Source organism: Arachis ipaensis, chromosome B1 (assembly GCF_059453495.1).
Source record: "Arachis ipaensis isolate K30076 ecotype BB chromosome B1, ASM5945349v1, whole genome shotgun sequence".
NCBI classification, from domain to species: domain Eukaryota; kingdom Viridiplantae; phylum Streptophyta; class Magnoliopsida; order Fabales; family Fabaceae; genus Arachis; species Arachis ipaensis.
Window position 1 is genome coordinate 150,908,147 of NC_142436.1, and position 60,948 is coordinate 150,969,094.

At 33.5% G+C, this 60,948-nt stretch overlaps 7 protein-coding genes across 10 annotated transcripts; 3 read left to right on the forward strand and 4 right to left on the reverse strand.

Moving 5' to 3' along the window:
- Positions 1 to 6,288: 6,288 nt before the first annotated feature.
- On the reverse strand, positions 6,289 to 9,736 carry LOC107642024 (putative 1-deoxy-D-xylulose-5-phosphate synthase 2, chloroplastic). The gene is made up of 5 exons (XM_016345361.3): positions 9,384 to 9,736; positions 8,801 to 9,299; positions 7,931 to 8,202; positions 6,688 to 7,836; positions 6,289 to 6,596 (listed from the first exon to the last, which is right to left on the reverse strand). The coding sequence occupies exons 1-5, from the start codon at positions 9,483 to 9,485 to the stop codon at positions 6,438 to 6,440; spliced, it is 2,181 nt and encodes a 726-aa protein (XP_016200847.1). The 5' UTR covers positions 9,486 to 9,736; the 3' UTR covers positions 6,289 to 6,437.
- Positions 9,737 to 28,298: 18,562 nt separating this feature from the next.
- On the reverse strand, positions 28,299 to 32,061 carry ARF3 (ADP-ribosylation factor 3). Its single transcript, XM_016345367.3, has 8 exons — positions 31,678 to 32,061; positions 31,509 to 31,547; positions 31,274 to 31,336; positions 30,555 to 30,573; positions 29,458 to 29,569; positions 29,150 to 29,197; positions 28,754 to 28,884; positions 28,299 to 28,631 (listed from the first exon to the last, which is right to left on the reverse strand). Exons 1-8 carry the CDS (start codon positions 31,778 to 31,780, stop codon positions 28,598 to 28,600), a joined length of 549 nt encoding a protein of 182 aa, XP_016200853.1. The 5' UTR covers positions 31,781 to 32,061; the 3' UTR covers positions 28,299 to 28,597.
- Positions 32,062 to 36,198: 4,137 nt separating this feature from the next.
- Positions 36,199 to 40,266, reverse strand: LOC107620417 (xylose isomerase). Of its 3 annotated transcripts, none has more exons than XM_016322582.3 (21): positions 40,154 to 40,266; positions 39,770 to 39,846; positions 39,591 to 39,665; positions 39,438 to 39,512; positions 39,225 to 39,354; positions 39,048 to 39,139; positions 38,908 to 38,964; positions 38,734 to 38,807; positions 38,595 to 38,649; positions 38,422 to 38,523; positions 38,270 to 38,321; positions 38,128 to 38,173; positions 37,993 to 38,048; positions 37,722 to 37,773; positions 37,553 to 37,632; positions 37,368 to 37,438; positions 37,242 to 37,282; positions 36,898 to 36,997; positions 36,714 to 36,785; positions 36,539 to 36,616; positions 36,199 to 36,422 (listed from the first exon to the last, which is right to left on the reverse strand). In XM_016322582.3, exons 2-21 carry the CDS (start codon positions 39,833 to 39,835, stop codon positions 36,387 to 36,389), a joined length of 1,410 nt encoding a protein of 469 aa, XP_016178068.1. In that variant the 5' UTR covers positions 39,836 to 39,846; positions 40,154 to 40,266; the 3' UTR covers positions 36,199 to 36,386. The 3 variants fall into 3 exon arrangements, with proteins under 3 accessions (XP_016178068.1, XP_020962336.1, XP_088356337.1); XM_021106677.2 differs by lacking the exon at positions 40,154 to 40,266 and adding an exon at positions 40,047 to 40,134; XM_088500211.1 differs by lacking the exon at positions 40,154 to 40,266 and having other exon boundaries at positions 39,770 to 40,033.
- A 3,460-nt stretch (positions 40,267 to 43,726) lies between these two features.
- On the forward strand, positions 43,727 to 46,897 carry CIPK21 (CBL-interacting protein kinase 21). Of its 2 annotated transcripts, none has more exons than XM_016345374.3 (13): positions 43,727 to 44,022; positions 44,144 to 44,206; positions 44,319 to 44,390; positions 44,485 to 44,592; positions 44,921 to 44,992; positions 45,079 to 45,132; positions 45,229 to 45,354; positions 45,435 to 45,524; positions 45,631 to 45,756; positions 45,844 to 45,954; positions 46,046 to 46,165; positions 46,268 to 46,408; positions 46,495 to 46,897. In XM_016345374.3, the coding sequence occupies exons 1-13, from the start codon at positions 43,861 to 43,863 to the stop codon at positions 46,594 to 46,596; spliced, it is 1,347 nt and encodes a 448-aa protein (XP_016200860.1). In that variant the 5' UTR covers positions 43,727 to 43,860; the 3' UTR covers positions 46,597 to 46,897. The 2 variants fall into 2 exon arrangements, with proteins under 2 accessions (XP_016200860.1, XP_016200866.1); XM_016345380.3 differs by having other exon boundaries at positions 46,368 to 46,408; positions 46,495 to 46,635.
- A 1,851-nt stretch (positions 46,898 to 48,748) lies between these two features.
- Positions 48,749 to 49,454, forward strand: LOC107642062 (pathogenesis-related protein PR-1). The gene has a single exon (XM_016345394.3). The coding sequence runs from the start codon at positions 48,778 to 48,780 to the stop codon at positions 49,420 to 49,422; it is 645 nt and encodes a 214-aa protein (XP_016200880.1). The 5' UTR covers positions 48,749 to 48,777; the 3' UTR covers positions 49,423 to 49,454.
- Positions 49,455 to 53,812: 4,358 nt separating this feature from the next.
- On the reverse strand, positions 53,813 to 54,622 carry LOC107642094 (pathogenesis-related protein PR-1). Its single transcript, XM_016345415.3, has one exon. The coding sequence runs from the start codon at positions 54,565 to 54,567 to the stop codon at positions 54,019 to 54,021; it is 549 nt and encodes a 182-aa protein (XP_016200901.1). The 5' UTR covers positions 54,568 to 54,622; the 3' UTR covers positions 53,813 to 54,018.
- Positions 54,623 to 57,973: 3,351 nt separating this feature from the next.
- Positions 57,974 to 60,131, forward strand: LOC107615639 (flavonoid 3-O-glucosyltransferase-like). Its single transcript, XM_021106699.2, has 2 exons — positions 57,974 to 58,478; positions 59,281 to 60,131. The coding sequence occupies exons 1-2, from the start codon at positions 57,974 to 57,976 to the stop codon at positions 60,129 to 60,131; spliced, it is 1,356 nt and encodes a 451-aa protein (XP_020962358.1).
- Positions 60,132 to 60,948: the final 817 nt, after the last annotated feature.

Here is a 60,948-nt window from a genome sequence, read left to right on the forward strand (position 1 = left end):
CTACTCTCTATGAGCTTGTTTCAAGCGATAGAGAGATTTATTCAACTTACAAACATGTGTGTCAGACTTCTTTTCAAAGCCAATTGGCTGTGACATGCAGATTATTTGATGTAAATTCCCATTCAAAAAGGCATTGTTAAATCAAATTGCCTTATCACCCGATTTTGAGAAAGAGTTAAGTTTAAGACCAGTCTAATTGTTGTAAGTCTAATTTCGAAGTCAAAATCTTTTTCTTGGTGAAAACCTTGAACCATTAACCTAGCTTTATATTTGTGAATGGATCTATTAGGGTGTCTTTTAATGGTAAAAACCCATTTACAACCTATAACTTTTGCATTTCCTGGTTTAGGCACTAAAGACCAAGTATTAGTTTTTTGTAGAGCTTTAAACTCTTCTATCATCGCCTCTTTCCAACAAGAAATACTGAGGGCAACATGAGCTATTTTAAGAGGTTGTTCATCGCTAGCTTTAGACAAAACAAAAGAAAAAAAAAACACTTTTGGTTTAGACGAACCTATTTTAGACCTTGTCATCATAACATGAGTATTGTGATGAGTAATGTGTTGTGAATGGTGTGATGTTGTAAAGGGTTGTGTGTTGGGGAATTCTATAGGTTAAAGAACAATGTCTATGCCAGAAGTGGATTGCATAGGGACTTGGTGTTGTGCTGGAGTAGGATTGCGGCTAGAATCAGAAGCATCCTCTAATTGACGGCTTGGATAGTCATTAGTTATGACAGAAGGAACACCTTCAATTGTGTGTGAACTAATCAGATTGTTATTTATTTAAGGTGCATGGATTTTGATGAGTGGTTGAAGTGACATTTGGAACAATAGGAGGAACAGGAAACTTTGAAAAATTAAAACAACTATATGTATCTTTTTTAGTTACTTAAGTCAAGATTGTTACTAACAGATAGAGAAATAAATCAGAACAAAGAAACTGAGATTTATCAAATTTAACATTCCTAGTGATATATATTCGTCCATTGGGTGATAGACATTTATAGCCTTTGTAATTAGGAACATATCCAAGAAACACACACTTATGTAATCTATAGTCTAATTTATTCTGATTATAAAGGGTAAGAAGAGGAAAACATGCGTTACCAAAAATTTTGAGAAATTGATAATCAGGTTTCTGTTTTAATAAGACCTAAAAAGGTGATTTTTGTGACAAAATAAGAGTTGGTAACCTATTTATCAAATAAGTAGCTGTAATAACAGTTTTATCCCAAAAAATATTTGGCATTTGAGCAGTGAATAACATGGTTAAGCTCATTTCTATTAAGTGTCGATGTTTCTTCTCAGCTCTTCCATTTTGTTGGGGGATATATGGACTTGAAAAACGATATTGAATACCTTCTTGTGCAAGATATGTAGAGAAAGATTTGGAAGTGTACTCATCGTCATTATCTGACTGTAAAGCCTTTAATTTACAATCACTTAGGTTCTCTATAAAATTTTTATATTGAATGTAAAAACTTGATATTTGTGAGAAAGTAAGAAAGTACATGTATATCTTGAGAATACATCAATAAATGTAACATAATACTTGTAACCAAGATGAGAAATAATGGGAGAGGGTCCCCAAACATCTATATAAACTAATTGCAATGGTGAATTGTAAACGGTTAAAGAATCACTATGTGGAATAGAATGCATTTTGACCTGAACACAATTTTCACAAAGACTGTGCTTCTTATTATCAAAACTATTATCAAAAGGAATGTTTCATTGTGATAGAACAAGATGTACAATTTTGGTAGCAGTGTGTCCTAATCTCTTATGCCACAAATCAAAAAAAGGAAGAGAGATAGAGAAAGCTTCAGGACACGAATCTGTTTGTGAATGATAAGGGACAACAATGTTAGAAAACTGATATAAGCCTCCTTGCCTAAAACCTTGCAGTATAATCTTCTTGGTGAACTTGCATTTAACAAGATAATAAAAGGCATTAAATTCAAAATAAACAAAGTTATACTCAGGAAATTTAGATACCGAGATTAGATTCTTGGTTATATTAGGACAGTGAATTAGCTTTTGGAGAGAGAACCATCTTTTAGAAGATAAAGAATACAAAAAAGAGTGTCCAACATTAAATATAGAAATACCTGTTCCATTACCAATCTGTACTTGTTCTGACCCTGTGTATTCAGATGATGCAATCAAGTTAGATTGAGAAGAGATTACATGATGAGATGCACCTGTATCTAGATACCAAGCTGGGTCAGAGACAGTAGATGGTGCAACAAGGAATGTAGCAGAGTTGTGAAAGATATTTGTAGGTGGAGGAGGAGTGGATGCAATAAAATTCCCTTGTGATGAAGTGGAAGCAGTCGATATAATAGAGTTGTAGTTGTTCATTTGAGTGTCTTGATTTTGTGATAGTGGAGGTATCTATTGGTCTAATCTATGAAAACAATGCCAAGCAATGTGTTCAAATCGGCCACAAACTTGGCATTGAAGTCTTGGTTGTTGATAAAAAAGCTACCACCTCTAAAATGTCGACCTCCACCTCTCTTCCTTTCTCTCATCAGACTACCTCTCATAGTATTTGGCATAAAAGGAAAAGAACTTTAAACAAAATTAGCTTGCATAAGAACATTATCTGACTTTCTGAACTTATTCATTATGTTATCATGAGTCAATACCAGAGTTTGTATTTCACACAGACTATACATTTCAGGTTTCGCATTGCTTATGATTAAAAGATTTTCATAGTCTTCATTTAAACCATCAAGAATAGCTTCTATGTGTTCCTCTGTCGAAAGAGGGTAACCTAAGGCTGCCAAAGAATCAGCAAGGTTTTTAATTTTTGAGATATAATCTTGAGCAGACATACCATATTTTTTGACCAATTTGAGTTGTGCTTTGAGTTGTTTAACCCTATACTTGATGGATTTCTCGAAATATTCTTCAATCTTTCCCTAAATTTCATAAACAAAGATGCACCCAATCATTTTACTCTTGAAATCAGAATCCATAGATGCGAGCATCCATGAGCCGAGATTATAGTCGTCCCGCCTCCATTGTTTGAATTGTTGAGATTCAATCCCAGCTTGTTGATTTGCCGTGGAATCAAATTGAGGAGGAATTCGTGTTGGATGGAGATGATCTTCAAGATCTTGTCCTCAAATTGTAAAGAGAGCTTGTTGTTGTCAAGTCTTGTGATTATTTTCACCAAGTTTGTCATTGATTGGTGAAAGGGTTTCTGATTGAAGAAATTTGGGAAAAAAATTATTGATAATAAAAGAGGAGGAAGGAGTGTTGTTGGAATTGGAATTGGCAAAATCTTCATTGGGGGAAACCATGGATCAAACACCTGTAGCTCTTGATACCATGAAAGGATTCTTGTAGCAGTAGCTTAAATAGCAGAAAAGTAAAAAGAAAGAAAGGAAAATAGAAAACTAAAGAATAACAATATTGAATTGAGTTGAGAATAACAATGAGTCACTAAAACGTAAATAGAATTCTACTTCTCTACTTATATATCACACTTAAACCAAGACACAATTGTCATAACTCATCATACTGCTTCTTGATTACCTTGACTCTTTGTAATCAAAGAGTTACACTCTTTGACACCACCCCCACCTCCTCACGAGAAACTCGAACGTCGAAACCTTGACACCTGTACAAGTCAGGCGCTGCCACAGAAAAAGTCTGAATCTTACGTTCAGACCCAAATTACCGTTTTAGGTAACTCTCAGAATATATATATATTCAACAAATTGGTTGGTCTGATTTTTTTTGACACATTGAAAAAATAATTTCCAATAAATAAATTGAATTGCTCTCCCCCGAAATAAAAAAAAAATTAAACCACATTAAAATTGGATGATCTGATTACCTACATTCAAATTCAAATTCAAATTTTTTCTCCCACACAAATTTGACCATCCGATTTGTGTACCTACTTCACTAACAAATAAATCGAACGGTCCAATTTTTTCTGCCTATATTTCAAAAAGAGCAGCCACCACATTTAGGTCTAGCACCCCAAATCTCCATAACAAGGCACAATACACACACAATATGCATATAGAAAAAATTGAGCCTTATATAGATTGATTCGTTTATTTTTTTTCAATTCAACTAGGTATCCTTTAAAAGTTGTACAATATTCAGCTTTTTATTTCAATAATTAAAAAAAATAAAACAAACGCATCTAAAAATTATAAATAAATTTAGTATCTTTTTAAAATTAAATACACATTCAAAACACAAACTAAATAAAACTAAAATTTAAAATTTAAATTTCAATTTTAAATTTCTATTTCAGATTTAATATATTTAATTATTAATATATTACCATTTAAATACACATCCAAAAATCAAATTAGTTAAAATTCAAAATTTCGAATTTAAAATTCTAAAATAAATCTTAAACCATCTTAAATCACTAGTAAAATTTTCGCTCCGAAAAATCCAGAGCTGCAGCGCCTCCCCCTCCTCATCTGTAGCCGCTTTCGTCTTCTCCCGCGTTGCGCACTCCTCTGCGACAATTTCCTCCTTCGGCGACGCGCTCCTCCCCGCGACGCGCACTTCCGCTGCGCACACCCTCGCGCCTCCTCCATCGATGGGCTCTTCTCCGTCCCTGGTCTCCTCCCTCGCGCCACGCACAACTGCCCCCTTCTCCCGTGCCTCCCCCTGTCTCTTCCCCACGTCGCACTCCTTTTGTCTCTTCTGCTTGCAAAATTCTAAAAAAATTTGGTTGAATTTATTCATGAAGATATGTTATCATTTTTTTCGCTTTATAAAAAGTTCTATTTTTTTAAAATTTATGTATAATATTGGAAGTGTCTGTATTTTTTTTTTAAATGTGTTTGTGATTATAATTTTTTTTGCACTCATATGTTTGATTTGGGAGTTGTAATGTTAACCTAATTTTGAAGTGTCAATATTTAATTTTGGATGTTTATGTTGTTCATTATGTTCTTATGTACATATATAAGTTTTTTTACATGAGTTTTGGATGTGTTGATAAAATATTTAGAGTGCATTCTTATAATTTTGGATGTGTATTTGAGTTTAATTTTTTCTGTGTTCAATATGTAATTTAGAACTACAATGAGAATAATTTAGATGTGCTAATACATAATTTTGGATGTATTTATGTTGTTTATTTAATTTTAGATGTGTTTTTGACATGAGTTTTGAATGTTTTGAATAAAAAAAATAATTGAAATGAGTTTAATTGATTTTGAAAATTCACTGATTTTTTTTAAAATTAGTACACGAAAAATTGTTACGAGTTTTATGGTTTAGTTTGCAAAAAATTAATGTATTGCAAGTGGTTACAAATTTTACGGTGATAAGTATTTAAAATAAAAGTGGTTCCTTAAAAAGAGGAAATATAATTAATTAAAATAATAAAATATTAGATTTAAAAGCTGAATAAAGGCTGAATTTTGTTGTACAAGTAGCATTTTCCATTTTTTTTATATGCATATCATTTATTCCGAATTCGATGAGTTTTATGGATTGATCCGTATATTTTTGTTTTTTTGTTTTTGTTTTTGTTTTTGTTTTTTTTTTTTGAAAATTTGTTTGACAGAAAACTTGTTTTAGAAAAACTTTAAACAGGTAACCTGTTTAGCCCACAAACTATACTCTTTAATCTACTGTTATTTTAAATTAATAAGGCCCAACACTATTAACGTCTCTTTTTTATAATTTTAATTTAAAAGACAAAAATCCGTCAAATTGAATTGGATAGTTTTGAGTCACCAAAAAAAAAAAATTGGATAGTTTTGTAAAATCTCGGTTTCAGAAGTCAAATGGACTATCGCAATTAGTAGTTTGGTTCACGAACGGAAATGGATCATGGACCTATCATATAAGAACTTGCAGGGAACAAAAGTTCTGAAAACACAATTAGTCTCATTTAAGTCATTTTTCTATGAAAACTTTTTTAAGCTAATAATCATTGAAAATTAATTACTATTACTAATTGAATATATACACAAGCTGATAAATCAAGACACTGCAACGAGACCATTTCCAAGAATGAAGCTAAGGGTTTTTCAAGTTTGCCCATGGACGTAGTTGAACACTTAAACTGCTTAGGGATTATTTCAATATTTCTTATCATAAGACCCGGTGCGTTTTGTTCATGAATGAACTTGCTTAAACTTCAGTCCATACATCTCAGCCAGTTTAGTTTAACAGCTTAACATTACGTGAATTGAATAATAAAAGCAGAACTCTTGACCATTGTGAAAATCTCAACCCAAAATAAATTGTAACAAACAAATAATCTATCTATCTACATTAAAATATTTGGTTCCTTCAATCCCTTGCTCCAGTTAAGGAGATGTGGGTTTGATATAATAATCATCAAATAAACACGGTCTAATAACAAATCTTTGGCAGAGTTTTAATTTATTACTGTTATATATTTATTTACATTTGAAATCCTGTTAATAATAAGGTTCATATTTGCATGCTGAGAAGCAAACGATTGTCCCATTGAACATTGGTTAATGACAAAGCAGTAGCTGCAATATGGTTTGAACTCAACCCAGCTTCTTGAATTTGATCCTTCTGAGATCCATGCTCAATGTATCTATCAGGCAGAGTCATGGCTCGCCACTGCACCAACACAAACATGTAGGTTAGTACTGAATATATATAAGCTATGGTGTGGTGCTGCACACAATATAATAATTAAGTAAAGGTATACCTTAAGGTTGCCATCAAGGAGTCCATTGAGGCCAAGGAAATGAGAAACATGAGAACCAAACCCTCCAATGGAACCCTCTTCGACTGTTATCAAGATTTCATGCTCTCTTGCAAGTTGCATCATCAATGGTCCATCAAGAGGCTTGCAAAATCGAGCATCAGCCACGGTTGTTGAGATGCCGTGTGCTTCAAGAACCTTTGCTGCCGCCACACAGCTTTGTACCATTGTTCCATATCCAACTAGAGCCACCTTGCTTCCCTCTTTCAACACTCTGCCTTTACCAACCTCCAATGGTGTGCCTTTGTTGTTATTTGGAAGAATGGAACCAACGCCATTCCCTCTCGGGAACCTAAAGCAACTAGGTCTGTCATCTATGGCTGCAGCAGTGGCTACCATGTGCATGAGTTCGGTTTCATCACAAGGAGCCATAACCACCATGTTTGGCAAACAAGCCATGAACGTTGTGTCAAATGCGCCACAATGAGTTGGGCCATCAGCGCCAACTAGGCCAGCTCTATCGAGAGCGAATCTCACCGGAAGCTTCTGAAGGTCCACGTCATGTGCCACCTGATCATACCCTCTTTGTAGGAATGAAGAGTAAATGGCGCAAAATGGTTTGAGCCCTTCCGCGGCGAGACCAGCGGCGAAGGTTACGGCGTGTTGCTCGGCTATCCCGACGTCGAAACATCTCTCCGGGAAACGCTTCTGAAAGAGGTTGAGGCCAGTGCCGCCTCCCATGGCGGCATGGATGGCAACAATGCTGTCATCAGCCTCTGCCTCTGCAATCAAGGAGTCCGCAAAGTAGCGTGTGTAAGCATGTGTGGGTGCCTTGGTCTTCATCTGCTTCCCGGATTTAGGGTCGAACTTGACGACACCGTGCATCTTGTCGGGTGCAGCTTCGGCAGGAGCATAGCCTTTACCTTTCTCGGTGATGACGTGGATGAGGACAGGGCCGAGGGATGGCATTCCCTTCACGTTCTTGAGAATGTGGACAAGGTCTTCCATTTGATGGCCATCTACGGGGCCGATGTAGAACAGGCCAAGCTCCTCAAAGAAGCATGCGCCAGACCCACCTACTAATCCTCTCGCGTACGAATCCAATTTCGCTGCAAATTCATGTGCTTGGCTTCCCATTTGCTTCGTTATGCCCTGTGCAAGTGCAACTTATTGTTTATTCTATCTCTACTCTTTGAGTTCCACTTGTATGTAGTTAAATCATGCCAAATGCCAAATTTAATTATACCTTAGCGGCCTGGCGTAACTGGTGGAAGTTGGAATTGGTGTGAAGCTTAGTGAGAGCTCTACTGAGAGCACCAACAGGGGGAGTTGGGCCATCCAAGGTTGCGGTGGGCAGAGAGACCTGCTCATTGTCATTTAATATAATGATGAGGTTAGTGTCAAGAAAACCAGCATTGTTCATGGCCTCGTAGGCTTGTCCCGCTGTCATGGCCCCATCACCGATCACTGATATCACGTGGTTGTTTTTTCCAATCAGGTCCCTTGCAACTGCCATCCCTGAAACCAAAGTGTGAATCCGCTTTATTAGAAAGCCAATTTTACTGTGGTTATGAGTTGATATCTAAGTTTTGTCTAATTTATTTTTTTTTGTAGTAAATTTTGATTTTTTTAAAAATTATTTTTTGTTATATCTTTTAAATTAAATATTATTTTTAAGTAAATAGGCACCACTTTTAAGCATTATACTATTTACGTTATTAAAAACTGGTAACATTAGAGAATAAAAAAAAAACAGTCAAAACTTACTTTATTTAATATTCGTACAATAATTAATAAATACTAAATAAAATAAATTCTGATTAATTTTAGTTAATTTTTTTTTTTAGGAATGCTAAGGAGCCATTAACTTTTATGATTTGTAGCCATCAAATAGCCATTAATAATAGTTTTAATGGTGTGAGATTAGTGTGAGATTTTATCCAATGGTTTACTTTTCTTTGCTGGTTACATACTGGTCAGAATTTAACAAAGTTGCTGACCCCTAGACTTTTTCTTTTTTTTTTTGTTATCAAATATTTTTTATTAGTAACTTTTTAACTTTTATTTAAAGAGTCTCAATTATCAATTTCCTTTTCTTAAATTTAATTAATTTTACCTAAGGCTGCCGAAATGCTAGTAGAACTGTGACCAACACCAAAGGCATCATGAAGGCTCTCAGCAATCTTGGGGAATCCAGCAAGTCCACCAGTCTGTCGAATGGTGTGCATCTTGGATCTTCTTCCGGTGAGAATCTTATGAGCATAGGCCTGATGACCAACATCCCAAACGATCTTGTCCTGAGGAGTGTTGAAGACATGGTGAAGTGCCACTGTTAGATCTGTCACACCAAGGCTTGAACTTAAATGTCCTCCGGTCTTTGACACCGTGTAAACAATCTCTTCACGAAGCTCATCAGCAAGCGCCTCAAGTTCTTCAATCGACAGATTCTTCATGTGGATTGGGTAGTTTACTGTGTCCAACACTGGGGTCTCTGGCTTCTCTCCTGAGAAATTCAGACCACTACATTTCTCATGCCGTTTCTTCACCATAGTACTTCTCTCTACCTCACCGCTGCCATTATTTTTTCCTACACCAGCTGCTATCACTCCCTTTCCCTGCAAAATTCAAATCAAATTAATATTAAATAATGTTTGTGGAATGTGTTGACACCGGAAGAATATGATGAGCCGCATACATACCCTTCTGGCGGTGGTTGTTAAGTTCGTGGTAGTTGATGGTTGACGAGAATAATGAAGCAAGGGAATGAGGAAACTAGTTCCAACAACACACGAAGACGCCATAGGTGTTGATCCGAGAGCAATTTGGGAATGAAATCTAGCTAGCTAGTGTTGTATGTGTTGGTTGTGACTGAGAATATATAACTAACTAGCTAGCTAGCTAGGCAAATTAATTAGTTATGTTTCTTTCGCTGGTAAGTGTGAAGATGCTGAGCTGAATTGCCTCTTTATATAGCTGTTTTTGGACATTTTCCACGTGCTAAACGCATTGATCACATTATTAATTATTTATTACTGGTGAATTGCAGCAGGTTAATACTAATTTTAGTAGGGTAATGTCATGAACCTTGACCCACGTGTCTTTTGACCTTTCACACGCTCTCCACCACCGAGATTATTTTTTAAAAAAGAAAAGAAAAGAAAATAATTGAAAAAGACCGGAGTTTTGTTGAGTGAGAAAATAGTTGAATCAATTAAAAGCGTGTATCACGTTCATTTGAAATTTTTGGATAAACCATATTTTAATACACTCACGTGAACGACAAATAACTAGCTAGTGGATTATGGATTCTATTGCTAATGCTCAAACCAACATTTTCCTACGTCCACTGCAGTAGTAGTAGTACATATATACTCAAGTTGAATAATAGCTAGTAAAGGTTACTTTTTCTAACAATAATTCTTGATGATTAATATGATTTTAATTTCATATCTATACACATTATATTATTGAGTTAACAGTCAAAATTGTCCTTGAAAAATACTTCAATCTTTTTTTTTATCTTTGAAAGACAAAAGTAATCGAAATCGTCTCCAAAATATACACGACTTGATCACGTTAGTCCTTCTGTCAGTTGGATGATGACGTAGTGGATTAATGCCACGTGTCACAAGATGATTGGTTGACGTGTCAGATCACGTGTCAGATCAGTGACACGTGGTAAAAAAGTTATTTATAATCAAAATAGTCTTTGAAAGTTCAGACGTAAATCATTTTCATCCCTAAAATTTTAAAAATTAATCAAATTAGTTCTTATATAATTTTTTTAATTTTTTCTTGATAATATTAAATTTGAAATATTTTTTGATACTACTAATTTTAATAGAAATGTAATTAACAAACAAAAAATTAATAATTGTATCTTTTCTTCTTCTTAAAAATTATCTCTCCTTTAATTCTTCTCAAAATCTCTCTTATTCTTTTCTATTCTAAAACCTTTTTTTTACATTATTACATTTTGCTGGAATATATATATATATATATATATATATATATATATATATATACTCAAAATTAAAATATATGTATTTGTTAACCTAAACAAAGTTATATGCTCAAAATCAAAATTTATGTATGTTAACCTAAACAAAGTTATACCACTATTTTTTTCTACTACATCTTTTTTTTTTTCTATTACGGTATTACTTACATATAGGATGTAATGGTAGTGATATTAAAAGTCAAAATTCAAAAAGATCCACAAATTTTGCTTCAATTTCAAATTTTACAAAATATTAAAAATTTGTTGCTTAATTATTATTATTATTATTATTATTATTATTATTATTATTATTATTATTATTATTATTATTATTATATATGCTAAACGAATTGCTTCTTAAGCGTACTACATGCAAAGATCATAACTTTTTTTTTGTGTGTTTCATATATTTGAGATAGATTATATAATTTTTCTTTTAATATCACTACCATTACATCATATATGTAAGTAATACCGTAATGAAAAAAAAAGATGTAGTAGAAAAGAAATAGTGGTATAACTTTGTTTAGGTTAACATAGATAAACTTGGGTTGGTCGAGTGGTCAGCTCACTCGTCCACTTATGCAAATGTCGGGAGTTCGAATCCCGCCTTGTGCATGCAGCAATCTATTGGCCAGCGGCAGACCCTTAAATGGAGCTCAAATTCACGACGAATTAGTCCTTGGCATGTCAGGTTGGGGGATACCGTGGGAAACCAAAAAAACTGAAACATACATATAATAATGTAAAAAAAAGATTTTAGAATAGAGAAGAATAAGAGAGATTTTGAAAAGAATTAAAGGAGAGATATAATTTTATTGAAACAATTTTTAAGAAGAAAAGATACAATTACTAATTTTTTGTTTGTCAATTATATTTCTATTAAAATTAGTAGTATAAAAAAATATTTCAAATTTAATATTATAAAAAAAATTATATAAAGACTAATTTGATTAATTTTTAAAATTTTAGGGATGAAAATGACTTACGTCCAAACTTTCAAGGACTATTTTGATTATAAATAACTTTTTTACATGTCAAGTGACACGTGACGTGGCGTGCCACGTGTCACTGATCTGACACGTCAACCAATCATCTTGTGACACGTGGCATTAACCCACCACGTCATCATCCAACTGACAGAAGGACTAACGGGATCAAGTCGTGTATCTTTCGGGGACGATTTCGATTAATTTTGTCTTTCGAAGACCAAAATGGAGATCAGAGTATCTTTTAGAGACGATTTTGACTATTAACTCTTATATTATTCCACATCAATTCTAATGTATAAAAACATTATTATTCGATGTTAATAATGAAGTTGACTATTGATTGATATGACATTTGATGACTTTAAGCTGCATTTATTTGTTGAAACAAATATATAGATACAATGGTATATATTTATCGTTTATTTATTAAGACAAATTTTGTATGAAGACGATGTATATAAATATACACAAAATATATGTATTTTGTATTTCTTTTTAAAGTTTAAACACTTAGACACAATGAATATGACACAAATTTTGATTTTTTACTCTTACTTTCCATTTTTCCTCCTCTCTTCTCCCTCTTTTCTTTACTACCAATGTTCTTTTCTTTTACTTTTTTTTCACCTTGTCGTCGCTATCACCGCACCCTCTTCTCTTTGTCCTCTCTATCTCACTCTCCATATCCTCTTCTCTCTTAGTCTAGATCTGCGCTTTCACACCTGCAATTCGAATTAATCAATACTTATATTAAAACACAAATTGTAACATAGAAAGAGAGATATCAGTAAAATTGAAGAATTGGATATGCAGTGAGATCGTGCAAACGATGGATCCTAATTGGAATCGGAGATCATTGGCAAAGATGATTGATTTTGCAGTTATCGGTGGTGGAGGAGGGACGGGACCAGCGTCCTAGGCGAGGACGATGGTGGGACTGAAGCTTATCACAGAGTCGTCAGCAAGCTACTAAGGTCCTAGGCATTGCATTGAACGTTGCGCAACATTTCCAACTCTGCACTGAGGTCCCAAGCGTTGCATTGAACGTTGCGCAACGTTTCCAACTCTACGCTGCTTCCACTTCGTCCCTCCACCTTTGTTGGCATGCTCCTCTTCCTTTTTACCTTTCTTTTTTCTTTCCTTGTTCATGTCTGGGTCAATTATTTTTAATTTTTAAAATAAGAATTGTTGAGTTAATTATTGATATAAATTTTTTGTTGAGTTTCTGTTGAAAATTTAGGTTAACGTTAAAATTTTAGTGGCGGTGATGATGGAAAGTAATAATGGTTGTAATAACGATGAAGTATATTGAAAAGAATAAAATTGATATTTGTTTTATATATGCTTATCTTGTATATTATTATCAAACGCATTAAAAAATTTGTGTATTGATTTTATGTTAGTGTCTTTCTATATATTATATATGTATTTATGTATGTCAAAGACACTAACCAAACACAACCTTATTTATTTATTAGGAAAAGTATAGGTAAACAATAAAAATATTAAACAATGTAAATAATAAATATATCGAATGTTTATTTTACTAATATACGGATGGTTATTTTAATATTAAAATTTAGAAAATTAATTTGGAGGTGTAGTGGTTTTTATTTGATTGGTAGTTGTTCATATTGTTCAACAAAATCATTGTCCCCCTAGCATTCCCCTATTTATTATTCCTTTTACCAAACTTGCATTTGTATGTATGTGTACATTGGGCCTAAATGTCAATTGTTGCAATAAATATTTCAAGTGTGTTAGTTGAGAGAGCAAGTCTTACATTTCAGATACATACATTTATCATCTAACAATAAATAATGCACTCTTAAGCAAAACGCAACAAGTAATGTATGCCTAAGGGATCTTGAATACAAATTAAGATGAGGGGAGGATGCATGCTCAAACCTAACTACATGTTACATACAGGGGTGAGTGGAGGCCTCGTGCCTCCAATTTTTTTTAAAAAAATTAATAGTAATAAGTTATTATATATGATTTAATTTTAAAAAAAAATTATTTAATATTTAATTTAGTCTAAATAAAAGTTCAGTCTAATTTAAATATTAATAATTTTTAATATCTAAAAAATAAGTAACAATATTAAAAAAATTTGAAAAAATATTATTACTAATATTTTTTAATTAAATAAAATTTTCAAATATCATAAAGTGATTTTTTTTCTTCTTGTAACCATCTTTTTTTATTCATTTGATATTAATTTTCTCTATTTCAACTGCTACAACTAAGAGATCTTTTTCAACTATGAATATTGTGAAAAATAACTCAGAAATAAAATAAAAGATTACTTTTTTATTAATTGTCTTTTAATTATATTGAAAAGAAATTTGTTGAAAAATTTGACACAAATTCTATTATTGATGAATTTTATGATACAAAGAATCGACCACTTCGTTAGTAAAAAGTACACACATATTTTTTGTACTTTAAAATATATTTTTTATCGGTATATTTTTGTAATATATTTTATATTATATAATTTTTTATATATATTTTAATATTATATGTGTTATTAGCTCATGATAATATTTCTGGATCCGTCCCTGTTAGTGTATATCTAGCATTCCAACCAGGAATAAATTTGATATATACATATCCATACAGCTGAACAATGGGCATTCTTCCTATTAAATTACTGTTTTTCTATTTATTTATTTATATCTAGATGTGAATAAAAAATACAAATGAATATACAATTGCATCTTTACAAGTAATATTAGGAATAAAAACATAAAATATACTTAATAAGAAACCCCAACAAACAAGTAGATACAAATTCAAATAACTCATGCTTTCACAATTTAGAATGTGTTAAATGCCTTCCAAACCTTTTTTAGTCTTATCCTAACTTAAACAAGTCAAACAAAATTACACGAAGAAACGACATATGTTGAATACCCCGGTATAGAACTTCGTGAAAATTCAGTATATAAATTTAGATGGAAAATATTATTAGGTGAAACATTTTTGTTTTACATTTAAATTAACATTAACTAATAACGCCCTAGCATTTCTATTTACATAATAGATTATATGATTACAAAAATTATTTGTATCTTTTATTGATAATAAAATTGTAAAAAATTTTACGACGAAGCCAAATACTTAACCACATTTAAGGTTGTTATTTGCTATTTGGTTTGAATATTCCATTCGTTCCTCTGCGTCCATGCATGTCACTATTACATTTGTTTTAAGGGGTTGAGCTGTACTATGTGAGCATTAAACTACGAAGTCATTTCCGTTTCATAAGAACCGTGTTTAGATTAAATAATTGTATGATCGTGATCAATATAATCCACTGAAAATTAAACATACGTATAACCTCTTTTTTTCAATCTCGTTACGTTATTAACAGTATTTCTGCCAACTTCTATCAACTCTTATTTATAACTGTATTTAATGGAAGTGTCTAATAAAAATATTTTTTTATAATTGTATTTAATAGAAGTGTCTTTAAAAATCTATTTTCTAGATGTATCTCTTTATATATGTGTTTAAAATATAATAATTAATTATTATTAATAATAAATTAACAAATAATATATTAGTACCCTATATTTTTTCTTTTTTTAGATCAATAGTGAACAACTTGACTTTTTAAAAAAATACATAGTACTAATTTCAAGTGATTAAATTTAATCTTTTTAAATATTGCCATCAAAAATCAAAATCAATCACAAAAAAATAGATTAAATGATAAATATAAACTAATAAACAAGTAAACAATACATACAGAATCAAAATATACTTATAACCTTTTCTCTATAGGTAGGTCAAGATTTCCTTTTTATATTCATCTGTAGTCATCTTTGATATAAGGCTATTTATAATTGAAGTTCCGTGCCAAATCTATCTCTTCCTTTATCATTAGATAATGCATGTGAGTCACGAGTTTTAAACGGTTAATTATGCATGTAAAATATTGAGAGCGACTAGGAATGCCTAAAACAAGTAAATAAAGACCCCATAATAATAATAATAATAATAATAATAATAATAATAATAATAATAATAACAATAATATTTTAACTCTAACACTTTTAGTAAAACAATAGATAATTAATTAGTACTAGTTCAATTGTAAAACAAATAAAAAGATAAATGTTGACTTAGTATTTCTATTCTAGTTATAAAGTAGTAGAGCAATCGCTATATTTCATTTTCAATAAGCATATATCATTTAAGAGACCCACATGGACTATAGGTGATACTATAACTTGGCAAGACTATAGGATGTGTTTATAATTTTTTTTTTTTTTTTGTTTATGAATTTAATATTATTTCTGTTATTAGTAAGATCACAATGATTATGATATATAGCAATTAAATAGGTATTGATCCGGCAGCTATAAACCCGCTCAGTTATATCTATAAATTGAAATTTAAATATAATAATAAATAGGAAAAGTATAGAGTATCAATATATTATTTGTTAACTTATTACCAACAATAAATAATTATTATATTTTAAACATATGTATAAGGAGACACATTCAAGAGATATATTCACAAAAACACTTTTATTAAACACAGTCATAAAAAAATATTTTTATTATTGGACACATCCACAAAAACACTTCCATTAAACACAGTCTATAAACAAAAGTTGGCAGAAATTGGTAGAGTCCTTATTGATAACATAGCGGAATTGTAATAAATATGATATATTTTTAATTAGAGAGAATCTTGTCTTCAACTTCTCTGAAAAAGTAACATTTTATAAATACCAAATTCCAACTATATAAAAAATACGTTATTCATTGTTAATAACTTTATACCCATTTTCTACTCTTATTAGCTTAAGTGTCAGAATGACTTTGCAGATACCTACCGCTACCGTTTCTCTTGAAACCAGCGTATACCTATTCCACTTCACGCGAAGAAAAACTCAATCCCTGAACAAGACTTGTTATACCTCAAACCCGGCTTATTACGCAGGAACATTTGGCGCCCACCATGAGGCCGAGTTTATTTAATCCCACATTTTTCTTTTTTGGCTAGTTATTCCTCTTTTTTGTAGGATCTTAGTCATGGCTGACGAGCAAACTTTGTCTCCTCTCCCATCAACTCAGGCCGAGGTATAAACTGTGATCGTTGCACTATAAATTGAGGATTTAAACTTGATTTTCTTCGCTAACCAAGGTCGGCATCACAAATTCACAATGAACAACACCCTACATCTCACTACAAATAATTTCAAATCTCCTGCATAAAGGCAAAATTACTTATTCTTATTGACACTATGAAATACATTTTTTTTTTTATTTTTCTCAATTGTTTTTATGTATTACAAAATTTTCTAACTGTTTTTATGTTGTTATTGCTAGTAAGTACTATTTTGTTTTTCAATTGCATTTCCATAGCTCAATGCTCGTACTATCTTATTTGTGTTTTTTTTTCATTCGCTTCAATTATTTGTTTCTCAGAGTGATGAAGTTTAGCTTCAACTTTAGCCAATGAACTCAAAATATGCATTTACAACGTCACATTAACTTCTTTTTCAAATTGAAATTGCTATATTACTATATCATGAAATGCTAAGGTTAACATAAAAAGAATTTGAAATCAACTCAGAAGCATGGTGATCGGTAAAGAACTACTCGATACTTGAAATGAAACATCTCTAAAGTTACACTGTGTCTAAATTATAAGTCAGGACTCGATGATGAACTCTTTCTCCAATCATAAAGGTTTTTCATTAATGATATATTTTAAATCTTTATTTTAGTCTGTCATTTATAACTATTTCATTTGTTAATATCTCAACTCAATTTCTATGTCATTATAACTATTTTATTTGTTAATATCTCAACTCAATTTCTAAGTCATCCAATTCACGATCAATCAGTCGTTCTAAACAATTATTTAAATCACTCAGATGATTCAGTTTATCAAATGTCAATCCGAACTATATTTCATCTTTTAAAGGTAGCAGATACTAAGCTATTCGCCACAATCTATTCCCCTTTAATTGAGTTTAAAGGTCGAATAATAAAACCCAAATAAAACTCACAACAGTCATACCCTAGTTAATTATTCAAATCCAGACCGACATATAGATCGGTTACCATGCAAACCGGAAAAAGTTTAAACCGAGTTAGCTACTACCACTAATGACTATTGACAATACCAAAAGTCCAAACCTCAGATCCTATCAACAAAAATATTCTAAATCTTTTAAATAACAATCTAAATGCACTTATCAAAATATCAATCCCACAATTATAATTTCCTACCAACATATCACAGTAAAATAAAATATAAATATCAAAGCACAAAGACTATATATAAACTCCCATTCAAAAATAAAAAAATCAAATCTATTCAAATTCTTCAAACAGTAGCAACTATTTCCAAAACAACATATATCATCAATTAGCCTTTCTCTTATAATATCTATAACTATTCACAGATATTTGCATAAGTTAATCATCATTCACTTATATTTTTCTTATCAATATTTCTATTCATAATAGTGCATAATCTCTACCGACTTATAGGTCAAAACAGCAATACTCTTTTTTGCAATATATATATATATATATATATATATATATATATATATATATATATATATATATATATATATATTTGGAAACAAAGAAAGCTCAATATATGAGAGTGGAGCATAAAACAGACATAAACAGACGCAAATCTAAACACAAAGGTTAATAATTCTATGTCATTTCCGACATTGCCATCAACAACCAGTAGGATCAATACCAGTCCACTCCTTATAGCTCAAAAACATCCTGTTTTGTATGACATCAACATTTACCTCTTTATTGTTGAAAATCCTGTTATTGCGTTTCAACCAGATGTTCTAAATAACTGCAAAGAACTCAGTCAGCCACCTCTTCTGCTCCTTTTTTTTACTCGGCGTTCCATTCCAACTCTCAAACAAGCCTTTAATGCTTCATGGGACAGCCCAATCTCTATGAAAACATCTCAACCAGACGCACCACACCTGCCACGTAAATTCACAGAATACAAACAAATGATGAACACATTCGATCTCCTTTTTACACAAGACACAAATACTATCATGATGGTGAATTATGCCTAACCTACTCAACCTTTTTTTAGTATTCACTCTACCCACTAAAACAAACCAACCAAACAGCTCAATTCTAGGCGGAATCAACCCTTTCCATATCGCACTTGTGAAGCTATAACTCGTAATCTCCTCCGAAAGAGTCTCCGATTGCAACACCTGAAAAAAAGAGTTAGTAGAAAAAATACCTTTATTATCAAATTTCCAAACAAGATTAACTTCTCTGTCAGCTGATAGTTTCACTGGTCTTAACCTCTCATGAAATTGGTGAACTAGTTCCAACTCCCATTGAAACAACTTTCTCTTCCAATGGAAATTCTAAATCCACTCTAACCCATCCCAGAACCCACAATCCCCTGTCACAGATCCTTGTTGGTTTGAAACAGAGAAGAGCTTTGGAAAACTCACTTTCAGAGGACCACCCTGAACCCAGTTATCTTCCCAAAAAAGTGTCATATGTCCATTTCCAACTTCCATTGTCAGGCCACTCATAATTTTTTCTTTTATCTGTTGTGCTTTTATATTCAACTGATATATGTCTTTCCAAGGACCACCCTTTACCGGTAGAGTCTGACTAGAAAGCATAACCTGAGGATTCAAATTGTTACACGAACAGACAATCTTCTTCCATAACGAACAATCTTCCTTGGAAAATCGCCACCACCACTTAAACAGCAGCGCTGTGTTCCTAAGCACTGCATCCCCAACCCCCAACCCCCTAGCCTTTTTAAGAGCCTGAACCACTTCCCATTTCACTAGAGGTATACCGTTGTTACCATCCTCCTTACACCACAGGAATCTCCTCTGTAAGGCAATCAACTTGTCAACGACCGCCTTTGGCATCTTGTACAAGATAAGGTAGTAAACCGGCAGGCTATTCAACACCGATTTAATAAGAACTATCTTGTCTGCTTTGTTTAGAACCATCGCTTTCCATAAGCTGAGCTTCTCTTCCACCTTATCTATGACCGGTTTCCAAGTCTTCACCAAACGCGGGTTCGCTCCTAGAGAAATCCCAAGATACCTCACAGGTAAACCAACTTGCTTGCACTCTAGGAGGCCACACACATGCTCCACCCACTCCTGCTCACAATTAATTGAGATCAGATTCGACTTATCAAAGTTGATGCTCAGACCCGACATCAGCTCAAAACAGCGCAACAACCTCTTATAATTCACAATTGTCTCTGTCTCCGAAGGGCAAAACAAGATAGTGTCATCCGCAAATTGAAGATGTGACAGTTCAATATGATCTCTCTCAACCATTAACGGAGTAATACGCCCATTCCTTACAGCTTCTCCCAACATCCTATGCAACACATCCACCACAAGAACAAACAGAAGAGGAGACAGTGAATCTCCTTGTCTTAGGCCCCTCTCCATCTTAAACGGCTTGGATGGTGATCCATTCACTAGGACTGACATAGTGGCCGTACTTACACGCTCCTTCACCCAACTCCTCAATCTTTGCCCGAATCCCATCTTCTGTAACACAATATCCACAAAAGCTCCATCTAACTCTATCATATGCTTTCTGAAAATCTAGCTTTATAATTGCCGCCTTCTTTCTATGCGTCTTGAGCCATTGCACTGTCTCACAGGCAATAAGGGCGCCATCATGAATCTTTCTACCCTTCACAAAAGCAGTCTGCATCTCTCCTACCAACTCAGGCATAATTGTTCTCAACCTCCTCACCAAAACCTTAGAAATCACCTTATAGACACACCCCACCATACTAATCGGCCTGAAGTCCTTGATCTCATTAGCACCCACAAATTTCGGAGCTAGCGTCACCCACGTGGCATTCACATCAGTTGGTAGTTTCGCACTTTGGAAGAACCCCAACACTGCTGCAGTGAACTCCTGACCAATCTCTTCCCAACATTGTTTGATGAAGTTCATATTGTACCCGTCACTGCCTAGGGCTTTGGAAGATTCACATTCCGAAACTGCATCCCTAATTTCCTCCACCGACGACATAACTTCCAAGGCCTCAGCCTCAGCTCCATCAATCTGCCTTACCAAACCCTCCTGAAACCCAATCCTCGGAGCATATTCTTGCCTATACAAGTCCTTATAAAACCCTCTAATTGCAACGTTTATCCTAGCCTGATTTCGTACAATCCGCCCCTGAATCCTTAGAGCGTCGATCCTATTATTCCTGCTTCTTGCCGAGGCAATGTTATGGAAGTATCGAGTATTCCTATCCATGTTTCTAGCATGCTGCGACCAAGACATCTGCTTCCAGTGAACCTCTTTCCGAACATATCACTTCTCACAAAAGCTCACCAACGCCTTCCTTCTAGCTTCCATCGTTCCATCATAAGTGCCATCACTCACCTGGCTATCCACCCTCTTAATCTCCTCCTCCAGCAACAATAATCTCCTATCCATGTCTCCAAAGTTGTCCTTGTGCCATTTTCGCAAAGGTACCGTCAAGGCCTTCAGCTTGCAAGTAAACTGAGCATCCTCAAGTTTCTCCATTCATTTTTAACCATCCTCAGGAAACCCTGATGCGTAAACCAGGAATCCAGACTTCTGAACAGTCGGGGGGCCCCTGCTAACTCTTGAAACTTCCACAATTAACGGGCAGTGATCTGACAACCCTCTTGGTCCACCTTTAATCCGGATGTCAGGAAATTTCTCAAACCCCTCAATATTGACCAGGACCCTATCAATTCTATTGCAAGAATGACCCCTGAACCACGTGAATTTTCTGTCATGAAGAGGTAAGTCCACCAACTGCATATCATGTACCCAATCCCTAAACTCTTCCGCTGACGCCAGTAGATTACTCGACCCTTTGCGTTCTTCAATCTGCAATATCTCATTAAAGTCCCTAAACAAGCAGAAAGAGACCTGACACAAACCCACAATATAGCTCAGCTCCTTCCATACCACCCGCTTTTCCTCCCTCCCAAACGCCCTATACACCAAACAAAACGCACAATTAAAATTACTTTTCGTCAACACGCCTTCAACACACAGCCATCGCTCTCTTTTATAACAATTGCTAGATTTAAATATCGCATCATCCCACATTAAAAGCAATCCCCCCGAAGCCCCTCTATACTCCACATACTCCCACCCCACAGTACTGTATCCCCAAATTCGAGCAACATCAAACTTAGAGATCACCTCCTTTTTTGTTTCAATCAAGCCTAACATGTTAAGTTTATAATTTCTCTTTAAAGATTTCACCATGCTCAATTTACCATCCCCCTCAACCCCCGAATATTCCAACAGCTCAAAATCATTTAAACAAATTTTTACTCACCTTACTGTGATTTTTAGGCCGACTCATTCGCACTTTTTCTTTATGTTTCGCCATCTTCTTCTTCACCGCTAATATATATATATATATATATATATATGCACCAATCAATCAATTGTTTAATACAATAAAAAGTCACACAACGATAATCATACAATCGACACATGATTTATATACTTCAAACATTCAAAATGGTTCCCGAAAAACAAAGACCATTCTACAATTAATCGAATTATACTCAAGCTACTAACACACCAAATCACAACAAACTCATCATATCAATATACCAAAACGCATTCAACCCTATAATTTCAGGAATAACTCTTACCAATTACCTTATCCAGATGCAACAAGTACCTATAATTTATCTACACAACTTCACATCTAAAACTTCTCAGGTTTGCTTAACAAAAGATCAATACCTTACTTAACTTCACAAGACTACATACCATCATATCCAAAACAATTAAACATAAGTAACATAAAAAATACAAACCATTGTATTCAAACACTACTTGTGCCTATTTCTTAAACAAATCACCATCACGGTATATCTATATATTTTTTCATCATTGACCAGGTTACCATTCATCACTACCTTACAGAGATCCAAAGCAGCAAAATCAACTTCAGGTGCAATGTATTTAGCTTGTTGACTTGTTCAGCCGCTCTGTCAAAACTAGCGACAAACATCTCCAAACCCAGCTCAATCACCTGGTATCTAAACTTGTTCTATCCTTCTCAAACTTTTTCTTTTTTTCCTCTAATCCAACAACTTTCCCCTTCAAATCCTTTATCTCTTCATCCTTCATAGCAATTTCTTCTACAGAACTTATTTTATTTTTCTGTATTCTTTAACTTCAGTCACTCCATATTTCCCTTTTCAATAGCCTTCTTGATATGCTTTAGTTCCGAAGTACGACCAATACACATAAATCGAGCTCCCATAATCTGCACATCAAACAAAAGCCGAATTATACTTATATATTCACATTTCACAATAGCTATAATAAACTAACATAGATGTACATATAAACATACTCAAACCCCTCTCCTTTATGACACACTCTACCTGACATATTACAAGGTAAAACCTTGACTCTTAGTTTCTCCCCCTCCCTAACCCAACTCGTCGACCTCAACTGATCTAATACTTTGTTCATCATCAAATAATGACACCCACGATTTAGCACTTTCACCTAAGGGTGTGCAAAAAAACTGGTTTCACTGAACTGAATTGAAACTGAACTGAAACCATAGTTTTTATGAAAACCAGTTTATTAAAAACCAGTTTTTATGGTTCAGTTTAGTTTTAAACCAAATTAAAACTGGTTTTATTTATACTCTAAAATTAGTTTTTACATACTCTCTCTCTCTCTCTCTCTCTCTCCCCTTCCTCTCTCTCCTCTTTCTCCCCTCCTCTTTCTCTCTCTTCTCTCTCTTTTTTCCCTTTCTTCCTTTTCTCTCTCTCTCTCTCTCTCTCTCTCTCCCTCCTCTTTGTCTCCCTCCTTCTCTCTCCCCCTCCCCTCCTCTCTCTCTCTTTCTCTCCCCCTTCTCTCTCTCCTTTCCCCCTCTCTCTCTCCCTCTCCCTTTTCATCTCTCTTCCTTTCTTTCTCGCTCTCTCCTCCTCTTTCTCCCTCTCCTCTCTCTTCCCCTTTCCTTCTCTCCCTCCTCTCTCTCCCCCTCCCATCTCTCTTCGTCTCTCTCTCTCTCTCTCTCTTCTCCCTTCTCTCTTCCTCTCTTTCTCCCTCCTTTTCCTCGCTCTCCCCTTTTCTTTCTCTCCCTCTCTCTCTCTCTCCCCCCTCTTTCTTCCTCTCTCTCTCTCTCCTTCTCCTCTTTCTTCCCCCCCTCTCACTCCCTCTCTCCATTTCCTCTCGCTCTCTCTCCCTCTCTTTTCTTTTTCTCCCCTCTCCCTTGCTCCCCCTCCCTTCCCCCTTCTCTCTCTCTCTCTCCTCCTCTTTCTCCCTCTTTTCCCTCTCTCTCTCTCCTTTCCCTCTCTCTTTCCCTTTCCTTCTCTCTCACTCCTTTCTCTCCTCTCTCTCCCCTTCCATCTCTCTTCGTCTCTCTCTCTTCCCCCTCTCTCTCTCCTTTCCCTCATCTCCCTCCCTCTCTCTCTCTCCTTCCTTCCTCTCTCGCTCATCCCTTCTCTCTTCCTCTCTCTCTCTCTCTCCCTCCTTTTTCTCATTCTCCCCTTTTCTTTCTCTCTCTCTCCTTTCCCTCTTTTCACTCTCCCCCTCTTTCTTCCTCTCTCTCTCTCTCTCTCTCCCTCCTTTTTCTCACTCTCCCCTTTTCTTTCTCTCTCTCTCCTCTCCCTCCTTTCACTCTCCCCCTCTTTCTTCCTCTTTCTCTCCTCCTCTTTCTTCCCCTCCTCTCTCTTTATTTCCTCTCAATCACTCTCCCTCTCTTTTCTTTTTCTCCCCTCTCCCTCGCTCCCCCTCCTTTCCTCTCTCTCTCTCTCTCTCTCTCCCCTCTCTCCCCTTTTGTTTCTCTCGCTCCTCTCCCTCTCTCTCTCTCCCTCCATTCTCTCTTCCTCTCTCTCTCTCTCTCTTTTTCCTTTTTACTCATTCTCCCTCCTATTTCTCTCTCCCCCATTCCTTCTTTCTCTCTTCTCTTCTCTCTCTTTTTCTCCCTCCTCTCTCTCTTTGTCCTATTTTTTCCCTTCCTTTTTCTCTTTTCTCTCTCTCCCTCAATCTTCTCTCACTCTATATCCCTTTTCTCTCTCTTTTTCCCCTCTTTTCTCCAAAATAAGAGAGAGAAAGAGGGAGAGAAAAAGAGAAAAAAAGAGGAAAGAAGGAGAGATAGAAAAAAGAGAGAGAGGAGGAGGATGAGGAGAGAGAGAAAGAGAGAGAAGGGAGGGGAAGAAAGAGCGCAAGAGAGAGAGATAGAGAGGAAGAGAGAGAGGGAGAGAAAGTGAGAGAGATAGAGAGAAAGATCGGAAGAGAGATAGAGGAGGGGAAGAGGGAAGGAGAGAGGGAGAGAGAGAGAGAGAGAGAGATAGAGAGGAAGAGGGATAGGGGAGAGAGTGAGAGAAAGGGATAGAGGGAGAAAAAGGAGAGAGAAAGAAAGGGGAGGAAGAGAAAGAGGGGCAGGGGAGAGAGAGAGAAAGATAAGAAGAGAGAGGGGGAGAGAGAGAAAAGGAAAGGGGGGACAGAGAGGAAGACAAAGAGCGGGAAAGGGGAGAAAGAGGGGGGAGAGAGAGAAGAGGAAGAGAGAGAGGGGAAGGAGAGAGAGAAAGGGAGAGAAGGAGAGAGAGAGAGAGAGAGAGAGGGAGAGAAAGGAGGGAGAGAGAGGGAAAGAAGACGAGAAAGTGAAGAAGAGGGGAAGAAAAGAGAAAAAGGGAGAGAAGGGAGGGAGAGAGAGAGAGAGAGAGAGGGAGAGGGAGAGGGAGAAAGGAGAGAGAGAGGGTAAGAAAGAGAATGTAAAATATAATTTTATATATGTTAAGAGAGAGAGAGAGAGAGAGAGAGAGAAGGAGAGAAAGAGAGAGAGGAGCGGGAGAGGAAAGGAGAAGAGGGATAGGGGAGAGAGAGAATGAGAGAAAGGGATAGAGTGGGAGAGAGAGAGAGAGAGGGAGAGGGGAGGGGGAGAGAGAGAGGGAGAGAGGAGGGGGAGAGAGAGAGAGAGAAAGAGAAAAGGAAAAGAGAGAGAGAAAGGAAAGAGAGAGAGAGAAAGAGAGAGAGGGGGGGGAGAGAAAATGTAAAAATTAATTTTATATATGTTAAAAGTTAAAACTAGTTTTAGCTTATAAGCTAGTTTAAACTGGTTTTTTCTATTAAAACTGGTTTTATTTTTATGAACTGGTTTAAACTGGTGCACTGTATTGTAAACTGATTTAAAACCAATTTCCGTACAAGTAACAAACAAGGACAAAATCAATATTTTTTCGTACAGAAATAACAGAAAACACTAATCTCTGTTGCTCATACTCCAAAAGCCTTTTTCTAATAACTTGTTACAACAAAAGAACTAAAAGTGAGAATAGTAGATAGAACTCCAAGCAAACCTCCTCTCGAATTCACAAACATTACAAGTTAGCACATAGAGGATTCCTGAATAAAAACCTTTTAATTCATAAATTACATTTTCACCGTCTATTACACCCACAAAACCCACTCCCCTTTTACCATCAATTATAATGGCATAAGAATTTGTAAAAATAACAGCCACCATTTATCATAGACATCCTTTCATATATCACCTCAACATTATTATATTACAATCTTTTTCACTTGTATTTATTATTTTTATTAATATTTTTCTCTCAAGTTTTTAGTCTTTTAAACTTTTATTTTATTTTTCTTCTTCCGGCATATATATTATTAACTGATATTAAGGACTAATTCTCTTTTTATATTATAATTCTTCATAATAACTATCAGTTTTTTTTTTTTTGTTATTATTTAACTTAGTCTCAAATTCTTCTCTTTAACATGACTGCTATTTTTAAAGTACAACAAATTGAGTTTGGGGACTCTTACTACTACTATTACTACTAAAATTTTGATTTATAGCTCGAAAGCTCAACTTGTCCTGTTAAAAAATGCCACAGGTCAAACTTGGAGACCGTAATCTGGCAGCTATAAATCTGGTCTAATTATATCTATAAATTAAAATTCAAATACAATAACAAACATAACTATCTTTAATTAGAGAGAATCTTAGTCTCAACAGCCCACTTAAAAACAGGCTAAGGTTGGTGACGCCTTTCCATCTGTTGAAGCCGGCGTATACCTCTTCCACTTACTTCAGACAAAGGAAAACCCAATCCCTGAATAGGACGAGTTATACCTCAAGCCCAGCTTACTATGCGAAAACAGGTATTAATAAAAATATATATGAAAACAACCAACTTGGGTTGGTTGAGTGGTCAGCTCACTCGTCCGCTTAAGCAAGTGTTGGGGGTTCGAATCTCGCCTTGTGCATGCAGTAACCCATTGGCCAGCGGCAGACTCTTAAATGGAGTTCCATCCGCGACAGATTAGTCCTTGGCCTGTCGGGTTGGGGGATACCGTGGGCAACCGAAAAAAATATATATATATGAAAACATGTTTTAAAAAAGACCAAATTAATCATACATTACAATTTTTTATAAATAAATACCCACATTGATCACAATGAATGATATCAACTGAAGAAAGATTTATAAAAGGGTTTTGAATTATCCGTATATAGATATTGGATGAAGATTTAAACTTTTTGGGTGATATGCGAATCGATTAATTAGTCAGTGGTAGATATGTACCGCAATGAAACATGTTTTAAAATATTTGAAGAGCAAAACCTCGTGTAATGCAAGGAGATTAGAACTTCGGCTCCACCACCAATCAATTAGTGTTTCTCCACAATGATTTAGCTAGATAAGGCCGGGTAAAGTGGTATCTGGTAAACTTATGATTAAACAAATGAAAATGATGAATTCATTCATCTAGAGACCAGAGATTTGATTTCATCTGAATCATGTGTGTATGAGCCGACATCTATCTAAGTTATACAACTAAGCATGCACAGGGAAAGGGAAAATATACTATGAAATTATTTATTTGCTTAAGAATTTAACCTAAATATGCGTAAGCCTGAGTAAATTAAAAAGGATTTGAATCCTCTAAAATTTGAATTTCACTTTAAAGAGTAAAGTGTGATCTCTCACCATTGATTTCATAGGTGGGACCAATAATAAATATAAAAGAGAAACTGTTCAAATGTAGAAGATCATACTTTACTCTCTAAAGTGAAATTTAAACTTTAGAGGATCCAAATCCAATTAGAAATGAATGATCGTGGAAATGGGTGTCTCAGTAGTCAATTCTAAAACTGAGCACGATAGTCTTCCAGCCTTGGCTGAGTAAACTGAGTAACAGAAACCTACCAAGGCTTGGCTTCCCACTTCAATCTTGTCACACTTTCTTAGAACTGCTAACTTTCATTGTTAGATTCTTTAAAACAAGTCGAAAATTTTATGAAAGTAATAGTTACTAAAATAAATTAAATGAAAGGTTAAAAATAGCTTATTCTTTTCGACATTTATGGAGGCCAAGTAAATCTTTTTCCCCTTTCTTTTTCAGTTGGTATCGGTTTTAGTTGAGCCAATTGTTGATGACTTTCCATGATCGCTTACAAAGTTGTTACTGAATTTTGATACATTAAAAATTAATTCAAAATTGCCACCTTGGTTTGGAATAGTGGCTACTGGCTGTATTGTCAGTCTAATCTCTACCATAGTGTTATAGTTTGCCGATAGCCGCGCCCACCTATTAGGTTATAAGCCCCAGTTACAGAATCTTATAACAATTTTCTTTACTAGCATATGAAGGGTTCCGAGAAACGGACTGAGAAATACAAAAAGGACCCAACTAAGTTCAGTAAACAAAACCAATCAATGACCAACGTTCATATCCTTAATTTTCAAAACACAAAAAGGGGGATTGAAATACATGTGTATGAGAATTGAATAATAATGATATATTATGACGTCAATTCAGCGGTGAAAGTTCATACAAACTACACATGTTAACCCTTCTTTTGAATTCACCAATCGATCTAATTATCAAATTGGTTGAGGCTGATACCTTTAGCCACCTCCAGACTTGAGTGTATTGCTCAGCCTGCATAAGAAGTCAAGGCCATTAATACAGTACAGAACAGCACAATAACATTTCATATTGCAGTTGCCTCTTTCCTTATGAATTAGTACAGACCTAAAACCCTGCAAATTTATTCAACTTACCAGTCCAGGCCCTCAAAAAGTCCTTCGCCTTTTATGGCAGAAGTTTTAAAAATAGACCATTGGCGATTTTTTATCTTGTGCAATTCCAGAGACTCTGTCACTGCAGCATCATCAAGGGCACCAGGAAGGTCCTGTATAGAGGAAAGAGATGGTGAAACATAAAAAAGGTACGCAAGAAAAATAAATTTTAAAGAACCAATATTATGCATAGAGCATATTCAATGTCAAAAATGTGCATACACATAAAAGTACTTAAAGTGAATATTGAATATATGCTTTTGCATTATGTCATTCAACAAAGATTTATAGTAATATTACCAGCTTGCTAACTTTAAATATTTTATTTCCTAGTCCTCCTTGTTATGAGAATCCAACAAATATAGATAAAATTTTCACCTGTTTGTTTGCAAAAATGAGAACAACTGCACCCTTTAGCTCTTCTTCCTGACAAAAAGGGTTCAGATAAAATAATTAGTATGGAGTATTTTTATAAAAATTAAGTTACAACCATAGGCAGCACCACTGTTATTACTAAAGCTTTACCTTCATTCAGGTCATGTGACAACTAAACTATATTATTATTAGAAGTATAACTCATCACCACCGCTCAGCGGCTTGTTATAGGTATAAGAGAATTTTAAGAATCATTCATACCAAGTTCTTTGATCAGCATTGATGCAAAATGCAAATGAGGAACAACATACCTCCAGAATAGCATGGAACTCTTCCTTAGCTATCACAAGCCTATCGGTATCACTTGAATCAACAACATAGATTATTGCTTGAGTATTTGGAAAGTAACACCTCCAATATGGCCTAGAAAGAAAACCACGGCAATACACCATAAGCAAAAAGATTGGTAAAAGCAATGGAGACTAGACATAAAAGAGAGTTATATTCAGTAGCCATTATACCTTTCTTTGTCTATGAGAAGCAAGGCAAACAACAAATGCGAACATTTTGGGCATTGAAATGCCTTAAATTAAAATGAAGTAGTTTTATGCTGCACATGCTTATCACATGCAGTTTTTTGGAATAACATGGAGGGGAATAAGCATAGGATGGTTATAGGATGCTCAGCAAGGAAAAAAATAAATAGTACAAGCAAAGGCAAATGACACAGTTCAAAATTTTCAAACCACTGGATTTTAAGTTGAAACTGAATCTAGCCCAAAAAATAAATTAAAATAACAGAAGTTTATCTCTGCATCCACAAAACATGGCTAGTTGATGTTTAGTCTTAGTAATATGTTTCTTCCCACAAGGTGCTACCAGTGCCACCATAATTTCAAACTCATAGGATTAGTCAGTGATATCAAAACTTCTGTATAGTTTGTGATCATATATATAATCAACAAACACATTGTAACCAACAACATTGTCCAGTTGTCTTTATGTATGTTTTTCTTTGCTAAATATTAATTCAATTAAATTCCAGATATATATATCATTCTAAACAGAAAAATTGATTATCCAAATAAGGATTGGTACCTTTATATACTAAATGTAGAGGGAATTTTCGTTATAGTCATACACACAAGTCAAAGAGTTTAGTAGCCACGTCAAGTCTAGAGGCCAAAATATGTAGTACAAAACAAATTGTTAAGTCCAAATCCTTTAGCATCCTAAATAACTATTGTAGTACATATTCACATTAAATAAGAATGAATAAAACAAATGCAAATTGGTGCAGCATTCCAAAACATACAAAAAGCCACCCTAATATTAATTTAGTAAGGATTAATATCATACATCTTCTTTATCAGTTAGAAAGAAGCAAAAATGAAATAAAATGGCTTACCTGATACTGGTTTGCCCACCTGTATAAGAAGAGTTTTGGTATCAGTATTAGAAATAAGAAAAAAGTCATCGTTGTTTGCTACATATGAAGTCTCATGTAAACAATGAAAAAATTTGAATGATTGAAAGCAATGACTATATTGAAGTATCAATATATCTCCAAGTAAAGGTAGTTATTTTCTTCAAAACATAGAAAGTGAGAATGCATAATCAAAAACAGCATTTGAGGATTGAATATGAAGAGATCATGATCATGTTATTCTCAAGGTTTTCATTGCTCTTTAATCTTTACCCAAACTCCATCAAATTTCAAAAATACCAAATTACCAATTTATACAGAATAAAGATATTTATATTCAAAAGAAGACTAAGCTATGGCATCTCATTTTGTTAAGGCAGTGCATTATAACTAGCAGTAGGAATGTATTTAGCATGAGATAGAGGAATTTCACATTGTTTGTATACAGCCAACCAGGGATGAATCCCCCCGCACACATTCAGAAACACAGACACAAAATTTAACAGTGTATGTCATCAAAACCATGGTTTTATTCACCAGTCTTAAGTTGACTATGTCACCAATACTAAGTAATTTCTGATCACGGGATGCCAAGTTTCTAAACTGGCATACATTTATAATAATCTCTTAATCGGTTCCAAACCAGTACAACAAATGCGCAAAAAACATTTGCATTGAATCAAGATGAGTAAAATTGTTACCTAAATCCCAAACTTGAAATTTAATGTTGTTATATTGCACGGTTTCAACATTAAACCCGATTGCTGCATCAAATTGTCAAATCAAAAAATAAATCCGTCAGTCATGACACAGAAGCTCGTATAAGCAAAGCACAAGCAGCATGCACACACGAAGATAAACAATATCCGTAAAATGAAAGGAAATAAATCTAAATGAGCTGAGGCAAATGAATCTAAAACGAGATCGAGTACTAACTTGGAATCGTTGAGACAACTTCACCCATCTGAAGCCGATCTGAGAGGAAATGTACGAGAATAACCAACAAATTAACAACGAAACAGAAGGAGTAGTAAAATTCGAAGAGAGAGAGAGAGAGAGAGAGAGAGAGAGAGAGAGAGAGAGGCTGAAAGGAAGAAGTGCATACAGAGGATGGTAGTTTTTCCGGCATTGTCGAGGCCGAGAACGAGGATTCGAGCTTCCTTGTTACCGAAGAGGGACGAAAACAATTTCGTGAACACTAATCCCATCTTCCGATTCGGCAGAAGCGATGGGAACCGTGGAGTCACAGGAAATCAGAGCATGAAACGATTCACGAATGGCTCTGCGCACAAAACGGCGACGCGTATCGGGGATCAGATCTCTAGTACGGAGGTGCGCGCGAAAAATTGTGGAAAACGAGGAGAGCAAGAGAAGTGAACGTCAGTGTGAATCTGCATCCATAATTTCGTGACTCAGCACTCAGCAGAGAAGGTGAGACGGTCTCTGTATACTGTAAGGGAGAAAACGAATCACAAAAACAAAATCGCGTATTTTGCAAGGTACTGTGGGTTTTCTTGTTTTTGGTCGTGAAGGTACTGTGGGTTTGGGACTCCACTTTCCCAATTGGGCCTGACCTCAATTTCGTTGGGCTTTTCCCTCTACTCGATTTTCAGCTATGTTTGCCGTACGTGTCCATAAGCTAATTTGATATTTAACTGGTTGAGTTAATAGTCGAAATCGTCTCTAAAAGATACTTTGATCACTATTTTCGTCTCGAAAGATAAAGTTAATCAAAATCGCCTTCGAAAGATGACGGACATGATCACGTTCGTCCTTTCGTCATCTCCTACGCTGAGGTGGCTAACGTTGGGTAACGTGTTCCGTTAACTGCCAGTGTAACAGACACCTAAGTATACGCTGTTGTTGCTGACAAGGTAAGTATGTTAAAACAGTTTAAATCAGTCCCTTGGTTGATGAACCCTAATCCTAAATTCGATGAGAAATAAATCGTGGTCAACACTCAGAGGGCCATATAGTTGGATAGAACTTTGAATTGTTGGGTCGCCGGAAGGATGGAGACAGGAAATAGAGGTTTTAGTGGTGGTGTGTCGTTTCCATCGCATGACAGTAATGGTTCCGGCGCTTCAATGCGAATGAGGAGGAAGACTCATGAGGAATCATGTTTTTGCGGGTTGAAGGCTGTAATAACAAATTTGGGACAGCAAAAAACCCAGATAGATTATTCCATGCATGTCCAAAGTACCAGGTGAGTGGTGTTGAACAAGTTAAAGGTTTTTCTTCTTGTTCTGTGATATTGGGTGTTTTTCATTTGTTTTCTTTTCTGATTTTTCAATTTGTAGAAGGACAGTCACTACAATTACTTTAAGTGGGTTGATGATGATGACTATTAAGGAGTGGTTGAAAGTGGTACAAAGAAGGATTATTAGTTGTAATTAATGTGATCATTTGTTGTTTAATATGTACTTCTAAGTAAACACAATTCTATTAAAATGTAATGGTATATTGAGTTGGATGACTTGAATGAGAATAGATGTTTGAGTAGTGTTGTTTAAGATTAAGTTCAAACTCTCCATTTCTAGCATTGTGAAATATTGCAAATTAATCACTGTCACCATTGTTATAAGATTAAGTCATAAACAGACTAAGTAATCAAAGTAAGTAGTCATAACATTGTATTACCATTAAAGGCTAATTGTCACATTGTCTTAAGGATAAGTACCACAGCAAATTCATAAGGTATCCAATTCTAAAAAGAAGACTACACCAAAAGAGAAGGGCACATGTAACTTTCAGATTACAGATAACCACAATATTTAATATGGTACTTCATTTGCTCTATACAAAAAACCTAAAGCAGCCCCATACAAAAGAAAAGTCAAGCAGAACACATTGCTTTCTAATCAAAGTGTTTTATCATTCTTTCTTGGGTGCTTGAAGCCTAGAGTAGGCACAAAAGTCATAAAGTTGGCTAGCTTCTTAGCAGTTGCAGAACTTGTCCATTTGATAGTCTCAACAGAGATAGCCACTGGTGCAGCTACAGTGGGTTTAGGGGAGGATCTGGCTCTTGCTTTCCCTTTAATCACCTGTAATTTAGGTGGCCTAGCTACCATTTGATCCTACATAAGCCAATACCAAATGCACTTGTTAGCTGATAAAATAAAAGTGATATTTTTTACAATTGAGTAGTGATTATACAACATGTTGTGTATCTTGAGTTAATGGAATGCTTTCAGATTGGCTTATGTCAATCTCTGTAAGAGGTTAGATGGGTGATGGAAGTGCAGACAATGGTGCTATTGCTTCTGGAGCATTATCATGTTCAACAGGGATAGCATTGACTTCAGGGTCAGCACCATTTGCAACAGGAGCAACAACTGCCAGTTGCAGCTGCATCTGCCTGGCATGTTCCTTAGCATCCACAACCTTCTTTTTTGTACATCCTCTTTTGTTGTGGCCAATCTCACCACAATACATGCATCTAGTAGCCGCTTACAAAGAACACATCAAGTGTGTCTCCATCAACACCCATCAAGACTTCCGTATTGTCAGGTTCATATATCATGTCTCCATCAACAGACTTTTTAAACAATCCATCATGGTGAAACACAAATGTCATGGGAGGACCTTCCATCTATAAACAGAGACGAAAATACCATTAACAAAACACACTTGTATTAGCTAGCTAGCTATTCCCAATAATAGTCACACATCTTCAGCTTCTATAGTCAACACCGACAATTCTTTGCTGCCATTGTCTATACCGACAATCATAGTTTAGAGAACTATCATACTTCCCCATGAAAGTATACTCACTTCGAATTAGACCACTCCAAACATTTCGCCTTGGTACAGATCGAAACCTTGCTGAAAATTCATGGTGCAACTTCCAAATTGGCTTTTCCTGGAAGTTCTTCAGCTATCGACATAACTCCGCCACACACCTTGCATCTCAACGCCAACCAATGCCCGTGTGCAATTGTGGACCCGATTGCCACAACTTATCCTTATCCATGGCAGTGCGGCAATACCATGAGGATACTTCTTATCTTCTACGCCTTGTGCGAACCTGATTGTATCAACACATCCTTGACTTGTATTTGCCACAAGCCAAAATTGATTCTTCCATCAAATTTCTCTATTTCAAGCTTCACAGCACTTGAATATCCTGACATTGTTGTAACCGTATACTGGAATAGTATAACTCAACTGTAGACCGTGCACTAGGAAGGGTCCCCAGGAAAGAGGGGTGGATCACAATGGACACACTTAAATACCAGGTCTTTCCTTAGCTAGAACCTTTTCAAACTGCACTCTCACAGTGTCACACTGCCTTCCAGCAACAACAACAGCAACCAAAGATCAACCTCAAACCACAGGACAAAATTCTTTTCTGATGTGGAAGGTCAGACTAGGCTGCAACCACAGAGCATACTAAGAATAAATCCCACCGAACCGAAGCTCTGATACCACTTGTTGGGAATAAGACACCATTCCCCCTTGAGAAAACACCTTTGACAGAGAAATAAAATAGACACAATCACAACACAAGAATTTAACGTGGAAACTCCAATTACCGCAGAAAAAACCACAACCGTTGTCAAATGACAACCAGAGAATATCACTATGTGAAAATTGTTACAACACATAGACTTCTTTCTCTCTAACACCGGCACCCCAGTACACCCACACTCTCAAAGCAAATATTTAACTACACCTCACAACACTCTCTAATCAAAGAGTACAGAGGAAAAGAAAAATCAGATACAAGCTTAAAGTGTTTCTGACTGGTGCAAAAACAAATGGAGAACTTAGCCTCATATTTATAGCCTAGGCCACCCACTCCATTTGCTATCCTAAGTAATGTGGGACTAATTCAACCAAATCCTAACACTTTCAACTGGCACAACAAGAACGTCGACTTCAGCGCAAGGCGATGAAGAAACAATACATTTGATTTGATGATTTGTAAGAAGATGATTTGAAAGAACACTGTTCAATTTAGGTTAGAAGTTATCTGATGAACATTACGCGGATATCTGTGATGTATGACTCCTAATACTTTCTCTGACTCATTTGATGATTTGTAAGAAGATGATTTGAAAAAACACTGTTAAAAGTTATCTGATGAACATTACTCATAACGTGGATATCTGTGATGTATGACTCCTAATACTTTCTCTGACTCATTTGATGATTTGTAAGAAGATAATTTGAAAGAACACTGTTCAATTTAGGTTAGAAGTTATCTGATAAACATTACTCATAACGTGAATATCTGTAATGTATGACTCCTAATACTTTCTCTGACTCTTTTAATGGATATCTCTGATTTGATTTCATATATATGATATTGTCCTATTTTTACTTTTGACTATGCATCCACATGTAGCAAGTAGTGGACTAGTGGGTCCAAAAATGGAATACACGGTGAGAGAGACGATCTAACCATGTGCTTCAAAAGTCAAAACATTGACAAAAAATTTTGAAATCATAAACTATGGAACGATTTCACCTGACTAATAAAGTTTTCTTAGAAATATCTATTTCTCTATGATGTAATTATTCAAATACTTTCCTTTTGGTTGTAAGATTAGTGTTGAATAAATAAATGATAAAATTCAGAGTTGAAATGAAACTAAGAAATAAATACTTCATTATCCTCTTGTGAACAGACTGAAACATGCTACATTAACTCCAAGTTAACATGAGAAAAATCACATGAAAAGAAAGCAGTTGTAACATATTATGAATTTATTTGCATTTGCGAGCCAATTGTAATTCTAAACTACTAAGCAAAACAGCAGCCACACAATAAAAATGGCAGATGCTATTTCTACATGGCAGATGCTATTTCTACATGGCAGATTGGAAGATAAGCTCCGCTAGCTCCTGCAACATATATAGCGGCACAAAGTAAGTCGATGATTAGAATATAACGTGACAGAATTAAAAAAAGTTACCAAGTATGGAACAATTTATTAAACAAGCATAAATTAGTGAATTACCTGTTTGGCAGAAGCTACTTTAGGCTCATCCATTTCTTTGACTTTCTTCTCAAGTAATTCAAAGTCAGCTTCACCATTCTAAGGCAGCACAATTCCCAATCAAACAATTAACCCCAAAAAAAAAAAAAAGAAGCATTAAAAAGAGAGGAAGATTTTTTTTTAAAGAAAAATGTACCTCTATCTGAGCACCCAGGTTAGTGTCAAAACTCTGGTATCGCTTTCTAACAAGCTCAGCAAGGGAACCATCCTTTGGTCCAGTATAATATAATGGGAATTAAAAAGAAAAAATTAGTATGATTTATGAATGAAGCTTTGACATGGAGTCTCTAGATCTAAATTATAAAAATATTTATCAATACCTCAATTAACTTAGCAGCATTCTTGAGGCCACGAGCCATTGTGTCCATTCCAACAATGTGAGCTATGAACAAGTCTTCAACATCTATGCTTTCTCTCCGCCTAAATTGGAACCATAAGTATCAAAATGCGTGCTAATTAAGTAAAGAGGAGTGTTATGAGTCAATAAATTTTGTGATTTATAGCCATCAATTATTTATCATTAGATGTGAGATTATATCTAATGGTATAAAATTACTCACTTTTCTTTTGTTAGTTAAGTTCTGGTCAAATTTTAATAAAAGTGTTGGGCCTAAACTTTCTCTTAAGGAAAACAATAAGAACATAAAGATAGTGCAGGACTTACAATTTAGCATCGAAGTTGAATCCACCTGGTGCAATTCCTCCCTGGAAAAGACAATATGAACCCTGTTAAGTGACAATGCATGCTTAGTAAATGGTGTCTTTGTATCTTTGTATTTCATGCTCATACGTTTTTGATGACGCTGAGCATAATCATGGTTGCCTCTGGAATATCAATGAGAAATTGATCTGTGTCCCAACCTGCAGAAATGAGAACAACTTCATGTTACTAACTTGTGACTTGTTAACATGAAAGTCTTGTTAAATTTACAGAAATTTGTAGAAGAATTAACAGGATTGCTTAGTTATTCGTACCAACTTGAGGGTCGCCAGTGTTTGCATCAATATTACCCAGCATCCCATTGATCCTTGCAGTTTCAATCTCATGATGACAACTGCATCATGAAGAACAAGTTAAGACCCGTTTCATGCATAACTACAAAATTTTGAGAAAAGAAAAATGGATCAAGGACCATAGATTCACCTGTGGCCAGAAAGTGTGGCATGGTTGCACTCTATGTTGAGTTTGAATTCCTCTGCAGAGAGAAGTTCAGTCAAAGAAATCAGAGAAACAACTGAAAAAGTAAATCTAATATGTTTTGAAGTAAAATTATAAGTTATATTTAAATGTATCTATGCACTATCAGATTAGTATACAATGAATGTTGGTTTAAAATTTTATATAATACCAGAGTCTATCCTATTATGGCTGTTAATGAGTGATATTTGGGTGACTATAGAAAAAAAAATATTACCAGTAAGTCCATATTTTCGTAAGAAATTAGCTGTGGTTGCTGCATCCCAATCATACCTGCAGGTATATATATATAAGTTTGAAACATAATAGGATGCATAAAATTAGTGATAGAATAGGAAACTAAAAAGCTTACTGGTGTTTAGTAGGTTCTTGTGGCTTGGGTTCAATCAATAGTGTCCCTTAAATCACATAATCAAAGAACCATTTGACTAGTTAGTTAGAGTAGTTGTAGTATGGTATACTATTTCATAGTTTGTGACTGTAGAGAATGTTACCATTAAATCCAATCTTTTTTTTGTGTCTAACAGCAGCATGAAGAAATGTACCCTGTATTAAAAGGAAGAAAACAAGCAGTATTTATTACAAGTTATTAGTAGAATTATTAGTAGAACTATTCGGATTGCTTAGTGTAGAATGCTTCACTTACTAAATGATTAAGCTCTCGTTCCATATCTGTGTTCAAAAGAGACTGGTAACCTTCACGACCACCCCAGAAAACATAATTTTCTCCTCCCAAATAATGTGTCACCTGCAAATTATATCAGCTAAATGGATTTTTCTTCTACTACTGCTATATTCAGTTCATACACACAAATGTACCTCCATGGCTTTCTTCACTTGAGCAGCAGCATATGCATACACTTGTAATTCAGAACTATGAAAACAACTCAATTTGTTAGCCATCAACTCAGCATATATAATTGGAATAAACTAAAGACCATATATATAAGATATATACCTAGTAGCACCACCATGCATATAGCGAGAATGCATGAATAATTGAGCCGTTCCCCATAAAACTTTCTTGTTGCTCTACATGATTAAATAAAATAGAAAACAAAAAATTATGAAATGAATCCATACTTAATATATGACATAAGCTAAAAGAAAAGGATGCTTCATGTGAAATTACCTTAGATTGAAGGTCTTTAGCAAGAGCCACCACTTCATCCAAGTTTTCATTAGCTTCCTATAACAAACTCAACAAGTACAATATTAATCAGAAGCAGAGAACTATTAATCAATAACAAATTTAAAAGATTGAGTGATCACCTCTAAAGTTTGTCCATCAGGGGCTATATCCCTGTCATGGAAGCACCAAAAATCAACCCCAAGTTTGTCTATGAACTCAAAGTTTGCTCTCACTGTGTATATTAAGTAAGAGAAATTATTACACATGACACAAACATATAGATACCATAATAAGATGAATGGTATTATCAAACATACTTCTTCTTTTGGCCATTTTTAATGAATTGGTGCCATCTTCCCAAGGCCAATTTTTGGTTGGTGCACCAAATGGATCACCTCCTGTTCCTCGAAATGTATGCCAAAATGCAACACTAAATCTAAACCAGTCCTGCAGTTATAATAGAATACAACATATGATAATAATGAATACTAATTATTTACAACAACTTTATAATATAAATGAAAACCAACCTTCATTTTCTTCCCAAGGACTTCCTCCTCTGCATTATACCATTTAAATGCAAGTGGATTCTTACTAGAACGCCCCTGATGAAAATTTAATATAATCATAAGCAACTAGAACACGTCAAATTATATATACTAAAAAAAAAAAGAAGAGAATACCTCATATTTAATTTTGGGAATGCCAGTGAAAAACTCCCCTTCCCATCCATCTGAATCACAGGTTTTACTAGCTTGCTGCTTGCATTCTCATCAATCACGTATATATCCATGTCAATATTAATATTAATTTCATGATAAATAAATAAGAAAATATATAAATGGAGGAACTACATCCATACCACTGCATAACAAAAGGCTTTCAAACAAACAAGCAGCAACAATATTTTCAAAGCCTTCATCTTCATGGATTTTAAAGCTAAGCAAATAAATGAATTGTTACAGATTAGGGTTACGACGATCAACCAAATAAATGTCATTAAATTTTAGACCGTACCATACATACCTACAATGCTAAATTATCATGAACAACGTAACTAATCATGATTTAACATATATATAATAATAAGAAACAGTGAATGAATGCTATGATCGAAGAGTGTAGAAGATTGACATTACAGGTAAAACTTGCTCAGCGATTCCAAAATAAACAAACAAATTAAAGAAGCCAGAATAGAGTGACACTCATAATAATAATAATAATAATATCAAGTGATTGACATTACACGTGTTGGATCAGATTCTTTGATAGTAATCTCAAGTATATGTGGCCAGGGGTGTAACAATCTCAGGTGGGATTATATCATGGAACAAAGTCTTTTTTGCATTTTAATCGATTTGAATTGCCTGGAATATCGGAAAAGAAAAAATAGCAACAGAAAGCACCAAAATAGTATAACACATATGAGTCCCGCTACGGAGACAATGGTTTATTTGTACAATATGTACTATGAGTTACAGCTCTAATACCATGTCATGATACCACTCGTCTTAAAAGCTTCAACTGATGGAAAAATGTAACACTAATAGTTATATCTCTAATATTCCATTGTACACATTGTACAAATATTACATTGGTTCCTCATAGTCCTGCTAGGGAGCCAATGGAATATTTGTACAATGTGTACAATGGGATATATGAGTTACCAAATAAATATCACCCATAATATCCAGAATAACCATCCGAGTACTAGGGATAATACACCAAGGATCAAACTCTTGACCTTTCAGATCTAGAGCTCTGGTACCATGTCATGATACCACTCATCCCATAAGCTTACGCTGATGGTTATATCTCTAATACTCCCTACACCTCTATTGTTACAAATATTCCATTGCTCCATATACTTTTCCTAAACTAAATATATATTAAAAATTTAAAATATAAAATACACTTGTTTTACAAATAAGAAAGAAAATTTTACAAATTAGTAAACAATTAAATTAATAAATTTTTTATGTAATTATTTCTATAATATAAAATATATAATATCATAAATTTTATTCATATATAAATCTTAATATTTTTTTATTTAACTCTTATGTTATACTTACGTAAGATTATGAAATTTTAGTTAGTTTTATATTTTTAATTTATATAATTCTTAAATTTATATTAATATATATTTATATTTTTTGTATTTATTTATAATTTATATATTATTTTATTATAATTCAATTAAATCGTTGTTAAACTAGGTAAATCTCTAAATCAATAAAATAATAACTAAAACAATTCAATGATCAGTTTATTTTTCAGAATTTTGATTACTGCCAAATCTTCTTTTTCTTCTTTAAAGTGATGAAAGTTTCTAATGTGTAAAAGATTTTTTTTTTTTAATTTTTCTTTTAAATGGAAATTTTTGTAATTTATTACTTACGAAGGATTCTGAATTCAGTCATGGAAATGGATACCTTTAAGGCTTTAATTATCTTCCTGAGTCAACCGGTGCTAATTAAACGAAAAAGAAAGATTAGAAAGAGTGCCCCGACTTAGCAGGATGCCTGAGAAGTCACCACCAAGCGAACCTGTCAACAAAATCCGATCCAATTATTCAAGGGCTTAAATATGTGGCTATTAGAAGAAGTTGAGAAAGTTTATTAAGTTAATTATTAGTGGATGCAAAATTTTAGAACATTACATTTGCAAGACGCTCATGGAAAGCGACTAATAAAAGCAATTATGTTATAACAATATATCTACTTTAATTTGGTTAATGATGTTTTAAAAATAGGAAAACGTTAAGAGCCAATAAGAAATTAACTCAAATGTAAAGAGAAAAGAAAGCAATAGATACGAATTATCAAGTGAAGTAGTGAAGGGCTGAAGGCATATCCAATTGGACGATGTTAGTTAGGACTTACTAGGAGTAGTGCTCATCTATATAGCTAGGGTGATTTAGAAAGTATTGTAAGCTTCGATACGATACAGAATACGACATGACACTACACAACACGAAATACAGATATGTAAATTTTAATTTTTTATAAGATATATATATATATATATATATAATATAAAATATTTTTTTACGTTAATAAATGATAATATATATTATTTTTAAATTTATTTTAAAAATATAGAATAAAAATAAGGTTAGACACAATTAACACGTGATGGTATTTAAATGTGTTCAAAGTCTAAACGTATTATTAAGACACGGAAAACATGTGTAGGAGGAAATAAATTTTCTCAATTTCTTTTTTACTCAATTATTTGATAAAGTATAATCTCTTATACCTTACACTCTTTAAGTGGGACAAAAAAAAACCTACCAAAAGATATTAAATAGTGAGATATCATATTTTATCAAATAATTAAAAAAATTTGAGAAAATCTACTTCCGTGTGTTTGTTGGAGTGCTGTGTACAAAATGTTAAAGAGGAGTTTTAGAGGTCAGCAATTTTTATATTTTGTAACCATCAATTGGCTATTAATAGTATTTTTAATAGTGTGAGATTATATTTAATGGTAAGAGATCACTCACTTTTCTTTTGATAATTATGTGCTAGCTATAAAACACAAAAATTACTGCCGCTAGACTTTCTCTTGTAAGTTTATCACCCTGCGAACGAAGCAATATCTTAAAAAGTTCATCATGCATGGCACGCACATGCAAATTGTTTTTCTTCTAAGTCATGGTTTCAACGTTGTGTTTCAAGCTACCATCGCTACTTATTAGTATGTAATAATACCTCAAACTCGAGTAGTTGACCTAATAGTACAGTTTTACACTTAACATCAAATATGTCTATAAAAGATACATACTTTAAATTTAACACCAAAATAAATCTATACATTTTTGTATAAGGAAGAAAAAAGTTTTAATATATACCATGGCTTATTGCCTATTACATGCCTGAATCAGAATTAAACACACAACACCAATACCCCATGTCTTTGTTTATTTCATCTTTGGCAATATACGAATCATATAATCATTCCAACAGTGAAAGAAAACGGATACCGATCACATCAAACCCACAATAATTTCATTATTAATAGTGTCTAAGTTTTCCATGTGAAACACATTTGAGATATTGTTGGGGATAAAAGAAATATAATATATGAAAACATAACGTAGACATGCTCAAATTTATAAATATATTTCTTAAAATTTATTTATTAACTAATCAAATGGTAAGTATATATGTACAGAATATTTTTGTGTTTTGAATAAGACTTTTTTTCTAATTAATTTTGCAAATGCTAGCTTCCCTTCAAAAGCTATACACGTTCCTTAGTCTTAACCACTAGCCAACCAGCTACATCAAGCTAACTACCTTTCCTTCTGTGAAAGAGCACCACTCATAAATTTTGACTCTTTCATGACCTCTCAAAAGATGCTATAATTATATTTTAATTTTAAATCTTCATCTTTTTATGGCTAATTTTTTTGGATATGAGAAGTATGTGTGTGTTGTACATTATTGTGGAAGATGTGGGTGCTAGACATGGATGTGAGAACAACTTTTTCTGAAACAGATATGAAGAAATCAGACCATCCAATTTCTTTATAAAAAAAATTAAGTTTACTAATTGGACAGTCTGATTAATGTGAAAGAGGAAATTTAAATTTTGGTGAAGATAATCGGACCCTCCGATTTGTGTACTCAAAAATCGAACGGTCCGATTTTTGCTCCTAACACCACAGTTGCATAAAGCACCTATACACTCTATATTTGCGTCCTACACCATTTCCCCTTCCATATCTAAATTAAAAAGCGTCGTTTTATAGGGTCACATTGAGAAATTTGACAAGACCCACCAAAATGGATGTTAGCATAGGAAAGAAAAAACCATCCAAAATAAATTGGACTCAATCACCTCCCCAATTGAATTCAGAGTCAAAGAGAAAAAAATGTCATAGCATACAACTACTGCAGAGATCATCATAGTGAGGAATTGCATAACTTTGTATGAGGAAGAATAATGGGGTTTGAGAAACATATTGGTAAGTATAGGCTTGGAAGGACAATTGGAGAAGGAACATTCTCTAAGGTTAAGCTTGCTGTTAATGAAGACAATGGAGAGAAAGTTGCAATCAAAGTCATTGATAAGCATATGGTCATGGAAAACAATCTTAAGAACCAGGCAAACATTCACATTCATCATCCTTTATATTCTTTATCTTTTTCAGCAAGTACAACTTATCATTTTTCTCTTCTTTTATACTTTATTAATCAATACATGTGATGTATGTGACATGTTCCAGGTCAAAAGAGAGATTAGTACAATGAAACTTCTGCATCATCCCAATATTGTCAGAATTTTCGAGGTACTAATTAACTTCGTACTTGAATCAGAATCATTACTTTGAAGCTTAATGATGCATAGACTGTGTTCTCAATATTTGTTTGTGTTTTGAAATGAACTTGTTGATAAAACAGGTGATTGGGACAAAAACAAAAATATACATTGTGATGGAATATGTCTCAGGAGGACAAGTACTAGACAAGATGGTGAGAATCAACAACCTCTCCATATTGAACTATAATCTATATTTACTTATTCTTACTTTATAACACTTCAATTCTGATCATTGTTGTTGTGCAGTCCTATGAGAAGAAGCTGAATGAACATGTGGCAAGGAAACTATTCCAGCAGCTTATTGATGCCATGGACTATTGCCATAACAAAGGAGTCTATCACAGAGATCTCAAGGTATCCTTAGCTTTGTCTAATAATGTCTGTACATAAGGCTGTTATTGGTAACAATCTTAGGATAGATAAAATATTTTCATAGAAACTTGGGACAGAAACAAAACAGAAATGTTATATCTCTGTTAGTGTCTTTACTGTCCCAGTTTTTGGACGAAAAGAATTGGATTTTGTTCTAAAACAAACACATTTTTGTTTATTTCTATATTTATTTCATTCTCCAAACAAATTTATATCTCATAGTTTCTTTGTATTTTTATACCGAAATGATTACCAAGTGAACTTAAAGATGTCTGAGATCTAAATATCTTGAATCTCGGTGTGCCGACAGCCAGAAAACCTGTTGCTTGACAGCAAAGGAAACCTCAAAGTGTCTGACTTTGGATTAAGTGCACTCCAAAAGGTAAAAAAAAAAAGGTCTTAAAATCATAACTTCAGTTCAATTATAAGTGATTATGATTGATAGTCAAATTTTGTTTACATTAACAGCCTAATGATGTCTTAAACACACGGTGTGGCTCCCCATGTTATGTGGCACCTGAGGTATAAATGTAAAATATTTAAAGCTACATCTTCAACATAGAATTTAGTACTATTAAATATTTGATTCTATGACCCTTTTTACTTGTGATGTTGTAGTTGATACTGAGCAAGGGATATGATGGAGCTTCTGCTGATGTTTGGTCATGTGGGGTGATTCTTTTTGAATTACTTGCAGGCTTCTTACCATTTGATGATCACAATTTGATGAACTTATATGAGAAGGTATACTCAAAAGTGCAATAAATCTATACCATATCATAATTATGATAAAGAGTACACCTAATATGTGATTTGTAAAAAAGATATGCAGAGCAGCATACAAATGTCCACCATGGTTTACTCAAAGTCAAAAGAAACTAATTGCCAAAATATTTGTACCACGTCCTGGAAAGGTGGAAATTCTTCAAAGACTTTACACTATGTGTTGTTATGCTTATTAATTAAGTGTAATTAATTAATGGATAATAATTCTTCCACTTCCTCTCTTGTTTCATCCAGAGGATAACTATTCCAGATATTATTGAAGATGAGTGGTTTCAAACAGATTATGAACCTGCTTGTGTATCTGAATGTGATAAGAACATTAAGCTGGATGATTGTAATGTTGCATTTGATTCAGTTGAGGTAATAATTCCTTAAAAAACAGCAACTTCAAAAGAAATTAACATAGATAAACTCACTCTTATTAATGATAACAACCTGTGCCTGTAGGAGAAAATCAGAGAATCAAAGATACCAAAGTCCTCAAGTTTTATTAATGCATTTCAACTAATAGCCATGTCACAGGACCTTGATCTTTCTGGCCTTTTTGAAGAAGAACAGGCATGTCTACAAATCTAAAAGAGGATTAACTTACTATCTCTATGTTACATTCAATTATTACAGATGCTAATCTTTTCCAGTTTAATTTTAGGATCACAAGAAGCAGAAGACAAGGTTTGGATCCAAACACACAATCAATGAAACAACGGAAAAAATTGAAGCTGCTGCAACAGATATGAGGTTGTCAGTAGAGAAAATAAACAACTTTAAGGTATAATTTGATTATTAATTAAATGTGTGTATGTAAATATGTACTTTTTTTTTCTAGAGTTTGGTACACCATATGGAATTAATTTCAATCTTAATATATCAGATAAAATTACACCCGAAACAGATGATGAATAGATGTTCTAGATCATACTTTGACCTATCAGCCCAGTTGATTGAAGTTGCTCCAACTCATTGTGTTGTAGAGATATCAAGATCTGCAGGAGATCTAAGAACATATACCAAAGTAAGAAAAATATTACTATAAGATGAATATGAAAGTTGATTTCATCAATTAGGTTACTGATTTTGATTTTGGTTATCACTTATCAGTTCTGTGAAAGTCTATCAAGTCTGCTGGAACAAAAATCTGGTTTGACATCATCACAGGAGCAAGAAGAATCTAAGGATGTTGCTGATTCAACGCATTTATGATAACTTTCAATTATCTATTTCAGCAATGAAGGGTTAGAGGATATAAATCTGCTTTAAGATTGACTTTATTCATTCAATGAAGTTATAGAATAAGTCTGCCAGGCTAAAGGGTTTGGCAATCAAAGATTATATCAAAGTCCAAAAGAATATGTAACTGTGATTATGTGAATGTGGAAATGTCATATTCACATAAATATTAAGCATGTTTTTCAAACAATGTTCTTGCCATTAAACAAAGTTCCAAGTAGCAAAAGACAAGAGCAGAACATTAAGTACCAATCTTCACATCATTATTTATTTACTTCAACATTGGTAGTTGTTACCTCGTTATTACAGTAATGTAAGCATGCATGTGAACAACAGATACCACACTTGGTTGTTGTGACATGTGTAGATTTCATAGTTCTAGAACCTCCCATGGTGGGCACTCATGTCCCAGTATAGACAAGGGAAAACTCACGAGCACAACAGAGATCCATTACTCACGGGTGAACTATCAACCATTAACCAACCATTCAATATTATTCAATCATCCTTATTCCTTCACAAGCAGTGGCGGAACTTGAAACAAAATTTTGGGGGGCCAAATAAAAAATAATTGTCAAAATATTTTTTTATATAGACCTCATTTAAGATAAGCTCGTCTAATCTCATCTCTCTGGTTTGGGTGATACTGCCAAATTTAAATCCCTTTTTCAACATCTCGTTCCAAAAAATTAAAGTTAAAGTCATCAGATATAACTTTTTGAACTTTTGAAGGTTGTATCTCACTTTTTTCGTGATTCATTAAAGTAGAAGAATTATCTACATGTGTTGATATTGTAAAAGTTATATGTTCTCCTTCTTAAATATTAGCCTTCCTCTTCAAAAATGTATCAATTCTTTGATTTTTCATTATTATTTTATATAAAAATTTGAATATATATCCTGTAAAATATATAAAGAAGAAGTTAAAAGGACAAATATTAAAATTTATAATATTTATTGAATTTTTTTTATCAATTTATACAAATACAATAATATTAATACTTATTGAATATTCTATTATTTTTTATTATATAAAAAATTAAATTAAATAAATAGTAAAATATAAAATAATATTAAATTAAATAAATAAAAGATATCTAATTTTTTATATTTGAACCTAAAGATAGAGAGAGTGTTGTTTATTGAACTTATTAGATACTTTAAGTCATAGTAAAGTATTTAAGTCAATTGAACTATTTTTTATCTTTTGAAAAAGTACTACTAAATTTTTTATAAAAAGTTTGGAGGGGCCATGGCCACCCCTTGTCTGAACTAAGCTCCACCACTGTTCACAAGGGATTAGGGGTGTTATCGGTTCGGTTTGGTTCGGTTTTGGACTAAAAACCAACCGAATCGATATGTTCGATTTCTACATACACACAATCGTTCGATCGGTTTGCTGCTTTTACAACAATTGAACCAAATCGAACCGAACCAACAGTGGTTTGGTTCGGTCGGTTTTTTCGGTTTTTAATTTCTAATGAGAAGAATATGAATCACAATAATTAGAGGTTTAAAATAGTCAATAAACTGAAATAATAAGAGTAAAACATTAAAATGGTTAGGGGTTGAAAATTTTTGTTGTTAGGTTAAAAGTTAAAATGATTAAAATATTAAAATGTATGTATATCTTCGGTTCGGTTTGGTTCGGTTCGATTTCTATCGAGCCAACCAAAAACCGAACCGAACCGATCGATTTTGTCAAAAAAACCAAAAAATCGATTTTTTCTGTTTTTAAATTGATTGTTGTAATTTTCAATTCGGTTTTACGGTAATTTAAGTCTGGTTCAGTAACTTACACCCCTACAAGGGATGGTAATACTATAGTCTCTGCTAATATGCCAAAATTTTCCTACTCCACAAACCACAATAATGTGCCACATCTAAAGCTGAAAATGCCTTTTTATTTTAATATTAGAATACTAATCACTCACTAATCACATGACTTCATTATTGCTGATTCCCTTACACAACAACCCAGCTTAGATTCCAACCACACATTCATTTTCATTATTTCTAATGTCTAAGTATTTTTATACTAATTAAGACACTCTCAACACTTAATTGATTAGCCATTAACTCCATATATAAAGCAAGGTACATAGCTCAAATTTTGGTGCCAAACATACTAAAATTAACACAAAGTAATCCAATATGAAAATGAAACCCCATTTGCTTCTCCTAACACTCTTGTTCCTCCTTGCCACCTTCACTACAAAAACTCTCTCATCACCCACTATCCAACAAAAACAACAACCATCTCCTTCTTCTTCATTAGTTTCTCGACTCAATCATCAACTAAGCCAGAAGAAAACAAGACCAAGCAACGAAACCATATACAGGGTATCAAAGCAACTATGCTGGGGGTGCATAGCAGAGTCACTAGAGTTCTTGTTCAGGCACAACCTGGTCCGAGCAACGAAATGGGAACTGCCACTGATGTGGGACTTCCAGCTTGAGCAATATGCAAGGTGGTGGGGCAGCCAGAGGAAACAAGATTGCAAGCTTGAACACTCATTCCCGGAGAACGATTTCAAGCTTGGAGAGAACATATTCTGGGGAAGTGGCTCTGATTGGACCCCAACCGATGCAGTCAAAGCTTGGGCTGATGAAGAGAAGTACTACACTTATGCAACCAATTCTTGTGAAGAAGGACAGATGTGTGGCCATTACACTCAGATTGTGTGGAAGACCACCAGAAAAATTGGTTGTGCTAGAGTTGTGTGCGATTCTGGTGATGTTTTCATGACTTGTAACTATGATCCTGTGGGAAATTATGTTGGAGAACGTCCTTATTAAATTATATCAAATATATGGTATACTATAGTATATATTTGTGCGGAAATGTTTGATAACAAAAAAAAAATTAGCCAAAAACAGTCATAACTTGTCTTATTTAGCATTTATTAATTGTTGCGACAATTAATAAATTCTAAATAAGACAAGTTTTGACTGTTTTTTTTTTTTTTCTCGCTAGCATTACCCATATGTGTGTGTGTACTATGCAGTGGTTATTATGCATGTTAGCGTGAATAGATAATATATGAAATTAATGAACTGTATAAACCATAAAGTAGGTGGTGGAATTGGTTTTTCCTTAATCATTTATTTATTAGTGTTTGAGATGGGAGAATTATGTTAAGTGGTAAGTGAAGGGGTATCGTTAGTTGTTGGGGATCAGTTGCATGTCGTTACGAGTTGTTTAAGTCAAGCTTGAAATAAAGTAATTAATAAACTATTAAATTGCCAGCTTAGTTGGCTTGCATTGCCCTACTTTTCAGTTTTAACTGCTTTTTTTTATGTTAGGTTAACCTGCTCAAAACTCATTCATTATTGATCATAATCCTAAGATCAGTCCATTAAGAACTTTTTTCTTTTTTAATTCCACCGCTTTATTCCTCAAAGTACTTAAAACTTTATCTTCCGGAGATACTCATTAATCTTTAATCGAGTAAAGACTATAAAATGACAAATAAATTTTTAAAAATGTGTATTTTGAACAAATTAATTTTTAAAAAATATTAATAAAATTTTTTAAAATAATAAATACAGATATATTATCTTTAAATTAATTTTTATAATTAAGATAAAAAATCTTAATTTAAACTATTTTATCTATATTTATTATTTATAAAATTTTATTAATTTTTTTTTAAAATTTATCAAAAATATAAATTCTCAATAATTTATTTAACCTTCTTCTCTCTTTAATTATTTATAAGGAAGCCACTTAGATAAAGACGCTTAAAACGTCTTTTTTTAAAGATGTTTTTAAATAATTAAAATTCAATACATATAATTAATTAAACTATATTATTTTTATCAAAATTAAATCAGATAAATTGATTTGGCTAAAAAATTGATAAATTATACCTTGAACCGGTCTAAATTAATATTTTTTTATAAAAAATAATTATAATATTTTATTATAAAAAATAAATAAAATATTCTTTTATATATATATTTTAAGAACCATAAATTCTAATCATTTTCTTTTCTTTGTGTCGTTATAGGATTAGAATTTAAGATTTTTAAAATTAAAAAAATATATAATAAATTTATATGATAAGGTGGTTGTAATCATTTTCTATAAAAAATATTAATTTAAATCAATTTAAAATTTAGTTTATCGATTTTTTGACCAAATCAATTTGTCTGATCTAATTTTGATAAAAATAATATAGTGTAATTAATTATGTATATTAAATTTTAATTAATAACAACATCTTTAAAAAAAAATTTAAATATCTTTATCGGAATATTTTCCTATTTATAATGGTAGTAGTTTCAATATTAGTGGTTCATAGGTTTTTCAAATGTTAAATCCAATCGATAACTAATTAGTCCGAGAGAGAGGCCAATGTGAACTTACTTTTGGGTGTAAGCAAGGGTCAAAAGTTGTTACTGACATTATATCTACTCTACTAGTAGACTTACTACACTGGCAAAATAACACTTTTTTTTTTTATTTTTGGTCTTGAGTCAAAATAACTATTTTAGTATTTTACAACTGTAGTTTCTATGCGTTGCCCATTCAAGATCATCTTAATTCAGTTGCAGTAGTTGAGTATGTCCATACTCTGATCTGAAGGCTCTGCAAACATCTGCCTACTCTGATTCAATCTAGTTAGAAATTAAATTTGAAAACAAAATACAACCAACCACCTCGTGGATTAATCAATTATAATTGTTTAAAATTCACTAATGTCTCCTAGTAATAAATGCGTTATATTCATCTTTCTTGTTTCAGTTTAGCTGATATATATTTTAATGGCACATATTAAATTACTAGTAATTTTTTTTAATGAATACATATTAAAAATATTTAAAAAATTTAAATTTTATATATTATTATAAAAGAATTTTTAACGAAAATTTTAATATATATCTTTAAAATACATGTTAACTAAATTATTTAATAAATATATATTAAAAATTAAATATTGAACATTTTTTATAAAAATATTTTTATTTTGATTATTTTAAAATATATATAATTATAATTATAACTAAGTTATATTATATGCTTATAGCTGTTTTTTTTTTTTTAAGCATAACTTTATGTTTATGAGGTTAAAAGTGAAGTAAATCTCTATAGTAGTATCTTAGATTTGCGTGAATATTTAATGTGGTTTCTTGGCATATTTTTAGTGATGAGTCATCACCAGAGCACTGACATGGCGTCGTTTTGCCACGCTGGATGGCTCCAATGGCTAGCTGAGCTGGCTCATTTCCAATTTATATCCACATTGATCTCTCCCACTATACTTAACCCTAAATCCCCAAATTTTCATAAAGTTTATCTCTTCTTCTTGTTCATCGCTCTCTTCTCATTCTTCCGTTTGGGACTCTTGCTTATGTCGATGATAGGTGGTGGTAGCACTGCAGGTGGAAGCTCTTTCGTTCTCCATCTAGCTAGAATCGGACGAGAACACAAAGTAAGAGCAGAAGATCGGGGGTGCCAAAATGGTGCAGCTGTGGCTACCGGCCGGTTCTCAAATGGTCTGGGACAGATTTAAATCCAAACAAATCATTTTATGGTTGTCCCAATTATAATGTGAGTTAGAAAAATTACAGTTGTAAGTAGTAGACTATCTGAGAACCGGCTAGCAGCCACAACCGCACCATTCTGGCATCCCCAATTTTCTGCTCTTGCTTGGCTTTCTCGTCCGGTTTCAACTAGATGGGGAACGAACAGAGCATCCACCTGCAATGCTACCACCACCCATCATCGACATGAGCAAGAGTCCCAAACAGAAGAATGAAAAGAGAACGATGAACAAGAAGAAGAGATAAACTTTATGAAAATTTGGAGATTTAGGATTAAATATAGTGGGAGGGACCAATGTGGATATAAATTGGAAATGAGCCAGCTCAGCTAGCCGTTGGAACTATCCAGCGTGACAAAACAACGCTATGTCAGCGTTTCGGTGATGACTCATCACTAAAAATATGTTCAGGGATCACTATGAGTGCTCGAAACTCTATCTGGAAGACTACAAAAAAAAAATCAAAATCTAAAAGATAACATTGAGTATTCACACTAATCTCAGAAACTACTAAGATTTATTCGTCAAAAGTGTCTTATCAATCATGACCAATCATTGAAGTTTGGGCCAAGACTGAAGTTAGCAGTGCGAAAAGGATCATGACCAAACAGAACAGAACCACACTAACTCAGCCCATAATGCATTAGAGCCTTTTGTTAGTACAAAATCTACCCCCACTAAGAAAGGAGATAGTATATAGTGATAAAAAAAGGGGGGAAAAATAGGCTAACTTTGTTTTTATACCAAGAGAATTGGTGTGTAATATATAATTATTGGAAAGATTTATTTTTTTTTAGTATGGAGTTAATTTTTTTCAAATTATTATAGAATAAATTAGACGATTAAATTTGTTAAGATGAGAAAAAAAATGAAATTTGAATGTCCCATTTGAGTAAAGTACACAAATTTAAGAATTAGATTTATATATTAAAAATTTTAAAAAATTAAAGTATACAAATATAAAAATTAAATTTGTACATTAATAAGTTTAAAAGATTCAGATACATAAATTTGACTCTTAAATTTATATTTTAAATAACAAATCCGATGATCCTGTGTGTATTTTCCACATCAAACTTAGATACATTATCCTTTAACATAATTGCAAAACACCTTTTTCTATTTATATCACAAATAAAAAGTGAAAAAATTAAGGAGATTCAGAAAAAGAAAAAGGAAAAATAAAGCGGAGGAAAATTGATCTTTTTCAATTTTTTTAATACTTGACAGAATTTAGTGTGATTTCTCATCTTTAATTTTATAAGTAGGACTAAAAATAAATAAGAGAGAATAATAAATAATTAGTGCACACTATCCAATTTTTTTTTACTAAGATCCACTTCCTAAAACAGAGGGATATAAATCTGGCATGAAAGTCAGTCAACCCAAGCAAACGTGCTTTAATTATGAATGGTCTACTATTATGTAATTCCAATATTCCATGTCATTTCGTTACAGTCTGTACCCTTTCATCATATTCCAATTTTTGTCTACCCACATTATTGCACCTATCCAAACTAAAAAGTGCCCATTGTATTCTTATTAATTCCAGTTAGATTTCTTCCCCATGTCTTAAGAATTGAACTTCCAAAAAGCAAGTAATAATAATCAATAAATTATAATAAATATACAACATTACATGTTAAATTATATAGTATATAGTATAATATTAAGCAAGGAGAAGAAAGACAAAGATACAGATGAGCCATAAATGATTTAAGGCAAGAGACATAGGCCTCATATGAAAACCCACATGGCACACAGAGCCAGCTATAACAATAATAATGGGACTATGACATTATTGACTTGTCTCCACCCCGCCACACTTGACACGTAGCTTTCACTTTCAATAAGGTCTTTCTCCGATGTAGTTTCCGGGAGGATCATAGTTACATGTCATGAACTGACCCTTACCACCATTGCATGTAACCACAGCGCACCCAACTTTCCTAGTTGAGCTCCAAACAACTTGAGTGTAATGTCCACACATTTCACCATTGGCGCAAGAGTTGCGCCAATAGTTGTAGTATTGCCGCTCCGACACCCAAGCGTCGACCGCTTGGGCCGGGCTCCACCCAGTTCCACTCCCCCAAAATATGTTTTCGCCGTACGGTCCGTTCGAATGCTGCAGCGCACAGTCGTTGCGCCTCTGGTTCGCATACCACTGCGCGTAGCGCGTGAGTTTTGCGCTCCACGTCAGCGGACGCAACCGCAGCACGGACCGTGCGGCATTCTGGGGGACTAGAAACTGGCTTGCTAGGCTCCTTTGTCGATTTTGAGTTAGTTGTTGTTGGGCTGGGAGAGTGGCGTCTTGTGCGGCTGATGAGGCCAACAATAGAAGGAGGGTGATGGTGACGGTGGCGAAGCACCACAGAGAATGTGTGGGGTGGCTCATTGTAGCGGTAGAGGTTTGTGAAGAGGGACAATGTGATTCAGTAGGAGAGATAGAAGGGATGTGTATATATATATAAGAAAGTTTTTACTCATGTTTTGTTTTTTTAACATTATTCCACCAATATCTTAAATTAAATAGGAATGAAAAATTAATAAACTTTAGTGGTTCACAAGACTTGGTTGAATAATGTAGATGAAAAATAAAATGAAAACAAAATGTATAATAATGAGAGTTTTATTGGTTAGCTTGATGATATCATGATACTAATATAGTGTGGGATGTGGGTATTAATAATGGGAGCTACTCAAATGTAGATGACAAAAACATTTTTTTATGAAAATATTTTGTATAAAAATATAATTTATTTATTTGACCACATACATTTTAAATAAAAATAATATTTTTATAATATATCAAAATCTAATTCTATAATTCATTATTTAAAAATTAAAAAAAAAATTTACATAAAGATAATTATAAAATTTTCACTGAAATATCTATCATTAATAATTAAACAATTTTATACGGTCATTTGATCAGTAAATATTAGTATTTTAAATAATTTATATATATATATATATATAATATATAATTTAAATTTATATTTATTAAAATTTATACATATAAATTAATATAATTTATATTTATATTTATCAAAATTTATATACATAAATTAAAAATTTATTTAATTAGTTAATTGATGACAAAAATTACTAAAATTTTTTGACTTCAAAATTTTCTATTAATAATAATGTAAGGGTTTTAAGAGATTTTTAATTATGTGATGACAAGATTGACAAAATTAAAGGCAGATATTTTACGTGTTTGAAGGGGAAACCCCCTAATTTTCAGGTACAACTTAAAGATAACTTTTCATTTATTATAATTTGAATTTACAGTGTGTTATAAGCTATAACATATAGTACACATAATTATTCAAGGGAAAAAAAAAAAAACAAAATAAGAAAGTAATAAACAACGATGATGATAAAAGAATGTGCATTCCCGTAACTCAAGAGAGTTGAGGACTTGAGAAGAGGATGAGGCTACATTGTCAACTTTTCATGGGTGGCATCCATGTTCGATGATGATTGCCATGTTTGCCTTTACCATTCAAAGAAAATATTGATTACTGCGATTGACCATTTTGCTCTTTTATTTTTTCTCTAAATTTTCATTGGCCGGAAATTATTCCACGTTTGTAGCTTGTAGGCCAAGGAGGAGAAAAGATTCCCCTCTTTTAAGCACATGAACTTGTTGATAGCATTTTAGAAGCCATGTGCAAAACTTTACCGTTTTCATATGATTGGATAATTTGTAAGAAATTGAACAATTTAATGGAATTAAACTAAAATGAACAGGCTAACCTCATACCATATGTTAGAAACAAGAGATTAAGTGAATAATTTGAAAAGTGTATTATTGAGTGTGTTTAAGTTGTCTATTCAAATTATGTAAAATGATATAATATAAAAGAGTATTTATAGGTACTAAGAGAATCGTAATAATAAAGACGTAATATTCTATAATAAATATTTAGATATACTAAATAATTCTAATTGATCCTAATTATATTTTAACACGATATATTACAACAAATGACTTATCTTAAAGGGTTTATATTATTGGATAATTTAATTTGTGAGAAATTGAACAATTTAATGAAATTAAGCTAAAATGTTTTGGATAACCTCATATTATTACAACAAATGATGACTTATCATAAAGGATTTATTAAAATTTACTCAAAAATTTTTTTATTACAATTAAATTTTTTATATTTTAAAATGATAAATTCTTTAGGTTCACGAGTATTGATTTTGATTGAGAGACCAAAACTAAATAATTAAAATAAAATGCTATTTATACATCAAAATTAGTCACTAAAATCAGTCTCCAATATATTTATGTATAAATACATGTATAGTTTAATTTATTTTTAATGTGTGTTTGTATTTTATACTGGTGGCTGACTTTGGTGGTTGATTTTAGTGTACACGTAGCATAACTCATAATTAAATATTCCAATGTATAAATGATAAAAAAAAAAAAAGAAATCTAAATGTTAAAATTTAAAAGACGTGGTTTAACATTATTGTGGACATATAAATGTATAATGGTTCACGTGGTCCTTTTTGCACGTATATATATTACAATAATTTGAGTCTGCTTTATGACTTAGCTTATTGTGAGTATTTTTCATGAATACGCTATCTATAAATATATTTATAATCACTAATCACTAATTAAGAATGAACAAACATGAAAGTACGTATATATCTTGAATTGAAACTAACTAACTAACTGTTCAACTTAATTAATTTTATTAATCTGAAGTAGTTAGGATTGTGTTTTATACAGGTTATGTTCATTTAGATAAAACACCTTAATCTCCGGAATCTTAGCTTCTTCCGAGCCACAATTGCCGCCTGAGTTACCGGAAAAATTAAAGAAAGACCTTGCGACCTAATCATTGTTACTTGCAAATTAATCAATCATTGATCTTTGTGCAAAAGAAAAGAAATTAAACCCGGAGATGGAGATAGGAAGAAAAAAAAAGGAGTATTTAACGTACCAAAATTTCTTGTTTTTATTTTTTGAGTTTGTGGGCCTATATCTAATCAATTCCGTTACGTTACCAACAATATTTTTGTCAACTTCTGTCAACTTTTATTTATAATTGTGTTTAATGGAAGTGTCTTTATAAATGTGTCTAATAAAAATATCTTTTTTATGGCTGTGTTCAAAAGAATTGTCTTTATAGATATATTTTTTGGATGTGTCTCTTTATATATGTATTTAAAATATAATAATTAATTATTATTGAAAATAAATTGGCAGATAATATATTGGTACCCTATATTTTTTCATATGTCTATTAATTTCACTAAATTTACGGATCAAACACACCAAGATGAAAACCTCTCTGGTGATTGAGCATGCTATGCTCAAATTTAGAACCCTACTATAACAAGCGATCGTTGACCACCAGAAGCTCAAGAAGCAAACCAACAAAAACGGAAAAAATTAAACAAAAAAAAAAAGTTCCTTATCACATTCTCAATGGTAAGCTTGTGCAACAACTAATTAATGATGGTTATGAGACATTAGTATCTTTGAGATTAATTAATCGAATTTGGTGACATAGAATGTGTATGTGTATGTGTATGTGTAGTTATTACATAGGTTGCAATAAATTTACAAACCATGCTCTTTGCATGTTTCTCATCAACTAAGAGTCACGTTTGTTAACACTTTCAAAGTCAGAAAATCGTGCAACTTTTTCTAATTGTTTTGCATCTTTATTATTGATATATATCAACAAATAGTTACAAATACACATAAACTAATAACCTATCAAAGTTGATGATCAGAATAATCAAATAATATACATGATACATGAACCATGAACAAGGTTGTTTGTTCGGTGCATGTGGCAGTTTTGGCGTTCCCATTTGGATCACATGCAGATCCACTCTTAAACGTGGTGCAAGAAATTGCGTCTAAGAATCCCAGAGTCAAATTCTCATTCTTGAGCACAAAACGTTCCAATGAGTCCATTTTTTCAAGGCATAAAAACGGTGGTGCGGGGATTATTCATCATAACATAAAGGCTTATAACGTGGAAGATGGGTTGCCAGAGGGATATGTGCCTTCTGGTGACCCTATTGAGCCCATTAATCTCTTCGTGGGTGTCATGATCCAGAACTTTAAGCGCGCCATGGATAAGGCGTTGGCAGAGACACACATCAAGTTTACTTGTTTGCTTACGGATGCGTTCCTTTGGTTTGCGGCGGAGATGGCGAAGGAGATCAATGCCAAATGGGTTCCCGTCTGGACTGCAGGGCCTCATTCTCTTCTTTGCCATGTTATGACTGATTTTATCAGGGACCAGTTTGCCGCCAATGCTGGTAATGAAATTTTCTCAATCACCCTTTCCTCACTTTTTAGTCATTTTTGACCTACATCTAATTATGAATTTGATGCGGTGGAAACTCACATAAAATTAATGAGATAATTAATTTCATGTGAAGTTCACCATTGATTGATAGTTGAGAATTATTATATAATAATTTAATTAAATTTATCAAATCATACGACGACTTTTCACTATTAATTTCACATGAAGTTACATGAATTTCTACCATTTGATATTAGTCATAAAATCAGTCGATCATGTAAGGTAGAAACTTAAATGCAGTCGACTTCACGTAAAGTTGATAACGGAGAGTTGTTAGATGATTTGACTGATTTGACTAAATTTTCATCTAACAACTCTCGACTATCAACTTCACGTGAAGTCGACTGCATCTGAATTTTCACCTTCATATAATTATCATGTTAGATTAATTACGTACATTTTTTAAATAAATATCTATTTTCGAATTCTGGTTATAACACTTGCACCCAATTATCCTTTTATAAAGAAATAAAACAAAAAGAATTGTCAAATATTTGATGAGTTTGTTAATAACAAATAAAAAGAAAAATATAGATAAATAATTTTTAACCAGCCAACTTTAAATTATTACAATTAATAATTATTAATTTTATATTTTTAAAACATAAAATTTAAATAATTACTAATTAATAATAATTAATTAATATAGAGTTACAATTCAAAAATACTTGTGAATTTGTTGTTGAGTAAATCCAGTTGATTATTTAGCGGGATTGTATATCAAATCATAATGTGACACTGCACTTTTGTAGGTAATGAAAACATCGATTTCGTTCCTGGTTTACCTGTGGTGAAGGCTTCTGAATTGCCTGAAGGGATAATGGACGATATAGAACAACCTTTGTCATCCATGTTACACAAAATGGGACAAACTTTGCCTAAAGCAACAGCGGTTGCAATTAACTCATTTGCTGAGTTGGAACCTCCAATAGTGAACCAACTCGAATCAAAGTTCCGAAAGCTATTAAATATTGGTCCATTCACTTTGGCATTGCCACAACCAATTATCCCTGATGATCAAGGTTGCATAGAATGGTTGAACAAACATGACATTGGCTCAGTTGTGTACATTAGCTTTGGAACTGTGATAATTCCTCCACCTCATGAGTTAGTTGCTATAGCAGAGGCCATAGATGAATCTGGATTTCCATTTATTTGGTCATTCAGGGGAAAACATGATGAACAGCTTCCAAAAGGGTTATTGGAAAGGATTAAAGATAAAGGGAAAATTGTTTCATGGTCACCACAGGTGGAAATCCTAAAGCATGAAGCTATTGGTGTGTGTGTGACACATTCTGGCTGGAACTCAATCATGGAATGCATGGTGGGTGGTGTTCCAATGATTTCTAGGCCCTTTTTTGGTGACCAGAAATTGAACACAAGGATGATGGAAGGTAGATGGGGTGTTGGTGTTCCAATTCAGGATGGGGTTTTCACTAAAGAAGCTACCTTAGCAGCATTGAAATCAACCATGTCAAGTGATGAAGGGATGTTAATGCGGCAAAAGATATCAGAGTTCAAGAAATCTGCAAAACGAGCTGTTGAAACTAATGGTAGTTTCATAAGGGATTTCAATACTTTAGTAGAAATTGTTACAAGTTGATGTTATCACCTTGGCATTGTAAATCTATCTAGTGGATAAAGTTTTATTTGTTGTTTATTTTTTAGTTTGTTTACTTTTTAAGTTACAAATCTCTATTTTCTTTTTAAAATACATCTGAGCATAAATATGATAATTGAAAAAAAAAAAGTGTATAATTAAGGTATGAATTTAGTTATTATTCCAAAGGTTACTTGAAACGTTGATTTGGGCTTGAATATGAGGTCTAGATCCTTTTAGGTGGCAGCGTCCGACTTGTTTGGTGCTGAGGTGCCGCCTTTCCGAGTTTCTCGTGAGGAGGTGGGGGATGGTACTTGCAAAAAACTCCGATGCTTAAGTTAGCAAGGACTTTAAGCAGGTTTTTAGTAGATTAGAACGTGAATATACCTGAGAGGTGTCAATGTATTTATATTTTATAGTAGAGCTAATAACCACCTTTGTTGGAGTAGTTCCATCTTTATTGATGGATGACCGTTCCCTTTATCTTAAGAGTCTGTTAAGATAAAGGGTAGTAACGGCTGTCGTGCCCTTGTCCCCTTTTGTAAGGGACTCCGCCTTCTCTTTTTCTTCTTTTCCACATTTCCATAATCGTTTCCTTTCTACTCTCTTTGTGAAGTAATCTTCACTTTCTCTTTCAATTTCTTGCTTCTCTAGTGCCTTCAGTTCCGAGTTTTTTCCTCTTGTTCTTTTTGAAGGTCTGTCTTTGGAGAGGAACGTTCATGTTTTTGCTGATTAACGCGCCTGCCTTTGTTTTGCATTTCCATCAAGGTTGGTTCTTTATCTGTTTCGAACACTTGTTTGTGTTTTTGAGTATTTCTTG

Excerpts from the sequence above, each read along its gene's own strand:
- LOC107642094 (XM_016345415.3), bottom strand. The coding sequence starts at position 54,567 with ATGAGCCACCCCACACATTCTCTGTGGTGCTTCGCCACCGTCACCATC.
- LOC107620417 (XM_088500211.1), bottom strand. The coding sequence starts at position 39,907 with ATGACATTTATTTGGTTGATCGTCGTAACCCTAATCTGTAACAATTCA. Across the intron at positions 38,965-39,047 it reads CTGATGGACAAACTTTAGAG|GAAGCTAATGAAAACTTGGA; the intron begins GTGATCACTCAA and ends AGTTTGTTATAG. Across the intron at positions 36,998-37,241 it reads TTCAACTTCGATGCTAAATT|GCGGAGAGAAAGCATAGATG; the intron begins GTAAGTCCTGCA and ends GTTCCAATTTAG.
- ARF3 (XM_016345367.3), bottom strand. The coding sequence starts at position 31,780 with ATGGGATTAGTGTTCACGAAATTGTTTTCGTCCCTCTTCGGTAACAAG. Across the intron at positions 31,548-31,677 it reads CGGAAAAACTACCATCCTCT|ATCGGCTTCAGATGGGTGAA; the intron begins GTATGCACTTCT and ends ATTTCCTCTCAG. Across the intron at positions 31,337-31,508 it reads AGTTGTCTCAACGATTCCAA|CAATCGGGTTTAATGTTGAA; the intron begins GTTAGTACTCGA and ends AATTTGATGCAG.
- LOC107642024 (XM_016345361.3), bottom strand. The coding sequence starts at position 9,485 with ATGGCGTCTTCGTGTGTTGTTGGAACTAGTTTCCTCATTCCCTTGCTT. Across the intron at positions 8,203-8,800 it reads TAGCATTTCGGCAGCCTTAG|GGATGGCAGTTGCAAGGGAC; the intron begins GTAAAATTAATT and ends CTTTGGTTTCAG. Across the intron at positions 6,597-6,687 it reads TCCTTGATGGCAACCTTAAG|TGGCGAGCCATGACTCTGCC; the intron begins GTATACCTTTAC and ends GTGTTGGTGCAG.
- CIPK21 (XM_016345374.3), top strand. The coding sequence starts at position 43,861 with ATGGGGTTTGAGAAACATATTGGTAAGTATAGGCTTGGAAGGACAATT. Across the intron at positions 44,593-44,920 it reads TCTATCACAGAGATCTCAAG|CCAGAAAACCTGTTGCTTGA; the intron begins GTATCCTTAGCT and ends GTGTGCCGACAG. Across the intron at positions 45,355-45,434 it reads TGATGAACTTATATGAGAAG|ATATGCAGAGCAGCATACAA; the intron begins GTATACTCAAAA and ends TTTGTAAAAAAG.
- LOC107615639 (XM_021106699.2), top strand. The coding sequence starts at position 57,974 with ATGAACAAGGTTGTTTGTTCGGTGCATGTGGCAGTTTTGGCGTTCCCA. Across the intron at positions 58,479-59,280 it reads CCAGTTTGCCGCCAATGCTG|GTAATGAAAACATCGATTTC; the intron begins GTAATGAAATTT and ends GCACTTTTGTAG.
- LOC107642062 (XM_016345394.3), top strand. The coding sequence starts at position 48,778 with ATGAAAATGAAACCCCATTTGCTTCTCCTAACACTCTTGTTCCTCCTT.